The sequence below is a fragment of the Somniosus microcephalus genome, unplaced genomic scaffold (assembly GCF_052327205.1).
Source record: "Somniosus microcephalus isolate GS21.2 unplaced genomic scaffold, FLI_Smic_1.0 unresolved_chr4, whole genome shotgun sequence".
In the NCBI taxonomy this organism is placed as follows: domain Eukaryota; kingdom Metazoa; phylum Chordata; class Chondrichthyes; order Squaliformes; family Somniosidae; genus Somniosus; species Somniosus microcephalus.
Genome location: NW_028225182.1, coordinates 2,198,754 through 2,270,842, shown reverse-complemented (window position 1 = coordinate 2,270,842; position 72,089 = coordinate 2,198,754). Strand labels below are relative to the sequence as shown.

At 44.2% G+C, this 72,089-nt stretch overlaps 2 non-coding genes across 2 annotated transcripts; both read right to left on the bottom strand.

The window, feature by feature from the left end:
- Window positions 1–35,568: 35,568 nt before the first annotated feature.
- On the bottom strand, window positions 35,569–35,641 carry trnav-aac (transfer RNA valine (anticodon AAC)). Its single transcript has one exon. It is a non-coding gene; the product is annotated as a tRNA-Val (tRNA).
- Window positions 35,642–39,667: 4,026 nt separating this feature from the next.
- Window positions 39,668–39,740, bottom strand: trnav-aac (transfer RNA valine (anticodon AAC)). Its single transcript has one exon. It is a non-coding gene; the product is annotated as a tRNA-Val (tRNA).
- Between the last annotated feature and the right edge of the window lie 32,349 nt (window positions 39,741–72,089).

The window sequence follows — 72,089 nt, the reverse complement described above, 5'->3', positions numbered from 1 at the left end:
GTCCGTGCCGGCCCTCTGCAGCAGCCCTCCAACTAGTCCCACACCCCTGCCCTTTCCCCGTAGCCCTGCACATTTTATTCCCTTCAGGCACTTATCCAAGATTTACATTCATCTGTGTTATTGATTTATTTATTTGGGTGAATCTGTCTCATTCAAAAAGCATATTCTGGCTCTTTATGTCTGTATTCCTTTTAAATGCCACGCAAGTACATTTATATAGAACACAGATACACACAAATACATTGCGAAATAACACACAGATACAATCACATTTATTCATCACCAGCCCACTGATACACACAAAATCCATTTAGAAGAATCTCTCGTTCAAACACAAATATTTATATATTGATAACCTGATGCATATGATAAAAGTCAAGAAACTAAACTTACAACTGACACACAAAGGGAGACTGGACAAGCACTTGAGGGAAATAAACTTGCAGAGCTACGGGGATAGAGCGGGGGGAATGAGACTGACTGGATTGCTCTACAGAGAGCCGGCACGGACTGGAAGGGCCGAATGGCCTCCTACTGTGCCGTTATGATTCTATGGCTCAATGACATGCAAAGGATCGCACTCAGAACTCAAACACTCGCTTGATATAGAAACGTGCCACCCATGTACACCCACTCACAGCTCATATTGTCACACGAAGCTGGTTCCATTTCTGTGAAAAGTCTACACGCCAAAAGTTTAATTGTTTTTCACAAGTTGCCCGCCCTGTTGTGTATTTCGAGCAGTTTCCTACCTTCTGGGGCTGGGTGCGTGTCATAAACACTCAACATTTTAAACCAAGGCTCCAGAAATACAATGAGCTCGGGATAAAGGCTCATCACATGCTCAGAGCTAAATAAACGATTGAATTTCTACAAAATAACTTTTCACAGAAATGGAACCAGCTTCGGGTGACAATATGAGCTGTGACTGTGTGTACATGGGTGGCATGTTTCTATATCAAGCGAGTGTTTGTGTGCTGAGTGCGATCCTTTGCATGTCATTGAGTCATAGAGTCATAAGAGCACAGAAGGAGGCCATTCGGTCCTTCCAGTCCGTGCCGGCTCTCTGTGGAGCAATCCAGTCAGTCCCATTCCCCCCGCTCTATCCCTGTAGCTCTGCAAGTTTATTTCCCTCAAGTGCCTATCCAGTCTCCCTTTGTGTGTCAGTTGTACATTTATATTCTTGACTTTTATCATATCCATCAGATTATCAATATATAAATATCTGTGTTTGAAAGTGAGATTCTTCTAAATGGATTTTGTGAATATCAGTGGGCTGGTGATGAAGAAATGTGATTGTATCTGTGTGTTATTTCTCAATGGATGTGTGTGTATTGGTGTTCTGTATAAATGTATTTGCGTGGCATTTAAAGGTAAGACAGACATAAATAGCCAGAACATGCTTTTTGAATGAGACAGATTCATTCAAATAAATGAATACATAACGCAGATGCATGTAAATCTTGGATAAGTGCCTGAAGGAAATAAAATGTGCAGGGCTACGGGGAGAGGGCGGAGGAGTGGGACTAGCTGAAGGGCTCTTGCAGAGAGCCGGCACGGCTGGACGGGCCGAAAGGCCTCCTTCTGTGCTGTATCCATTCTCTTATTCTATGGTGTAGATCTGTAAGTGGTGAAAGGCGACTACAGTGACACACCATCACCTCAGGCATTGGCAATAAATGCTGGCCTTGCCAGCGAGACCTACATCAAACCAATATAAAACATTCATCTGATACAATTTCTCATTGTTGTGAGTTAACTATTAAGATATTAATTGTCCAGACTGATATGAGCTGTAAAAGAAGAGTGACCCCGACGTGATTTGAACACGCAGCCTTCTGACACCAGGTGTACCAATTTGGATACTGTTGAGGGGGATGACTCACCAGGGGAAGGCAGCAGCAGCCAACTTCCTGGCACTGGGGGTGCTCCTGCTGCCCAGGAAGGGAGGAAAAAGAGTAGGAGAGCAATAGTGGTAGGGGATTCTATAGTAAGGGGAACAGATAGGCGTTTCTTTGGCCGTAGACGTGAATCCAGGATGATTTGTTGCCTCCCTGGTGCCAGGGTCAAGGATGTCACTGAGCGGCTGCAGGGCATTCTGGAGGGGGAGGGTGAACAGCCAGAGGTCGTGGTCCACATTGGTACCAACGACATAGGTAAAAAGAGGGATGAGGTCCTGCAGCAAGAATTTAGGGAGCAAGGTGGAAGATTAAGGAGCAGGACCTCAAAGGTTGTAATCTTTGGATTACTCCCGGTGCCACGTGCTAGTGAGTATAGGAATAGGAAGATAGAACAGATGAATGCGTGGCTAAAAGGATGGTGCAGGAGGGAGGGCTTTAGTTTCCTGGATCACTGGGTCTGCTTCTGGGAAAGGTGGGACTTGTACAAGTCAAACGGTTTACACCTGAACCAGAGGGGAACCAATATCCTTGCGGGGAGGCTTGCTAGCACTGCTGGGGGGGGGGAGGTTAAACTAACTTGGCAGGGGGATGGGATACAGAGTGGAGATATAGGAGGGGGTAATTTACAGCCAAATGCGGAGGAAAAAAATGTCAGCTGGGAAGGCAGTGCAAATATGTGAAGGCAAAATGAAATATGGCAGGGCTGGAAGGCATTTATTTTAATGCAAGGAGTCTTGCAAATAAGGTGGATGAACTGAAGTTGTTGTTGAACACATGGGAGTACGATATTGTTGCTAACACGGAGACATGTTTGAGGGAGGGTCAGGACTGGCAGCTCAATATTGCGGGGTATAGAATCTTCAGGCGAGACAGAGGGTGGTGTAAAAGGGGAGGGGGTGTTGCAATATTAATTAAGGAGTCAATTACTGCTGTAAGGAGGGACGATATATTAGCGGGTTCCTCTAATGAGGCCATATGGGTAGAACTTAAAAACAAAAAGGGGGCAAGCACTTTGCTGGGAGTGTACTATAGGCCCCCAAACAGTCAGGGGGAGATAGAGGAACAGATATGTAGGCAAATCTCAGAGAAGTGCAAAAATAATAGGGTAATAATAGTGGGGGATTTCAACTTCCCCAATATTAATAGGGATAGTCAGAGTGTGACAGGCTTAGAGGGTGCAGAATTCTTAAAGTGCATCCAGGAGAGCTTTTTGAGCCAACATGTAGAAAGTCATACAAGAGAGGGGGCGGTACTGGACCTAATTCTAGGGAATGTAGCCGGGCAAGTGGTGGAAGTGTCAGTAGGAGAGCATTTTGGCGACAGTGACCATGATTCGGTGAGATTTAAGGTGTTCATGGAAAAAGACAAAGACGGCCCGGAAATAAGGGTTCTAAATTGGGGGAAGGCCGATTTTAATATGATAAGGCAGGATCTGGCCAAAGTGGACTGGGAGCAGCTACTTATAGGAAACTCCACAGCAAAACAGTGGGTGACGTTCAGAAGGGAAATAGAGAGAGTACAACGCCAACAGGTTCCTGTAAAGGTCAAGGGTGGGACCAACAAGCAAAGGGAACCTTGGTTGACAAGGGATATACAAAAATGCATTAGGAAAAAAAGGGGGGCTTTTGGCAATTACAAAAGACTAAAGATGGAGGAAGCCCTAGAGGAGTATAAAAAGTGCAGGGGCATACTGAAAAGAGAAATTAGGAGGGCGAGGAGGGGCCATGAAATAACACTGGCGAGCAAAATAAAGGAAAATCCTAAGATGTTTTATAAGTATATTAAGGGCAAGAGGATAACCAGGGAAAGGGTAGGGCCAATTAGGGACCAAAGTGGCAATCTGTGTGTAGAGCCAGATGATGTAGGCAGGGTTTTAAATGAATTTTTTGCATCTGTGTTCACTATGGAGAAAGACGATGTAGACATAGAAATCGGGCAAGGGGACTGTGACATACTTGAACATATTAGCATCGAGAGGGAGGAGGTACTAGCGGTTTTAGCAGGCCAAAAAGTGGATAAATCCCCAGGCCCGGACGAGATGTATCCCAGGCTGTTGTGTGAGGCAAAGGAGTAGATTGCAGGGGCTCTGACACAAATTTTCAGAACTTCTCTGGCCACAGGGGATGTACCAGAGGACTGGAGAACAGCTAACGTAGTACCATTATTCAAGAAGGGTAGCAGGGATAAACCAGGGAATTACAGGCCAGTGAGCCTAACATCTGTGGTAGGGAAATTATTGGAAAAAATTCTGAGGGACAAAATTAGTCACCACTTGGAGAGGCAAGGATTAATCGGGGATAGTCAGCATGGCTTTGTCAAGGGTAAATCATGTCTGACCAATCGGATTGAATTTTTCGAGGGGGTGACTAGGTGTGTGAATGAGGGAAATGCTGTGGATGTGGTTTACATGGACTTCAGTAAAGCTTTTGACAAAGTCCCGCATAGGAGACTGGTCAAGAAGGTAAGAGCCCATGGGATCCAGGGTGCCTTGACGCGTTGGATCCTAAACTGGCTGAGTGGCAGGAGGCAGAGGGTGATGGTCGAAGGTTGCTTTTGTGACTGGAAGCCTGTGTCCAGTGGGGTATCTCAGGGATCGGTGCTGGGTCCCTTGCTGTTTGTGATCTACATAAATGATTTGGATGAGAATGTAAAAGGTATGATCAGTAAGTTCGCAGATGACACGAAAATTGGTGGGGTGGTAAATTGCGAGGAGGAAAGCCTCAGGCTACAGGACGATATAAACGGGTTGGTCAGATGAGCCAGAAAGTGGCAAATGGAATTTAACCCTGAAAAGTGCGAGGTGATGCATTTTGGATGGACAAATAAGGCAAGGGAATACACAATGAGTGGTCGGACCCTAGGAAGTACAGAGGGTCAGAGGGACCTTGGTGTACATGTACATAGATCCCTGAAGGCAGCGGAACAGGTCCACAAGGTGGTTAAAAAGGCATATGGGATACTTGCCTTCATTAGCCAAGGCATAGAACATAAGAGCAGGCAGGTCATGATGGAGCTGTACAAAACGCTGGTGAGGCCACAGCTGGAGTACTGTGTGCAGTTCTGGTCGCCTCACTATAGGAAGGATGTGATTGCTTTGGAGAGGGTGCAGCGAAGATTCACCAGGATGTTACCTGGGATGGAGCGCCTCAGCTATGAAGAAGGCTAAACAGGCTGGGGTTGTTTACCTTGGAACAAAGAAGGCTGAGGGGGGACCTGATTGAGGTGTACAAAATGATAAGGGGCATAGATAAGGTGGATAAAGAGGAACTTTTCCCCTTAGTAGGGGGGTCAATAACAAGGGGGCATAGATTCAGGGTAAGGGGCAGGAGATTTAGAGGGGATTTGAGGAGGAACTTTTTCTCCCAGAGGGTGGTTGGAATCTGGAACTCACTGCCTGAAAGGGAGGTAGAGGCAGGAACCCTCACAACATTCAAGAAGCATTTGGATGAGCACTTGAAATGCCATTGCATACAAGGCTATGGACCAAATGCTGGAAAGTGGGATTAGACTGGACAGGGATTGATGGATGGCGCAGACACGATGGGCCGAAGGGCCTCTTTCTGTGCTGTAAAACTCTATGACTCTATGACCCTATGATCTGGAGTCAGACGTGCTACCGTTGCACCACGAGGTCTCGACAACTTTCTTTGTGTATTCAGGTTCATATATACAGAAGTATCATACCTGGTCCGTGGTGGTCGAATGACACTCATCTGCTTTCGATTCACAATCAAGGAATTCACCTTGACATAAGATTTGGGAACAGTGCATTGCAGAAAGATAATTCAAGCCTGTGAGACGAGTAATAATTGCTTTAATCTTGGCTAATAAATCCATCACTTTCTGTTACAGATTTCGGTTACAGACGCTCTTTGCGTGACATTTGTTCCGGGTATAATTTTACAAACTGGGTGAGATCGCTGATCGCGGGGAGACAGTGGGAGCTTCAGCGGCCCCACTGTCAGGATGTGGAAGGATTCATGTTAGGTGTGTGTGGGGGAATTAGTGACATTTTTTGTAAAGGGCAGCGGGGGAGAAGGACTGAGAGCATTCAGTGTGGGACAGAAGGTGTTTAAAATGAGGCAACACATTGCCGATCCGCACAGAGCGCGTTAACTGACTCAGTACCACTCTGCTGCTGCTACAGAGCCGGTGGTTTCCACATTGTAGCGGTTTTCAGGTTCGAGCCCTGGTGGAAACATATATGTTTTAAACTTGCTGTGGCGAACAACTAGAGGCGAATTTATTCTCCTGTCAAATGGGCCACAGCGGCTTCTACCTTGTTCTTTAATTGCTCTTTATTTCACTTCACTGAGTTAGATATATTTCTTAAGGCTAAAGGGATCAAGGGATATGGGGAGAAGGCAGGGACAGGGTACTGAATTTGGATGATCAGCCATGATCTCATTGAATGACGGAGCAGGCTCCTAGTACCGACCCCTGGGGAACACCACTGTGTACCTTCCTCCAGTCAGAGAAACAACAGTTCAGCACTACTCTCTGTTTCATGTCACTTAGCCAATTTGACATCCATGCTGCCACTGTCCCTTTTATTACATGGGCTTAAGCTTTGCCGGCAAGCCTGTTACGTGGCACTTTATCAAATGCCTTTTGGAAGCCCATGTCCACCACATCGAATGAATTTCCCTCATCAACCCTCTCTTTCACCTCATCAAAAAATGCAATCAAGTTGGGAAAAGACGAGTTGCGTTTAACAAATCCGAGCAGACTTTCCTTAATTAATCCACACTTGTCCAAGTGACTGGTCATTTTGTGCAGGGTTATCCTTTCTAAAAACTTCCTCACTACCGACGTTAAACTGACTGGCGTGTAGTTGCTGGGTTGAACCTTATACACTTTTTTCAACAAGGGTGTAACATTTGCAATTCTCCAGACGTCTGGCACCACCCCATATCCAATGAGTATTGGAAGATTATGGTCAGTACCTCCGTAATTCCCACCTTTACTCCCCTCAGCATCCTAGGATCCATTTCAACTGGTCCTGGTACAGCCAGCTTTCTAGTACCTCCTCTTTATCAATTTTTATCCCATCCAATATTCAACTACAGCTCATTAACTGTAGCAGTGGGCCCGGGCGGCGCATCAGTAGACAGTTCGAAAAGACAAAGTCACTGTCTCGGTCTTAAGTGCTCTGCTCATCAAGAACAAACACACAAACAAAATGGTTTTACAATGCTTACCTCTTATCTCCAGTCAAATTTCTCAGTTGGCTCATTGGTATGATTCTCGCTTCGGGGTTATTGGTTGAAACTTGCGAGAGATCCCGGACGAGCCCTTATTATGCCCGCAAATTATGAACTTGCTGTTCGAACTTCTGGAAAACAAAACACTGGCTTTGATACAGAGCTTTTCACGAACTCAGGACGTCCCAAAGGGCTTTAACCCCATTGAAGTCCATTGAAGTGTTGTAATGTGGGGAAAAATGTGCCCAAATCACCCCCACATTAAACTCAACTCTTTGGGATAGAGTTCGGTGCAAAGACTCAGGCGCCTCAATGATGTGGACTTTCTTTGAATTAGTTCTGCTTGTAACTGCACTCGAGCTTGAAACAGCTCCTGGGCCTCCATCTCACGGGAGCAGAGTGTGGTCGCTGTGCAGCGGTTAGCAAGTAGATGACGAGCTTGGGGTTGAGAAGCGTCGCTTTCAATCTATGAAATTTCACCAAGGCCCAGAGAAAAGAAATGCTGAATGGAACAGTCCCTGTGAGCGATGGACTGAAGGGGACGATGCTCCGAGCTCAGCTGGAGAACGCGCAGTGCAGTAAAAGGGTTCGCAACCGTAAATGTCAGATTTATTAATCATGCAATAATTAGAAGTATAATTAACAACAGCTCTTAAACAAATCTTTGCGAATTTTAGCCGAGGAACTCCAACACGTTATAGTTCCGAGTTCGATATACAAGTTAATCAAACCTTTAACGAATTCTAAAGTATCTGTTCCAAACTTTTGATATATTTTCCTTGCCTCTACTACGTGACAATGTGCACGTTTAATAGTGTAACCTAACACAACTGCCCTCCTTCTGATGGAAGGTTTTGGACCAGAAAAGTTAAACCTGCTTCTCTCTCCACAGCTGCTGGCTGACCTGTTGAGTGTTTCCAGCACTTTCTATTTTTATTACCCGACCTTGTTACCAGAGTATCACTTCCCTTATCTCCTTACCACACTCCTTCCTTACATGTAGCCTTGTCTGACAAACAGGCTCCATTCGCACAACGGGATGTTCTGCTTCAGGCATTCATTGGAACTATAAGGGGAACCAGTGGAGGCAGCATATTTGGATTTCCAAAAGGCATTCGATAAGCAAACACGTAAAAGCCTGTTACACAAGATAAGGGCTCATGGCACTGGAGGTAATGTATTAGCAAGAATAGAGGTTTGGTTAATGGAGAGAAAATAGAGAGTAGGAATTATCGGGTCATTTTCAGATTGGCAGGCTGTAACTAGTGCGGTGCCGCAAGGATCAAGTGCACATGCTTCAGCTATTTACAGTCGATATTACTGACTTAGATGAAGGGACAGAGTGTAATGTATCCAAGATTTCTGATGATACAAAGCTAGGTGGGAAAGTAAGCTGTGAGAAGGACACAAAGAGCCTACAATGGGATATCGACAGATTAAGTGAGTGGGCGGGCAAGAAGGTGGCAGATGGAATATAATGTAGGGAAATGTGAGGTTATTCACTTTGGTAGGAAGAATAGACACACAGAATAATTTTAAATGGTGCAAAGCTATTAATTCTTTCGTTCTGCAAATGAAAGTTATGGGGTAAGTAATGGTAATTTATACAATTCTAATTTTTTCAAATCAGCTGAATGTAGTCAATTTCATCAGGTTGCGATTTAAAAACTGTGTTATAAAAGTCACTTTCCTGACCAGGAATCGAAATCGTGTTGCGGAGGTGAAAGGACTGGTTTTCTGAATCATTTAAAGGTGATCGCTATGAATCACGCAGCATAGGTTTAAAATCACGGCTACAATTTTTTTCGGTGTAGAAGAAGGGGATTGAATATGACTATAAAATCCCCATACAACGCCCGCGGTGAGAGAGGGTTCGAGCTTACAATTAAGTTAAGGCTGCGAAGTTGCCGCTGAGCTGATGCTGACGCCGATCAAAGGATGAGAAACCGCTCAATATAAAGGATGAGCTCACAAACATCAGGCACTGTGCAGTCTGGTCAACGTCAAGCCCCTCCTTTCTTATTCAGAGACATGAGCGGGAGTCAGACGCCACAAACTTTAATTAAAGGCACAGATACGAGTAACACTTCCAAATCTTTTCACTGTAAAATTATTTCACTTTATTTAATGGCTGACTGCATTGAATCTGAAAATGATCACCATGAGATTTTATGTTCGCTGCTGATTCGCTTTTCCGTGGACACTAATGCTCCAGTTTCCGTAGTGCAGCGACTATCATGTTTGCCTCCTACATGAACAGTTCCCAAATCGAGCCCGGGTGGATATGTTCGAGTGGAATATTTTTATTCTGCGCAATAACCGGTCCGGTTATATTGAACAAAATTTGCCCCAGATTCCTGATGTCGTAAGTAATGAACATTTTAAACCAGCCTCCTAAAATAAGACGGGCCTTGAAATTGCGATCGGAGATTTGGCTCCGGCTTACGCCTCCGAACCGAGAAACAAATCCCAATTAACTGGTGTCTCCGGAGTTTCACACACTTGCTATCTTGGGCCTGCTGGTGTACCATTGGCGCTCACGGTTCGGCAGCATCCCTGGATCCATGTTGGCCAGGCCAACCAATCTAACAGGGGAATTCCTATGATGCTTTATGTACAGAATCCCATAAGCATAATAGAAATCTCCAAATAAATAACATTTCACACCACGGAAGTAAGAATAAATGGTCACATCTTCAAAATAAATGAATTTAATTAAGCATTCAATGGTCTCATTCTGTGCCGTTATGACTCCTCTCTGTCCCACAGAACAGTGAGAGGGAAATAGAGGGCGAGCACGAATCCAACGAGGAACAGGTGCAGGAATTTTTTATACAGTTATTCATATGCCAGTAAATCTTTTAAAATTATTTCACTTGAACTTTTCCAAGGAGCATTTCAAGGAGCTGGGAAGAAGTTTAAAATTGGGGTTGTTAAATAATAAAATCCTCCCCGTCGGGGAATTGAACGCCGGTCTCCCGCGTGACAGGTGGGATACTCACCACTATACTAACGAGGAACTGAGAGCTGCAGTGTTTGATCAGAACTAGAATGGACCTGTGAACAGAGTGAGAAAGAGACAGAAGGGACAGACAGACAGAGAGAGAGACAGGGACAAAGAGAGAGGCAGAGACAAAGAGAGAGACAGATAGAGACAAAGAAAGAGAGACAAGCACAAAGAGTGAGTGGTCCCAGGGATGAGTTGACTTCATTTATGTTGAGAGACTGAGAAGCTGGAATTGTTTCCTGCAGAAGGTTAAGAGGAAATTTAATCGAGGTTTTTAAATTTGCAAGATGTTTTGATAAGAGTAAATAAGGAGAATCTGTTTCCAGTGGCAGGAGGGTCGGTAACTGCAGGAGACTAATTGAACCTAACCGGCAAAATTACCAGAGGGGAGATGAGTTTTTTTTTACCACAGCCAGTTGTTGTGTTCGGGAATGCGCTGCCTGAAAGGGCGGTGGAGCAGACACAATAGTAACTTTCCAAAGTGAATTGAATAAATAATTGTAAAGGAGAAATTTGCAGGACTATGGGGAAAAGCAGTGGAGTGGGACTATTTGAAGAGCTCTTTCAAAGTGCTAGTGCAGACTCAATGGGCTGCATGGCCTCCTTCTGTGCCGTATCATCTATGATTCTATGAATCTATGATTTAAAATTCAAATTGAATGTTTTGAAATATAAATGTAACATTTTAAAACGTAACAAAATTTACCTAAACGAATTTTAAATGTAAGTTTAGGTTTATATCACTTTAAAAATATATTTTAGTATTGATTTTAACCCTTACAGTCTTAAAAGAAAGCCTTATGCCTGCTATTATCAGGTGTAAGAGTTTCCTGGGCATTCGCTGGACAGTAGTTAGCCCAACTCTGTGACAGCAAAAGCGATGTTGTAGCGGATGCGGTGAATCTGTCAAAGCGAAACTTGACAGATCGCAAATTCTGGGCATGCGGATACCTGGCACTTGTGTAGTCGTTCTGAAGGCATACAATCGCCTATGCTGTGCATTCGCTGTAGGAAGCACCGTAAAATCCGGGCCATGGTGTAAAATGAGATATGCATTACAGTTCATCACATAGAAAGCACAATATATGTTAGTGAAGTATCTTTAGCATTTATGTCATTCTGTAAATTAAGATTATCGGTTAATTAATAATAATTAAGACAGTTTTCCAGGTTAGATGCGTGTTAGCATTGAAACAAAATTAGTTTAATTTAATAAAAAACTGTTATAAAAATGACTTCTCTGACCGGGAATTGAACCCGGACAGTAAGACTGCCAAATTCTAATCATGAGACTGCCAGGGAACACTGAAGTAAAGTGACGCAATAATCGTAATTAGAATGAGTCAATCTGTATTGGATACAAATTAATTTCGCGTGTTTACATGTAAAGCATTTCATGACTCTGCAGCTTATAGATCTATTTACATTATATCTGAAATATTTTGTCATTTATTGCGGTGCATCTATCTTCATTGGAAACCTCATTAAAGTGCTCGAACCTCTTCTATTTCCATCATACCTGCTGTACAACAGCCACAAATCAAATGTAATCTCACATGGCGCGCTGGCATCTTCCAGTTCTATATATGTATATAGAGAATTAATGGTGAAAGATCATCGACCTAAAGGTTACACATACATGTAAAAATACTGGAGTCAGTTGTACATTTATTTTCTTTATTTTTATAACATACTTCAGGATATTATTATATAAATATCTGTGTTTGAAACTGTGATTCTTCTGAATGGATTTTGGGTGTATCATTGCGCTGGTGATGAATAAATGTGAATGTATCTGTGTGTTATTGATCAATGTATTTGTGTGTATCGGTGTTCTGTATAAAGTCATTTGCGTGTAATTTAAAAGTAAGACAGAAACAAATAGCCAGAACATATTTTTGAATGAGACAGCTTCACCCAAATAAATGAATAAATAATACCGATACATGTAAATATTGGATAAGTAACTGAAGGAATGAAGTGTGCAGGACTACGGGGAGGTGGGACTAGCTGAAGGGCACTTGCAGAGAGTCGGCACGGGCTGGACGGGCCGAATGGCCTCATTCTATGCTGTATCCATTCTCTGATTCTATGATGTAGTTCTGTAGGTGGTGAAAGGCGACTACAGTGGCTGACCAGCACCTCAGGGATGGGCAATAAATGCTGGCCTTGCCAGCGAGACCTACATCCCAGAAACCAATCTAATAAAATACATCTAATTCAAGTTCTCATTGCTGTGAGATAACAATTAATATATTAATTATCCAGACTCATATGAGCTGCAAAGCAACCATGACCCCGACGTCATTTGAACACGCAGCCTCGGGATCAGGCACACTACCTTTGCGACACGAGGTCTAGACAGCTCCCAATCATATTCAGGTTGATATATCTATATATATAAAGCGGCTCTTCTGTCTGTCTGCCTGTCTGTCTGCCTGGTCTCTATACGTTTGGAAGTAACAGAGCGTACCGAAGCGCGCGTCGCCTCAAAAGAAAGCTTGCGATTCCGGACCGGTCATCGGCGTATTTACGTTTCGGCCGGACAAAAATCCCGCCCGCGGTATCCGAAAAACGTTCAGCGTTCCACTCATTAGCATCTCATTAGCGACCGTGTGACGTCGAGGTCTTCCTACAGTTGAGTGTCGAGTGACTCGACGATTGACCAATCCTACGCTTCGGTGGCCTGACCGGTCGACCAATCGGTGCGTGTGTGGGCGGGCCTTATCCTTCTGAACCGAGGTGAGTGGCCGCCATCTTGATTTTCCGCGATTTTTTCCCCCACTCTTTCTGTGTGTTAGGGAACTAAGGTAATTATTTCAATTATGTGTTAGGCAATTAATTAACAATTTATTTGAGTTTTATATTGTGTTTAGCAACCCCCCCCCTCCTCCTCACCCTCGCGCAGGGGGGACTCGGGGCCTGAAGCTGAAAAAATGTCTCTCTCTCTCTCTCTCTCTTTCTTCCCTCTCTCTCTCTCCTTCTCCTCTTCCCTCTCTCAACTTCTCCTCTTCCCTCTCTCCCCTTCCCTCTCTCTCCTTCTCCTCTTCCCTCTCTGTCTCTCTCTACTTCCCCCTCTCAGGTGTCGCGGACGGAGCACGGGCGCGCCGCCCGAAGTTTCCCGCTCGCTAACGGCCTTGCCGGCTCCCGCGGGCCGCTCGCACTGACCGTGCATGCGCCGCCCGCACTCACCGCGCATGCGCCTCCCACACTCACCGCGCATGCGCTGCCCGCCCGCCCGCAGCGGTCGTCCATCAGCCGCGCGATACGCGGGGGACCTCAGCAATGGCACCGGACCTCAGGCGCTAGGCAGGGGGAGGGGCCGGAGAGAGGGACAGAGGGGAGTGGGCGAGCGGGGGAGTGGGGGAGCGGGGGAGTGGGGGAGCAGGGGAGCGGGGGAGGGGAGGAGGGGAGCGGGAGGGGGGGAGCGGAGGAGGGGAGCGGGGGAGCGGAGGAGGGGAGCAGGGGAGGCGGGGAGCGGGGGAGGAGGGGAGCGGGGGGGGAGCGGGGGAGGAGGGGAGCGGGGGAGGGGAGAGGGAGGGGAGGGAGGGGAAGGGAGGGAAGGGAAGGGAGGGGAGGAAGGGAGGGAAGGGAGGGAGGGAAGGGAGGGAGAGAGGGGAGGGAGAGAGGGGAGGGATAGGACAGGGAGAGGACATGACAGGGAGAGGGGGGACACACAGGGGCAGGGAGACCAAACGCCCCAAAATTGCCCTCGCGCCCCAAAATTGCCCTCGCAACGCGGGGCTCCCCAGCTAGTATATATATATACAAGAATCATAGCTGGTCCCTGGTGGTCGACTGGAACTCACCCGGTTACGATTCTTAATCAAGGAATTCAGCGTGACAAATGATTTGGCTACAGTTCACTGTATAAATGTAATTCTAGTCTGTGAGACGAGTTATAATTGCTTGAATCACCGTTAATAAACCCAGTACTTTCTGTTACAGATTTAGGTTACAGACTCTCTTTGCGGGGCGCTTGTTCTGGGTTTAATATTACAAACTGGGTGACATGGCTTATCGTGATCAGGCAGGGGGAGGCTGAGCGGCCCCACTGTGTGGGTGCGGAAGAGAACACGTTAGGGGTGTGCGGGGGGAATCAGTGACATTTTTTGTAAAGGGCAGCGGAGAAGAAGGACTGAGAGCATTCAGTGTGGGACAGAAGTTGTTTAAAGTGAGGCAACACATTGCCGATCAGCACAGAGGGAGTTCACTGAGTCAGGTCCCCTCTGCTGCTGCTATAGAGCCGGGGTGTCCGCAGTGTAGCGCTTGTCACGTTCGAGGTTTGGCGAGCAACCAGAGGCGAATTTATCCTCATGTCAAAAGGGCCACAACGGCTTTTCCCTTGTTCTTTAATTGTTCTTTATTTCACTTCACTGAATAGATAACTTCGAGTGAGAGAAAACTGATCCACAGTGAGACCCATTTCATCTTATGTTCACTTTTAAACACTGGAATCTCCGAATCGCTGAAGTTCAGAAATGTAATCCATGAATCTGCAGGGTGGCAGTCAGTAAGAAACCGTTTCTGTCTGGATCCGGGAGAGGTTATGGCTTCCAACTGAAGATTGCCGGTACTGTCGATAGATTTTTGTTGGGGAAGCGTATTCATGGTTACGTAACCAAAGCGGGTAGATGGAGTGAAGATACAGATCAGCTCTAATTTAATTGAATGGCGCAACAGGCTCGAGGGGCTGAATCGCCTCCTCCTGTTCCTATGGAGTCACTGCAATACAATGCACCCGAGTGCTGGAGGGTTTCCGGTGTGTTGTGGTTATCGCATTCCGCTAACGCACGAAAACTCATTGTATCGAAAGTGGGTAGAGGCCATTTAATGCCTTTTCTCCATTCAAGTTTAGTGATTATGAAAACTGGAATAATTTGCATGCTTGGTTCAGTATAAATAAAATGCGCATTGACAGGCGAATTATGCCATTCAAATGGCAGCGTTACAATGAGTGAAGTAATTCTCAATAATATTTCCCAAAAAGGACACAGTTTGGGTTGCGGTACTGTAAGCAGGATTTGGGGAAAGTTGGCGCTGATTTAGGGAATCTCCCACTCGCGTGTCGCTATTTGACGAGCTGGGCATTATTATATTTAAAAATCGAGGCCGGCGACTTTCTCATTGAGAATGTGGAAAGCAGAACAACACAGATTAATAGGAAAACACAAGATCAGCGACAGGATTCAAATTGCAGTTTCAATCGGTCTGTCTGGCTGTCCTTTCAATAAGTAATAAAAAAAAGCGCGTCTCTAAAAATGTCCCCACCCTGTTATGATTCAGGAAACTGCACAGGGATATAGAGAAGAGGAAGAGCGAAGGGGAAAATACTGTTTCCAAGGAGAACTAATGCAGGGACTCCTCTGCTGCGCCTGGGGTGGCCTCCTGCAGCCCGGATACATTAACATCCTAACAGCTCATTAACTGTAGGAGTGGGACCGGGCGGCGCTTCAGAAGACAGGCCGAAAAGGCAAAGTCACTGTTTCGGTCTAAACTGCTCTGCTCATCAAGAATAGCCACACACACACGATGGTTTTACAATGGTTAGCTCCTCACCTGGCTAGGCTTTGAAGCTGCATTCTCGGTAGTCCGATTTTCGCTTCGGCGTTTGTTTAAAATTCCGAGAAGCCCACGGTTCAAATCCCAAATGAGCACTCGTGTCGCCGGCCACTATTCAACTTGCAGTTGAATCTTTTGCAGTCTCCCTTTAATAACCGATTACCATAATTTACAGAATGCAAAAATGGCGTAAACGCTCTTCAATGACGCATTTTCCCCTTTGTAAGTTATCAACTGTTAACCATATCTCATTTTACACATTGTATTTTTGGAATCTCGATTAAATTGCTAATTGCTTATGAAAGCAGAAATTTGGCGCAACTTTATTTAAAGCGAACAGGATCGTTCACTGCACATAACGAAATCCTGGCGAATGTAAATGTTTCCCGCCCGGGCTCGAACCCGGGACAATTCGCGTGCGAGGCGAACATGATAACATGTACATTACACCAACCGCTGCGGCATAGCCCACAGATAATAGAATCAGTAGTGAACAAAATATCGCCAAGTGCACATTTTCAGATTCAACGCAGTCAGCTTTTTCATCAATGAAAGAAGTTTTCAGTGAAACGATTTGGAAGTATGTGTTACTCGTATTTGTAGCTTTAATAAAAGTTTGTGACGTTTGACTCCCGCTCATGTCTCTTCTTCCTCTGTTGAATAACAAAGGAGGGGCTGACGTTGACCAGACTGCACTGCGCCTGATATTTGTGAGCTCCTCCTTTATATTGACTGATGCTGTTTCAGCTGAACCAATCAGCACAGAGAGGCTTCACTGGTCAGTTCCCCTCTGTTGAAGATACGGACCCAGCAGTTCCCGTAGTGTAGTGGTTTTCACTGTTCACTTTACACGCGAAAGGTCTCCGGTTCGAGCCCGGGTGGGAACATTATGTTTAATGCTGCTGTGGATGAACAACCAGCGGGTTTATTTTAAGTGAAAAAGAAAATTATTGCAAATGCTGTAAATCTCAAATAGAAACGGAAAATAGTGGAACTTCTCAAGAGGTCAGGCAGTATATGTGGATAAAGAAACAGAGTGAACGTTTCAAGTCGATTACACTTCTGTTAGAATTGGGAAACGTGAGAGATGTATGGCTAGTTTATTCTCCTGTCAATAGGGCTACAGCGGCTCCTCCCTTGTTCTTTATTTAACTTCACTAGTCAGATACCTCTGAGTGAGGGAAAACTGATCCACAGTGAGGCCCATTTCATCGTTTGTTCCCTTTTAAACCCTGGAATCTCCGAATCCCTGAAGTTCAGAAATGTAATTCATTGATCTGCAGGGTGGCCGTCAGTGAGAAACCTTTTCTGTCCGGATCCGGAAGCGCAGCTAGATTCAGGCTCAAGATTGCCGCTACTGGCGATAACTTTTTGTTGGGTAAGGTTATTACGGGTTAAGGAAACAAAGCGGGTAGATGTAATGAAGATACAGATCAACCCTGATCTAATTGAATGGTGCAACAGGATCGAGGGGCTGAATGGCCTCCTCCTGTTCCTATTGAGTCGGTACAATGCAATGTACCCCAGTGTTGGAGGGTTTCCGGTGTGTAATGGTGATCGCTTTCCGAAAACTCAATGGTTCGAAAGTGGGCAGAGGCAATTTAAAGTATTTTCTCCATTCAAGTATAGTAAACATGAAAATTGAAATAGTTTGCATGATTGGTTCAGTATAAATAAAACACGCATTGACAGGCGAATTATGCCATTCAAATGGCAGCGTTACAGTGAGTGAAGTAATTCTCAATGGTATTTCCCATATAGGACACAGTTTGGGTTGCGGTACTGTAAGGAGGATTTGGGGAAAGTTGGCGCTGATTTATGGAATCTCCGCCGCGCGTGTCGCAATTTGACGAGGTGGGCCTTATTTTATTTAAAAATTGAGGCTGGGCACTTTCTCATTGAGAATGTGGAAGCAAAACAACACAGATAAATAGGAAAACACAGGGTCAGCGACGGGATTCAAAGTGCAGTTTCAATCGGTCTGTCTGAGTGTCCATTCAATAAGAAACAAATAAAACGCGTCTCCAAAAATGCCCCACACCGTGTTATGATTCCGGAAACTGAGCCAGGGGAGAAATAGAGACATAAAAGCACAGGGATATAGAGAGGTGGAAGAGCGAAGGGGAAATTACCGTTTCCACGGAGAACTAATGCAGAGACTCCTCTGCTGCGCCTGGAGCGCCCTCCTGCAGCCCGGATACATTAACACCCTAACAGCTCATTAACTGTAGCAGTGGGACCGGGCGGCGCTTCAGAAGACAGGTCGAAAAGGCAAAGTCACTGTCTCGGTCTGCAGTGCTCTGGTCATCAAGAATAGCCACACACACAAAATGGTTTTACCATGGGTAGCTCCTCACCTGGCTAGGTTTGAACCGGCGTTCTCGGGGATAAATTTTTCGCTTCGGTTGTTTGAATAAACTGCAGTGAAGCCCCAAATCCCAAACGAGCGCTCGTGGCGCCGGCCACTATTCAACCTGCAGTTGAATCTTTTGTAATCACCATTAAATAACCGATTACCTTAATTTACAGAATGAAAGAAAGGCGATACACACTTCAATGACGCATTTTGCCCTTTGTAAGTAATCAACTGTTAACCATATCTTATTTTACACATTGCATTTTAGGAATCTCGTTTATAATATTAATCGCTTATGAAAGCAGAAATCTGGGGCAACTTTTGCTAAAATTAACAGGACTATTCACTGAACAGAATAAAATGTTTGCGAATGTATTGTGTTTACTTGCGCTCGAACCGGGGACTTTCCACGTGTGAGGGAAGCGTGATAACCGCTACCCTACGGACACTGCTGCACGACTGATCAAAGAGAATAGAATCAGTAGTGAACAAAATATCCCACGGTGCTCATTTTAAGATTCAACGTAGTCAGCTTTTACGTCAAGTGAAAGATTTTATCAGTGAAACGATTGTAAGTAAGTGTTAATCGTATTTGTGCGTTAATTAAATTTTGTGCCGTCTGACTCCGGTTCATGTCTCTTCTTCCTCTGTTTAATAAGAAAGGAGGGTTTTGACGTTAACCAGACTGCACTGCGCCTGATATTAGTGAGCTCATCCTTTACATGAGTGATGCTGTTTAAGGTGAACCAATCAGCAGAGAGTTGCTTCACTGGTCAGTTCCCCTCTGTTAAAAGTCCGTAGCCAGCGGTTGCCTTAGTGTAGTGGTTATCACATTTGCTTTGCACGCGGTAGGTTCCCGGTTCGATCGCGGGCGAGAGCATTATGTTTAAGCTTGCTTCCGAGTTCATTCTCTAACCAAAAGGGCTGCAGTGACTGCTCACTTATTCTTTAATTGCTCTTATTTCACTTCACTAAATAGATAACTTTGAGTGAGAGTAAACTGATTCACCGAGGATCCATCGCGTGTGAGGTGAACACGGTAACCGCCACACTGCAGCCGATCAAAGGGCGAGAAACCACTCAATATAAAGGATGAGCGCACAGATATCAGGGGCAGTGCAGTCTGGTCAACGTCCAGCCCCTCCTGTTTTATTCAACGGAGGAAGAAGAGACATGAACGGGAGTCAGATGCCACAAACATTAATTAAAGGCACAAATGCGAGTAACACTTACAATCTTTTCACTGTGAAATTATTTCACTTGATTGCAAATCTGACTGCGTTAAATCTGAAAGTCAGCACCATTGGAGTTGATATTCACTGCTGATTCTATTTGCTGTGCACGGTAGAAATAACCGGTCCTGTTCAATTTGACAAAAGTTGGCCCAGATTCCTGGTGTCATCAGCAATGAACATTTTAAACCAGGTTCCTAAAGCACAGTGTGTAAAATGAGATATGGTTAACAGTTAACATGCAAAGCGCAGAACAAATGATTGAAGAATCGATTCTCGCTCCGTTAGCATTCCTTTAGTTGTGCAAAAGATAATTATCGGTGAATTAATGATGCTTTCCCGTGAAAATAAAACAACAGTTTAACAAAAGACGTCCGGTGAGTGGCAGGTAAGCGCTGCTTCTGCAGCTGTCTGACACCGAGTGGGAGTGGGATTTTAAAGCCCTTTTATTGAGGATCGTTTATATATATAAACATCCCCGCTTGTTGTTGTCGACCTCATGGCGCAACGTTAGCTGTGTGTTCAAAACAGGTCGGGTCACAACTTTTTTGGATAAATCCGGATTTAATATTTTCTTTGCTGTTTCACAATAACCAGACGCTTGCTCGAAATTCTGTCTCACTGTTTCCCCAGAGTCAGGGAGAGAAGAGCCTGATGGCATCAGTTAAATAAGCGGACAAGACACGATCATAGATGTTCGTTCAGAATCAACTTGCATGTGCCCCGACATAACGTTTAGAAGTCAGGATGGTCGAGCGGTCTCCCCTGGAGGTGTGGCTTCAGAACCCACTTCTGACATTCTTTATTTTTGATTAGGTTTGAGGTGTTGTATTAGTTTGAGGTGCTGTATTAGTTTGAGGTTCTGTATTAGTTTGAGGTGCTGTATTAGTTTGAGGTGCTGTATTAGTTTGAGGTGCTGTATTAATTTGAGGTGCTGTATTAGTTTGAGGTGATGTATTAGTTTGAGGTGCTGTATTAGTTTGAGGTGCTGTATTAGTTTGAGGTGATGTATTAGTTTGAGGTGCTGTATTAGTTTGAGGTGCTGTATTAGTTTGAGGTGCCGTATTAGTTTGAAGTGCTGTATTAGTTTGAGGTGCTGTATTAGTTTAAGGTGCTGTATTAGTTTGAGGCGCTGTATTAGTCTGAGGTGCTGTATTAGTTTGCGATGCTGTATTAATTTGAGGTGCTTTATTAGTTTGACCCGCTGTATTGGTTTGAGGTGCTGTACTACTTTGAGGTGCTGTATTAGTTTGAGATGCTGTATTACTTTGAGGTGCTGTATTAGTTTAAGGCGCTGTATTGGTTTGAGGTGCTGTATTAGTTTGAGTTGCTGTATTAGTTTGCAGTGCTGTATTAGTTTGAGGTGCTCTTTTAGCTTGAGGTGCTGTATTAGTTTGAGGTGCCGTATTAGTTGGAGGGGCTGTATTAGTTTGAGGTGCTGTATTATTTTGAGGTGCAGTATTAGATTGAGGTGATCTTTTAGTTTGAGGTGCTGTATTAGTTTGAGGTTCTGTCTTAGTTTGCATTGCTGTACTAGTTTGAGGTGCTGTATTAGTTTGAGGTGCTGTATTAGTTTGAAGTGCTGTATTTGTTTGAGGTGCTGTATTAGTTTGAGGTGCCATATTAGTTTGAGGCGCTGTATTAGTTTGAGGCGCTGTATTAGTTTGAGGAGCTGTATTAGTTTGAGGGGCTGTATTAGTTTGAGGTGCTGTGTTAGTTTGAGGTGCTGTATTAGTTTGAGGTGCTGTTTTAGTTTGAGGTGCCGTATTAGTTTGAGGTGCTGTATTAGTGTGAGGTGCCGTATTAGTTTGAGGTGCTTTATTAGTTTTACATGCTCTATTGATTTACCTGGGATGGCAGGAATGACGTATGAGGAGAGATTGGGTCGATTGGGCTTATACTCGCTGGAGTTTAGAAGAATGAGAGGGGATTTCATTGAAACATAAAAAATTCTAACATGAATAGAGAAACTAGATGCAGTAAGGACGTTCCCGATGGTGGGAGACTCCAGAACCAGGGGTCACAGTCTAAGGATAAGGGGTAAGCCATTTAGGACTGAAATGAGGAGGAATCTCTTCACCCAGAGAGTGGTGAACCTGTGGAATTCTCGAACACAGAAGGCAGTTGAGGCCAATTTATTAAATATATTCAAGAAGGGGTTAGATATATTTCTTAAGGCTAAAGGGATCAAGGGATATGGGGAGAAGGCAGGGACAGGGTACTCAATTTGGATGATCAGCCATGATCTCATTGAATGAAGGAACAGGATCGAGGGGCCGAATGGCCTACTCCTGCTCCTATCCTCTATCTTTCAAGACTTGAGGTGCTACATTAGTTTGATGCCCTGTATTAGTTTAAGGGGCTGTGTTAGTTTCAGGTGCTGTATTAGTTTGAGCCACTGTATTAGTTTGAGGTGTTGTATAAGTTTGAGGTGCTGTATTAATTTGAGGCGCTGTATTATTTTGAGGTGTTGTATTAGTTTGAGGTTTTGTATTAGTTTGAAGTGCTGTATTAATTTGAGGCGCTGTATTAGTTTGAGGCGCTGTATTAGTTTGAGGCACTGTATTAGTTTGAGGTGTTGTATAAGTTTGAGGTGCTGTATTAATTTGAGGCGCTGTATTATTTTGAGGTGTTGTATTAGTTTGAGGTTTTGTATTAGTTTGAGGTGCTGTATTAATTTGAGGCGCTGTATTAGTTTGAGGCGCTGTATTAGTTTGAGGCACTGTATTAGTTTGAGGTGCTGTATTAGTTTGAGGTGTTGTATTAGTTTGAGGTGCTGTATTAGTTTGGGGGGCTGTATTAGTTTGAGATGCTGCATTAGTTTGAGGTGCTGTATTAGTTTGAGGCGCCGTATTCATTTGAGGTGCTGTATTAGATTGAGGTGCTGTATTAGTTTGAGGCACTGTATTAGTTTGAGGCTCTGTATTAGTTTGAGGTGCTGTATTAGTTTGAGGTGCTGTATTAGTTTGAGGTGCTGTATTAGTTTGAGGCGCCTTATTCATTTGAGGTGCTGTATTAGTTTGAGGCTCTGTATTAGATTGATGTGCTGTATTAGATTGAGGTGCTGTATTACTTTGAGGCGCTGCATTATTTGACATCCTGCACTGGTTTGATGTGCTTTATTATTTTGAGTTGCTGTATTAGTTTGAGGTACTTTATTAGTTTCAGGTGCTGTATTAGTTTGAGGCACTGTATTAGTTTGAGGTGCTGTATTAGATTGAGGTGCTGTATTAGTTTGAGGTGCTGTATTAGTTTGAGATGCTCTATTAGTTTGAGGCGCTGTATTAGTTTGAGGCGCTGTATTAGTTTGAGGTGCTGTATTAGTTTGAGGTGCTTTATTAGTTTGAGGGGCTGTATTAGTTTGAGTTGCTGTATTCGTTTGAAGTTTTGTATTCTTTGATGTAGTGTACTATTGTGAGGTGTATGATTTTGAGCTGTTGCATTAGTTTGAGCCGCGATATTATTTTGAGGGATGTATTATTTTGAGGTGTTGTATTATTTTGACACAGTGCATTAGCTTAAGGTGTTGTATTATAATGACATAGTGTATTAGTTTGAGAATTTGTATTAGTTGGAGGTAGTGTATTATTTTGAGGTGTACTAGTTTGAGGTGCTGTAATAATTTGATGTGCCATATTAGTTTGACCTGTATTTGTTTGAGGTGCTCGATTAGTTTGAGGTGCTGCATTAGTTTGAGGAGCTGAATTGGTTTGAGGTGCTGTATTAGTTTGAGGTGCTATATTTTTTGAGGTGTATTAATTTGAGATTGTGTATCAGTTCGAGAATTTGTATTAGGTGAGGTCATGCATCCATTTGAACAGCTGTAATAGTTTGAGGGGCCGCGTAGAAGAGGTGAGGAAAGGATGTAAAAGTGACGTTTGGAACAGATACTTTAGAATCTGATACAGGTTTGATTAACTTGTATATCGAGATCGGAACTATAACGTATTTGAGTTCTCCGGTTAAAATTCGCAAGAATTTGTCTAAATGCTGTTGTTAATTATATGTCTAATTATTGCAGGATTAATAACTCTGACATTTAATGTTGCGAACACTTTGGCTGCACTGCGCGTTCTCCAGCTGTGCTCGGTGCGCCGTCCCCTTCAATCCATCGCTCACAGGGACTGTTCCTTTCAACGTTTCTATTCTTTGGCCCTTGGTGAAATTTCACAGATTGAAAGCGACGTGTCTCACCCCCGAGCTCGTCACCGACTCGCTAACCGCTGCACAGCGACCACACTCTGTTCCCGTAAGATGGAGGCCCAGAAGCTGCTTCAAGCTCGAGTGCAGTTACAGGCAGAACTCATTCAAAGAAAGTCCAAGACATTGAGGAGCCTGAGTCTTTCCACCAATCTCCTTCCCAAAGAGTTGAGATTCACGTGGGGTGAATTTGGGCACATCTTTCCCCACCTTACAGCACTTCAAAAATACTGCAATGGTTGTAAAGCGCTTTGGGCTGTCCTGAGCTCGTGAAAAGCGCTGTGTCAATGGGAGACTTTCTTTGCAATAGTTTCAACTGCAAGTTCAAAATCCGTGGACAAAAGTAGTGCACGACCAGGATTTCAACCCACAATATCTCGCAAGTTTCAAGCAGCGAGAATCATACCCCCTAGACCAAAGAGCCGACTGATTGGCGGTAATGCAGATTAAGAGGTAACCATGCTAAAACCATTTTGTGTGTGTGGCTATTCTTGATGAGCAGAGCACTTGAGACCGACACAGTGTCTTTGCCTTTTCGCCCTGTCGTCTGAAGCGCCGCCCGGTCCCACTCGTACAGTTAATGAGCTGTTAGGATGTTAACGTATCCGGGCTGCAGGAGGCCACCCCAGGCACAGCAGAGGGGTCTCTGCATTAGTTCTCCGTGGAAACAGTATTTTTCCCCTTCTCTCTTACTCTTCTCTATATCACTCTGTTTTTTTTTCTTATTTCTACCCCCGTCTCAGTTTCCTGAATCATAACACGGTGTGGGACATTTTTGGAGATGCGCTTTCTTTGTTAGTTATTGAAAGGACACCCAGACAGACCGATTGAAACTGCACTTTGAATCCCGTCGCTCACCCTGTGTTTGCCTATTAATCTGTGTTGTTTTGCTTCCACATTCTGAACCTCTTTAATGTAGCGACACGCGAGGGGGAGATTCACTAAATCATGCCAATTTTCCCCAAACCCTGCTTACAGGAGCACAAGCCAAACTGTGTCCTATATGGGACATATTATTGAGAATTACTTCACTCACTCTAACGCTGCCATTTGAAAGGTATAATTCGCCTGACAATGCGTGTTTTATTTGTACAAACATGTAAATTATTCCTGTTTTCATATTTAGTGATCTTGAATGGAGAAAAGGCAATAAATTGCCTCTAACCACTTTCGAACCATTGAGTTTTCACGTGTTAGCGGAATGCGATAACTATTACACACCAGAAACCGTCCAGCATCGAGTACATTGCATTGCAGCGACTCCATAGGAACAGGAGGAGGCCATTCAGCCCCTCGAGCCTCTTCCGTCATTGAATTAGATCAGGGCTCGTCTGTATCTTCAGTCCATCGACCCGCTTCGGTTCCTTAACCCTTAATACCCTTACTCAACAAAAATCTATCGACAGTACCGGCAATCTTGAGCCTGAAAGCAGAACCGCTACCGGATCCAGAGAGAAAAGGCTTCTTACTGACGGCCACCCTGCAGATTAATGGATTATATTTCTGGATCAGTTTTCTCTCACTCAAAGTTATCTATTCATAGAAACAGAGAAACATAGAAGGTAGGAGCAGGAGTAGGCCACTCGGTCTGTCGAGCCTGCTCCGTCATTCAATGAGATCATGGCTGATCATCCAAATTCAGTGCCCTGTCCCTGCCTTCTCCCCATATTCCTTGATCCCTTTAGCCATAAGAAAATATCTAACTCAGTGAAGTGAAATAAAGAGCAATTAAAGAACAAGGTAGAAGACGCTGTGGCCCTTTTGACAGGAGAATAAATTCGCCTCTGTTTGTTCGCCACAGCAAGTTTAAAACATATTTATTTCCACGCGGGCTCGAATCTGATAACCGCTACAATGTGGAAATCACCGGCTCTGTAGCAGCAGCAGAGGGGCACTGAGTCAGTTAACTCCCTCTGTGCTGATCGGCAATGTGCTGCCTCAATGTAAACAGCTTCTGTCCCACACTGAATGCTCTCAGTCCTTCTCCCCCGCTGCCCTTTACAAAAAATGTCACTGATTCCCCCCGCACACCCCCAACGTGAATCCTTCCACATCCTGAGAGAGGGGCCGCTGAAGCTCCCACTGTCTCCCCGCGATCAGCGATCTCTCCCAGTTTGCAAAATGAAATGCGGAACAAATGTCACGCAAAGAGCGTCTGTAACCGAAATCTGTAACAGAAAGTAATGGATTTATTAACCAAGATTAAAGCAATTATCACTCGTCTCACAGACTTGAATTATCTTTCTGTAATTTACTGTTCACAAATCTTGTGTCAACATAAATTCCTTGATTGAGAATCGAAAGCAGGTGAGTGTCATTCGACCACCAGGAACCAGGTATGATACTTCTGTATATATGAACTTGAATACAAAACAAAACCTGTTTAGACCTCCTGGCGCAACGGTAGCGCGTCTGAATTCAGATCAGAAGACTGGGTGTTCAAATCACGTTGGGATCACTATTCTTTTACAACTCATATCAGTCTGGACAATTAATATCTTATTTGTTAATTCACAACGATGAGTACTGGTATTAGATATATTTTTTATATTCGTTCCTGGGATGTCGGTCTCGCTGGCAAGGCCAGCATTTATTGCCCATCACCGAGGTGGTGGTGGATCACTGTAGTCGCCTTTCACCACTTACAGATAGATCCACATCACAGAATCAGAGAATGGATAGAGCACAGAAGGAGGCCATTCGGCCCGTCCAGCCCGTGCCGGCTCTCTGCAAGAGCCCTTCAGCTAGTCCCACTCCCCCGCCCTCTCCCCGTAGCCCTGCACATTTTATTTCCTTCAGGCACTTATTCAAGATTTCCATGCATCTGTGTTATTGATTTATTTATTTGGGGGAATCTGTCTCATTCAAAAAGCATGTTCTGGCTCTTTATGTCTGTATTCCTTTTAAATGCCACGCAAATACATTTATACAGAACACAGATACACACAAATACATTGAGAAATAACACACAGATACAATCACATTTATTCATCACCAGCTCACTGATACACCTAAAATCCATTTAGAAGAATCTCACTTTCAAACACAGATATTTATATATTGACAACCTGATGCATATGATAAAAGTCAAGAAATTAAATGTACAACTGACACACAAGGGGAGACTGGATAGGCACTTGAGGGAAATAAACTTTCAGGGCTACGGGGATCGAGCGGGAGGAATGGGACTGACTGGATTGCTCCACAGAGAGCCGGCACGGACTCGAAGGGCCGAATGGCCTCCTTCTGTGCCGCTGTGACTCTATGACTCAATGACATGCAAAGGATCGCATCAGAACACAAACACTCACTTGATATAGAAGCATGCCACCCATGTACACACAGTCACAGCTCATATTGTCACACGAAGCTGGTTCCATTTCTGTGAAAAGTCTACACGCCAAAAGTTTAATTGTTTTTCACAAACTGCCCGCCCTGTTGTGTATTTGGAGCAGTTTCCTACTTTCAAAGTGGCGATTCTGGGGCTGGGTCCGTGTCATAAACACTCAACATATTAAACCAAGGCTCCTAAAATACAATGAGCTCGGGATGAAGGTTCAACACATGCTGAGGGCTAATTAAATGATTGAAGTTCCACAAAATAACTTTATGGATTAATAAATGATGTTTAAACCAATTATTCTTTTTTCCACATGAAAGTCATGTAATTCATTTAAATCAGGTCTCGAATTAAAAACTGTTACTCCCCTGACCTGGAATCAAATCCAAGAGAACGCTGAATCCTACCCACTAGGGAACGTTGCATTGCACCGTCACAATATTTATCAATGCATGTGAGTCTATTTGGAGTAAAGTATGCAATAGCGAAATACTGCAGAGGCTGGGAATCTGACATAAAAACAGAAAATTCTAGAAATACTCAGCAAGTCAGGCAGCATCTGTGGAGAGAGAAACAGAGTTAACGTTTCAGGTCGATGACCTTTCGTCAGAACTGGGAGAAGTTAGAGATGAAACAGATTTTAGGCAAATGGGGGAGAGGAGGAAACAGCAAGAGGCAATATTAGTGATAAGGTGGAAGGCAGGAGAGATTAAATGACAAAAGGGATGAAGGTGCGAGGCAAAAGGAGATGGCAATGGGACAAGTAAAGGAAGGAGAGATGGGACCAGAGGAGGTGTAAATGGGAATGGCAGAATCATCAACAGCTGCCATCTGAAAAAATAGGAGCAGAGGTTATGGTCTGAAATTGTTGAACTCGATGTTGAGTCCAGAATGCTATAAATATTTTTACATGTATGTGTAATCTTTAGGTCAATGACCTTTCGTCATTAATTCTCTATATACAGATATAGAACTGGAAGATGCCAGCGCGCCGTGTGAGGTTACATTTGAGTTGTGGCTGTTGCACAGCCGGTATGAGGGAAACAGAAGAGGTTGGAGCATTTTACTGAGGTTTCGAATGAAGATAAATGCACCCCAATAAATCACAGAATCACAGAATCACAGAAACCCCACAGTGCAGATAGAGGCCATTTCTGCCCGTCGAGCCTGCACCGACATACATTCCACCCGATCCCCGTAACCCCTACACCAACACATATCCCACCCTATCCCCGTAACCCCACGTATTTAATCCCCCTAACACTAAGGGTCAATTTATCATAGCTTCAGGTACATGTAACTAGATTTGTAAGCCTCAGTGTCATGAAATGCTTTTTGATGTAAACAATCAAAACGAATTTGTATCCAATACGGATTGACCCATTCTACTACAATTATCGGATTTGGCTTCCGTGTTCCCTGGCAGTCTAGTAGTTAGAATTCGGCACTTTCACCACCGCAGCCCCGGTTCGATTCCTGGTCAGGGAAGTAATTTTTGTAACAGTTTTTAATTAATTTAAACTAACTTGTTAAAATTACTTACATGTATCTAATGTGAACAAATGTTTTAATTACCATTAATTAACCGATAATCTTAATTTGCAGAATGAATTAAATGCTAAAGATACTTCAATAACGTGTATTGTGCTTTCTATGTGATGAACAGTTATGCATATCTCATTTTACACCATGGCCCGGATTTTACGGTGCTTCCGACAGCGAATGCACAGCGTAGGCTCTCGTATTCCTTCAGAACCACCCCGCAAGTTTCAGGTTTCCGCACGCCCGAAAGCCCAGAGCTTGTGATCTGTCAAGTTTCGCTTGGACAGAGCCACCGCATCCGCTACAACATCACTTTTGCTGGTGCAGAGTTGGGCTAACTACTGCCCAGCGGATGCCCAGGAAACCCTTACACCTGGTAATAGAATCATAGAAATTTACGGCACAGAAAGAGGCCATTCGGCCCTTCGTGTCCACGTTGGTCGAAAGAGCTATCCAGCCTAATAGCAGGCGTAAGACCTTCTTTTGCCATTGCACGGGTGAAAATAAATGTTAAAATATTTTTTTTTAATGATATACACATACATACATTTTAAATTAGCTTAGGTAAACTCTGGCCCGCTTTAAAATGTTCAAATATATATTTCATAAAATTAAAAATTGTATTTTAAATGTTTAATTAATTTCATTAAGTTTGAACAAGTCATCATTTATTTTTATTTCCGTGGTGTGAAATGTTATTTATTTGGAGGTGTCGACTATGTTATGGGGTTTCTGTACATAAATGGAATCCCCATTACCCTCATAGGAACCCCCCTTTTTGATTGGTTGTTCTGGCCCATGTGATCTCAGGGATGCTTGCGAACCGTGTGCGCCCCTGGGATCCGTGGGCCTTTATGCAGGTGGACGCCAGCAGGCCCAGGGCGGCAAGAGTGCGAAGCTCCGGAGACACCAGGTAATTCGGATTTGTTTTTCGATTCCGAGGCCTTCGCCGGTGGCGAGCCCCCGATCGCAATTTCCAGGCCAATGTATTTCAGGAGTCTGGTTTAAAATGTTCATTGCTTATGTCACCAGGAGTCTTGTGCAACTTTTGTTCAATTTAACAGGACCGGTTATTGCACAGAATAACATTTTCTGGAACATGAATACTGCAGTTGTGGCCGAACCAGTGTTTTATAAAGGTTCATCATAACTTCCTTGCTTTTGTGCTCTATGCCTCTATTTGTAAAGCCCCGGGTTCCATAAGCTTTTTAAACTGATTTCTCAACCTGTCCTGCCACCTTCAATGATTTGTGCACATATACCCCCAGGTCTCTCTGTTCCTGCACCCACTTTGGAAATGTATCCTTTAATTTATATTGCCTCTCCTCATTCTTCCAACCAAAATGTATCACTTCACAGTTTTCTGCATTTAACTTCATCTGCCACCTGTCCGCCCATTCCACCAGCCTGTCCATGTCCACTTGGAGTCTATCACTACGCTCCTCACTGCTCACTATACTTCCAAGTTTTGTATCATCAGCAAATTTTGAAATTGTGCCCTGGACACCTAACTCCAAATAATTAATATATGTCAAGATGGGCCGTGGTCCTAGTACCGACCCCTGGGGAACACCTTCCTCCAGTCAGAGAAATAACCATTCACCACTACTCTGTTTCCTGTCTCTTAGCCAATTTCACATCCATGCTGCCACTGTCCCTCTTATTCCATGGGCTTCAACTTTGCTGGCAAGCCTGTTATGCGGCACTTTATCAAGTGCCTTTTGGAAGTCCATGTTCACCACATCAACCGCATTTCCCTCATCAACCCTTTCTTTCACCTCATCAAATAATTTAATCAAGTTTGTAAAAGACGATTTGCCTTTAACAAATCCGTGCAGACTTTCCTTAATTCATCCATACTTGTCCAAGTGACCGGTCATTTTGTCCAGGATTATCCTGTCTAAAAGCTTCCTGACTACCGACGTTAAGCTGACTGGCCTGTAGTTGCTGGGTTGAACCTTATACTCCCTTTTGAACAAGGGTGTAACATTTGCAATTCTCCAGACGTCTGGCACCACCGCCGTATCCAATGAGCATTGGAAGATTCTGGCCAGTAACTTCACAATTTCCACCTGTGCTTCCCTGAGCATCCTAGGATGCATTTCATCTGGTCCTGGTGACTGATGGAGGTAAATACAGCCAGCTTTCCTGGTACCTCCTCTTGAACAATTGTTATCACATCCAATATCTCAACCACAGCTCAATAACTGTAGGTCTGGGACCGGGCGGCGCTTCAGAAGACAGGTCCAAAAGGCAAAATCACTGTCTCGGTTTCAAGTGCTCTGCTCATCAAGAATAGCCACATAGACAAAATGGTTTTTACAATAGTTACCTCTTATCTCCACTACTTTTAACCAGTCGGCTCCTTGGTTTTCAGTATGTTATGGGAAAATGAGAGCTGCAGCAAACCGGCGTCCAGAAGAGAATATAAACAAAAGGTTTACAGCCAGCCTTTCTAGTACCTCCTCTTGATCAATTTTTATCCCATCCAATATCTGAACCACAGCTCATTAACTGTAGGTCTGGGACCGGGCGGCGCTTGAGAAGACAGGTCCAAAAGGCAAAGTCATTGTCTCGGTCTCAAGTGCTCTGATCATCAAGTAAAACCACACAGAAAAAATGGTTTTACAATGATTAGCTCTTATTTCCAGTATTATTTATCAGTTGGCTCGTTGCTTTAGAGGTATGATTCTCGCTTCGGGGTTATTAGTTTGAAATCTGACGAGAGGTCACGGGTTCAAATCCCGGACGAATACTTATTTTGCCCGTGAATTATGAACTTGCTGTTCGAACTTCTGCAAAAAAAAACACTGGCATTGATACAGGGCTTTTCACGAACTCAGGACGTCCCAAAGCGCTTTATAACCATTGAAGTACCTTTGAAGTGTTGCAATGTGGGGAAAGGCGTGCCCAAATCACCCCCACATGAATCTCAACACGTTGGGGAGGTGCAAAGAATCAGGCGCCTCAATGACTTGGACTTTCTTTGAATGAGTTCTGCTTGTAACTGCACTCGAGCTTAAAACAGCTCCTGGGCCTCCATCTCACGGGAGCAGAGTTTGGTCGCTGTGCAGCTGTTAGCGAGTCGGTGACGAGCTCGGGGTTGAGACGCGTCGCTTTCAATCTATGAAATTTCACCAAGGTCCAGAGAATAGAAACGCTGAATGGAACAGACCCTGTGAGCGATGGACTGAAGGGGACGGCGCTCCGAGCACAGCTGGGAAACGCGCAGAGCAGTAAAAGTGTTCGCAACAATAAATGTCAGATTTATTAATCCTGCAACAATTAGAAGTATAATTAACAACAGCTTTTAAACAAATCTTTGCGAATTTTAGCCGAGGAACTCCAACACTTTATAGTTCAGAGTTCTATATACAAGTTGCTCAAACCTTTATCGAATTCTAAAGTATCTGTTCCAAACTTTTGATATCTTTTCCTTACCTCTACTACGTGACAATTTGCACGTTTAATAGTGTAACCTAACACAACTGGCCACCTTCTGATGGAAGATTTTCGACCTGAAACGTTAACTCTGCTTCTCTCTCCACAGATGCTGCCTGACCTGCTGAGTGTTTCCAGCACTTTTATTTTTATTACCCGACCTTGTTACCAAAGTATCACTTCACTTATCTCCTTACCAAACTCCTTCCTTACATGTAGCCTTGTCCGACAAACAGGCTCCATTGGCACAACGGGATGTTCTGCTTCAGGCATTAATTGGAACTATAGGGGGAACCAGTGGAGGCAGCATATTTGGATTTCCAAAAGGCATTCGATAAGGCACCACGTAACAGGTTGTTACACAAGATAAGGGCTCATGGGACTGGAGGTAATGTATTAGCAAGAATAGAGGATTGGTTAACGGACAGAAAACAGAGATTAGGGATAAACGGGTCAATTTCAGATTCGCAGGCTGTAACTAGTCGGGTGCCGCAAGGATCAAGTGCGCATGCTTCAGCTATTTACAGTCTATATTACTGACTTAGATGAAGGGACAGAGTGTAATGTATCCAAGTTTTCTGATGATAAAAAGCTAGGTGGGAAAGTAAGCTGTGAGGACACAAAGAGCCTACAATGGGATATAGACAGATTAGGTGATTGGGCGGGCAATCAGGCGGCAGACGGAGTATAATGTAGGGAAATGTGGGGATATTCACTGTGGTAGGAAGAATAGACAAACAGAATATTTTTTAAATGGTGCAAAGCTATTAATTCATTCATTCTGCAAAAGAAAGTTATCGGTTAATTAATGGTAATTAAAACAATTCTAAATTTTCCCATCAGCTGAATGTAGTCAATTTCATCAGATTTTGATTTTAAAACTGTGTTATAAAAGTTAATTTTCTTACCAGGAATCGATCCCGTGTTACGGAGGTGAAAGGACTGGTTTTCTGAATCATTTAAAGGTGATCGCTATGAATCATGCAGCATTATTTTAAAATCACGGCTACAATTTGTTTCGGTGCAGAAGAAGGGGATTGAAAATGACGATAAAATCACTATGCAACGCCCGCGGTGAGAGAGGTTCGAGCTTACAATTAAGTTGGTGCTGCGAAGTAATCGCTGAGCTGATGCTGACGCCGGTCAATGAATGACAAACCGTTCAATATAAAGGATGAGTTCACAAACACCAGGCGCAGTGCAGTCTGGTCAATGTCAAGCCTCTCCTTTCTTATTCAGAGACATGAGCGGGAGTCAGACGCCACAAACTTTAACTAAAGGCACAGATGCGAGTAATACTTCCAAATCTTTTCACTGTAAAATTATTCACTTTATTTAATGGCTGACTGCATTGAATCTGAAAATGATCACCATCAGATTTTATGCTCGCTGCTGATTCGCTTTTCCGTGGACACTAACGCTCCGGTTTCGGTAGTGCAGCGACGATCATGTTCGCCTCCGACATGAACAGTTCCCAAATCGAGCCTGGGTGGATATGTTCGAGTGGAACATTTTTATTCTGCGCAATAACCGGCCCAGTTATATTGAACAAAATTCGCCCCAGATTCCTGATGTCGTAAGTAATAAACATTTTAAACCAGCCTCCTAAAATACGATGGGCCTTGAAATTGTGATCGGAGGTTTGGCGCCGGCTTACGCCTCCGAACCGAGAAACAAATCCCAATTAACTGGTGTCTCCGGAGCTTCGCACTCTTGCGGTCTTGGGCCTGCTGGCGTACGCAAGCATAAAGGCCCACGGATACCATTGGCGCTCACGGTTCGGCATCATCCGTTGGCCAGGCCAACCAATCACACAGGGGATTCCTATGATGCTTTATGTACGGAATCCCATAAGCATAATAGAAATCTCCAAATAAATAACATTTCACACCACGGAAGTAAGAATAAATGGTCACATGTTCAAAATAAATGAATTTAATTAAGCATTCAATGGCCTCATTCTGTGCCGTTATGACTCCTCTCTGCCCCACACAACAGTGAGAGGGAAATAGAGGGAGAGCACGATTCCAACGAGGAACAGGTGCAGGAAGTTTTTATACAGTTCTTCTTATGTCGGTAAATCTTTTAAAATTATTTCACTTCAACTTTTTCAGTTCAACTTTTCCAAGGAGCATTTCAAGGAACTGGGAAGAAATTAAAAAATTGGGGTTGTTAAAAAGAAACCTGCCCGTCGGGGAATTGAATCCCGGTCATCCCGCGAGACATGCAGGTATACTCACCACTATACTAACGTGGAACTGAGAGTTGCAGTGTTTGATCAGAACTAGAAGCTAACTGTGAACAGAGTGAGAAAGAGACAGACAGAGAGATAGAGAGACAGCGACAAAGAGGGAGGCAGAGACAAAGAGAGTGACAGGGACAAAGAGAGAGACAGAGACAAAGAGAGAGACAGGGACAAAGAGAGAGGCAGGGACAAAGAGTGACAGATAGAGACAAAAAAGAGAGACAAGCACAAAGAGCGAGTGGCCCCAGGGATGAGTTGACTTCAGTTATGTTGATCGACTGAGAAGCTGCAATTGTTTTTCCGCAGAAGATTAAGAGGAAATTTAATCGTGGTTTGTAAATTTACAAGATGTTTTGATAAGAGTAAATAAGGAGAATCTGTTTCCAGTGGCAGGAGGGTCGGTAACTGGAGGACACCAATTGCAACTAACCGGCAAAAGGTACCAGAGGGGAGATGAGGAGTTTTTTTTACCGCAGCCAGTTGTTGTGATCGGGAATGCGCTGCCTGAAAGGGCGGTGGAGCAGACACAATAGTAACTTTCAAAAGAGAATTGAATAAATCATTGTAAAGGAGAAATTTGCAGGTGTGCAGGTTAGGTTGATTGGCTATGATAAATTGACCCTTAGTGTTAGGGGGATTAAATACGTGGGGTTACGGGGATAGGGTGGGATATGTGTTCGTGTAGGGGTTACGGGAATCGGGTGGGACATGTGTCGGTGCAGGCTCGATGGGCCGAAATGGCCTCTATCTGCATTTCTGGGTTTCTGTGTGATTCTGTGCGAAACATCAGGGGAGTGGGATTATTTGAAGAGCTCTTTCAAAGTGCCAGCACAGACTCAATGGGCTGCATGGGCTCCTCATGTGCCGTATCAATCTATGATTCTATGAATCTATGATTTAAAATTCAAATTGAATGTTTTGAAATATGAATGTAAAACTTAAAATTTTAAACCTTGACAAAATTTACCTAAACGAATATTAAGTGTATGTTGATAGATTTTAGTTAACCAACGGTATTAAGGGATCATTGAAGTCTGTGAGACACTTCATAATTGTTTCTATTATCATTAATCAACCCACAACATTTTGTTGCACACTGCAGGAATTGCTAACATGTATACCGGATGACAGTCAAACTTCAATAACTTTTTATAGAATCATAGAAAATTGCCTGAACCCCTGTGGTTAATGAAGGGAATTTTAATGGTTGAGTTCCGTATACACCTTGGAATTCTGGAAAACATGGTTTGTAGTTTGCAGAAACGGGGCTTAGATCTGCTGTTGTGAACCGAGTTAAAGCTGCAGGATCCTTGAATAATCTTTCACAATTCAACTGAAAGCAGCCGAAATGTGCGATTTTGAGAGGGGCTGTCTGCACGGTCAGGGCTGGAAACGGAAGTGAGCGAGCGAAACCGTAGTGTTCTGTGTGTGTGCACAACTGTACAGAATAACACAAATGGAACAGGACTTTGTTACATTGCATAACAAATGCGAATTGGTCCATTTCTCTGCGATTTAAATGAACATGATTTACAAAATGTTACCGCCCGGCTTCGAACCGGGGACTTTTCGCGTGTTAGGCGAACGTGATAACCACTACACTACGAAAACGCTGAATCAAATAATCGCCTTTTGCTATAAATCTATGCATCTATGAAGAAAGTTTTTAAAGTTTGACTGCCACCCAGCAAACATGTTACAATTTCCTTCAGTGTGCAACACACATTTTTGTTGGTTTTAATACAATTATTAAGATCTCACAGACTTCAATTGTCTTTGTCAGAACTGAAATCCCTGACTGGGAATCAAACCTGATTGTTTTCAATGTTGATAGGTTTGTCCGATGAGGAGAGATTGAGCAGATTGGGCCTATAATCTCTGGAGTTCAGAAGAACGAGAGGAGTTCTCATTGAAAGGTACAATTTTCATGGAGGGCTTGAAAGGGTAGAAGCTGAGAGGTTGTTCCCCCTGGCTGGAGAGTCTAGAACTAGGAGGCAGAGTCTCAGGATAAGGGGCCGGCCATTTGAGACTCAGATGAGGAGACATTTCTTCACTCAGAGGCTTGTGAATCTTTGCAATTCTCAACCTCAGAGGGCAGTGGATGCTCAGTCATTGAGTATATTCAAGGATTTGGGAGTCCTTTTACACAGAATACAGAAATTAACGTTTGTGAGCTCATCCTTTATATTGAGCGGTTTCTCGTCCTTTAATCTGTGTCAGCTTTCGCTCAGCGGTTACTTCGCAGCACAAACTTCTTTGTAAGTTCGAACTCTGTCTCACCGCGGGCGCAGTCTGGGCTTTTTTCAATCCCCTTCAACACCGAAACACATTAAAGCAGTGATTTTAATTTAGCAGTGTGACATTTTTCGAGGCAACATTAAATGATTCAATAACGTATTCCTATCAGTGTTGCGAGCTGGGTTCGATTCCCGGTTAGAGAAGAAATTTTGATATCACCGTTTCTTATTCATGAATGCGATGTAATTTTATTAAATTAATTACATGCATCTAATGTGAATAAATAAGAACTGCTATAATCACCATTAATTAACCGGTAACTTTATTTTGCAGAATGAAAGACAGGATAATATGGTTTCTGAGGGACAGTCGAAACTTCATTCATTTATTTTGCTCTTTGCATCTCCTGAACTGTTAACCCATATCTCATTTTACACATTGCATTTTCGGAGAATAGTTTAAAATCTTCTTTGCTTGAGAGATCAGCGATCTGGGGCAAGATTTGTAAAATTTATCGGGACCGGCTATTTCACAGATAAAACCTATTCTATCACATGATGTTTTCAGCCCACACACTGACCAATCTTTGCTAGGCCCCAAGTGGATGATCTGACACTTGAACGCGTTGAACTCCATTAATCACTGGTCAGGGGAGATTTAATCGAGGTGATCAAAATTATGGGGGAAAAAGTTTCCACTGGCAGGAGTGTCAGCAGGGCTATGGGGGAAGAGCAGCGGAGTGGGGCTGATTGGATAGCTCGTTCAAAGATGCATCATGAATTGCTCATTTTAACCTGCGATTGATAGATTTTAGTTAACCAACGTTATTAAGGGATCATTGAAGCCTGTGAGACACTTCATAATTGTTTCCATTATTAATAATCAACCCACAACATTTTGTTGCACACTGCAGGAATTGTTAACATGTATAACGGATGACAGTCAAACTTTAATAACGTTTTATAGAATCAGAGAAAATTGCCTGAACCCCTGTGGTTAATGAAGGGAAGTTTAATGTTTGAGTTCCGTATACACCTTGGAATTCTGGAAAACATGGTTTGTAGTTTGCAGAAACGCGGCTTAGATCTGCTGTTGTGAACCGAGGTAAAGCTGCAGGATCCTTGAATAATCTTTCACAATTCAACTGAAAGCAGCCGGAATGTGCAGCTTTGAGAGGGATTGTCTGCAGAGTCAGGTCCGGAAACGGAAGTGAGCGAACGACACCGTAGTGTTCTGTGTGTGTGCAGAACTGTACAGAATAACACAAATGTAACAGGACTTTGTTACATTGCATAACAAATGCGAATTGATCCATTTTTCTACGACATAAATGAACATGATTTACAAAATGTTGTCGCCCGGTTTCGAACCGGACACTTTTCGCGTGTTAGGCGAACGTGATAACCACTACACTACGGAAACATTGAATAAATATGTCGCCTTTGACTATAAATCTATGAATCTATGAAGAAAGTTATTGATGTCTGACTGTCACCCAGCAAACATGTTACAATTTCCTTCAGTGTGCAACACACATTTTTGTTGGTTTTAATACAATTATTAAGATTCTCACAGACTTTAATTGTCTTTGTCAGAACTGAAATCCCTGACTGGGAATCAAACCTGATTGTTTTCAATGATGATTGGATTGTCCTATGAGGAGAGATTGAGTAGATTGGGCCTATAATCTCTGGAGTTCAGAAGTACGAGTTGTGTTGTCATTGAAAGGTACAATTTTCTTGGAGTGCTTGAAACGGTAGAAGATGAGAGGTTGTTTCCCCTGGCTGGAGAGTCTCGAATTAGGAGGCAGAGTCTCAGGATAAGGGGCCGGCCCTTTGAGACTCAGATGAGGAGACATTTCTTCATTCAGAGGTTTGTGAATCTTCGCAATTCTCAACCTCAGAGGGCAGTGGATGCTCAGTCATTGAGTATATTCAAGAATTTGGGAGTCCTTTTACACAGAATACAGAAATTAACGTTTGTGAGCTCATCCTTTAGATTGAGCGGTTTCTCGTCCTTTAATCGGTGTCAGCTTTCGCCCAGCTGTTACTTCACAGCAGCAACTTCTTTGTAAGTTCGAACTCTGTCTCACCGCGGGCGCAGTCTGGGCTTTTTTCAATCCCCTTCAACACCGAAACACATTAACGCAATGATTTTAATTTAGCAGTGTGATATTTTTCGAGGCACCATTAAATTATTCAATAACGTATTCCTATCAGTATCGCGAGCTGGGTTCGATTCACGGTTAGGGAAGAAATTTTGATATCACCGTTTCTAATTCATGAATGCGATGTAATTTTATTAAATTAATTACATGCATCTAATGTGAATAAATAAGAACTGCTTTAATCACCATTAATTAACCGGTAACTTTATTTTGCAGAATGAAAGACATGATAATATGGTTACTGAGGGACAGTCGAAACTTCATTCATTTATTTTGCTCTTGGCATCTCCTGAACTGATAACTCATATCTCATTTTACACATTGCATTTTAGGAGAATGGTTTAAAATGTTCATTGCTTGAGAGAGCAGCGATCTGGGGCAACATTTGTAAAATTTAACGGGACTGGCTACTTCACAGAAAAAACCTATTCTCTCACATGATGCTTTCAGACCACACACTGACCGATCTTTGCTCGGCCCCAAGTGGATGATCTGATACTTGCCCGCGTTGAACTCCATTAATCACTGGTCAGGGGAGGTTTAATAGAGGTGATCAAAATTATGGGGGAAACAGTTTCCACTGGCAGGAGTGTCAGCAGGGCTATGGGGGAAGAGCAGCGGGGCGGGACTGATTGGATAGCTCTTTCAAAGATGCATCATGAATTGCTCATTTTAACCTGCGATTGATAGCTTTTAGTCAACCAACGGTATTAAGGAATCATTGAAGTCTGTGAGACACTTCATAATTGTTTCTATTATCATTAATCAACCCACAACATTTTGTTGCACACTGCAGGAATTGCTAACATGTATACCGGATGACAGTCAAACTTCAATAACTTTTTATAGAATCATAGAAAATTACCTGAACCCCTGAAGTTAATGAAGGTAATTTTAATGGTTGAGTTCCGTATACACCTTGGAATTCTGGAAAACATGGTTTGTTGTTTGCAGCAACGCAGCTTCGATCTGCTGTTGTGAACTGAAGGAAAGCTGCAGGATCCTTGAATAATCTTTCACAATTCAACTGAAAGTAGCCGGATTGTGTAGCTTTGAGAGGGGCTGTCTGCACGGCCAGGGCTGGAAACGGAAGTGAGCGAGCGACACCGTAGTGTTCTGTGTGTGTGTACAACTGTACAGAATAACACAAATGTAACAGGACTTTGTTACTTTGCATAACAAATGGGAATTGATCCATTTTTCTACGATTTAAATGAACATGATTTACAAAATGTTTCCGCCCGGTTTCGAACCGGGGACTTTTCGTGTGTTAGACGAACGTGATAACCACTACACTACGGAAACGCTGGAGAAATTAGTCGCCTTTTGTTATAAATCTATGAATCTCTGACGAAAGTTATTAAAGTTTGACTGTCACCCGGCAAACATGTTACAATTTCCTTCAGTGTGCAACACACATTTTTGTTGGTTTTAATACAATTATTAAGATTCTCACAGACTTCAATGGTCTTTGTCAGAACTGAAATCCCTGACTGGGAATCAATCCTGATTGTTTTCAATGATGATAGGATTGTCCTATGAGGAGAGATTGAGCAGATTGGGCCTATAATCTCTGGAGTTCAGAAGAACGAGAGGAGTTCTCATTGAAAGGTATAATTTTCTTGGAGGGCTAGAAAGGATAGAAGCTGAGAGGTTGTTTCCCCTGGCTGGAGAGTCTAGAACTGGGGGGCAGAGTCTGAGGATTAGGGGCCGGCTATTTGAGACTCAGATGAGGAGACATTTCTTCACTCAGAGGCTTGTGAATCTTTGCAATTCTCAACACCAGAGGGCAGTGGATGCTCAGTCATTGAGTATATTCAAGGATTTGAGAGTCCTTTTACACAGAATGCAGAAAGTTAACGTTTGTGAGCTCTTCCTTTATATTGAGCGGTGTCTCGTTCTTTAATCGGTGTCAGCTTTCGCCCAGCTGTTACTTCACAGCACCAACTTCTTTGTAAGTTCGAACTCTGTCTCACCGCGGGCGCAGTCTGGGCTTTTTTCAATCCCCTTCAACACCGAAACACATTATAGCAGTGATTTTAATTTCGTAGTGTGATATTTTTCGAGGCACCATTAAATGATTCAATAATTTATTCCTATCAGTGTTGCCGACTGGGTTCGATTCAAGGTTAGGGAAGAAATTTTGATATCACCGTTTCTTATTCATGAATGCGATGTAATTTTATTAAATTAATTACATGCATCTAATGTGAATAAATAAGAACTGCTTTAATCACCATTAATTAACCGGTAACTTTATTTTGCAGAATGAAAGACATGATAATATGGTTATTGAGGGACAGTCGAAACTTCATTCATTTATTTTGCTCTTGGCATCTCCTGAACTGATAACTCATATCTCATTTTACACATTGCATTTTAGGAGAATGGTTTAAAATGTTCATTGCTTGAGAGAGCAGCGATCTGGGGCAACATTTGTAAAATGTAACGGGACCGGCTACTTCACAGAAAAAACCTATTCTCTCACATGATGTTTTCAGACCACACACTGACCGATCTTTGCTCGGCCCCAAGTGGATGATCTGATACTTGCCCACGTTGAACTCCATTAATCACTGGTCAGGGGAGGTTTAATAGAGGTGATCAAAATTATGGGGGAACAGTTTCCACTGGCAGGAGTGTCAGCAGGGCTATGGGGGAAGAGCAGCGGAGTGGGACTGATTGGATAGCTCTTTCAAAGATGCATCATGAATTGCTCATTTTAACCTGCGATTGATAGCTTTTAGTCAACCAACGGTATTAAGGAATCATTGAAGTCTGTGAGACACTTCATAATTGTTTCTATTATCATTAATCAACCCACAACATTTTGTTGCACACTGCAGGGATTGCTAACATGTATACCGGATGACAGTCAAACTTTAATAACTTGTTATAGAATCATAGAAAATTACCTGAACGCCTGAGGTTAATGAAGGTAATATTAATGGTTGAGTACCGTATACACCTTGGAATTCTGGAAAACATGGTTTGTTGTTTGCAGCAACGCGGCTTCGATCTGCTGTTGTGAACCGAAGTAAAGCTGCAGGATCCTTGAATAATCTTTCACAATTCAACTGAAAGCAGCCGGATTGTGTAGCTTTGAGAGAGGCTGTCTGCACGGTCAGGGCTGGAAACGGAAGTGAGCGAGCGACACCGTAGTGTTCTGTGTGTGTGCATAACTGTACAGAATAACACAAATGTAACAGGACTTTGTTACTTTGCATAACAAATGGGAATTGATCCATCTTTCTACGATTTAAATGAACATGATTTACAAAATGTTGCCGCCCGGTTTCGAATCGGAGACTTTTCACGTGTTAGGCGAACGTGATAACCATTACACTACGAAAACGCTGCATCAAACAACCGCCTTTTGCTATACATCTATGAATCTGTGAAGAAAGTTTTTAAAGTTTGACTGCCACCCAGCAAACATGCTACAAATTCCTTCAGTGTGCAACACACATTTTTGTTGGTTTTAATACAATTATTAAGATTCTCACAGACTTCAATGGTCTTTGTCAGAACTGAAATCCCTGACTGGGAATCAAACCTGATTGTTTTCAATGATGATAGGATTGTCCTATGAGGAGAGATTGAGTAGATTGGGCCTATAATCTCTGGAGTTCAGAAGAACGAGAGGAGTTCTCATTGAAAGGTACAATTTTCATGGAGGGCTTGAAAGGGTAAAAGCTGAGAGGTTGTTTCCCCTGGCTGGAGAGTCTAGAACTAGGGGGCAGAGTCTCAGGATAAGGGGCCGGCCATTTGAGAGTCAGATGAGGAGACATTTCTTCACTCAGAGGCTTGTGAATCTTTGCAATTCTCAACCTCAGAGGGCAGTGGATGCTCAGTCATTGAGTATATTCAAGGATTTGGGAGTCCTTTTACACAGAATACAGAAATTAACGTTTGTGAGCTCATCCTTTATATTGAGCGGTTTCTCGTCCTTTAATCGGTGTCAGCTATCGCTCAGCATTTACTTCGCAGCACCAACTTCTTTGTAAGTTCGAACTCTGTCTCACCGCGGGCGCAGTCTGGGCTTTTTTCAATCCCCGTCAACACCGAAACACATTAAAGCAGTGATTTTAATTTAGTCGTGTGATATTTTTCGAGGCACCATTAAATGATTCAATAATTTATTCCTATCAGTGTTGCAGGCTGGGTTCGATTCACCGTTAGGGAAGAAATTTCGATATCACCGTTTCTTATTCATGAATGCGGTGTAATTTTATTAAATTAATTACATGCATCTAATGTGAATAAATAAGAACTGCTTTAATCACCATTAATTAACCGGTAACTTTATTTTGCGGAATGAAAGACATAATAATATGGTTACTGAGGGACAGTCGAAACTTCATTCATTTATTTTGCTCTTTGCATCTCCTGAACTGTTAACCCATATCTCATTTAACACATTGCATTTCAGGTGAATGGTTTAAAATGTTCATTGCTTGAGAGAGCAGCGATCTGGGGCAACATTTGTAAAATTTAACGGGACCGGCTATTTCACAGAAAAAACCGATTCTCTCACATGATGTTTTCAGACCACACACTGACTGATCTTTGCTCGGCCCCAAGTGGATGATCTGATACTTGCCCGCGTTGAGCTCCATTAATCCCTGGTCAGGGGAGATTTAATAGAGGTGATCAAAATTAAGGGGGAAACCGTTTCCACTGGCAGGAGTGTCAGCAGGGCTTTGGGGGAAGAGCAGCGGAGTGGGACTGATTGGATAGCTCTTTCAAAGATGCAATATGAATTCCTCATTTTAACCTGCAATTGATAGATTTTAGTTAACCAACGGTATTAAGGGATCATTGAAGTCTGTGAGACACTTCATAACTGTTTCTATTATCATTAATCAACCCACAACATTTTGTTGCACACTGCAGGAATTGCTAACATGTATACCGGATGACAGTCAAACTTCAATAACTTTTTATAGAATCATCGAAAATTGCCTGAACCCCTGTGGTTAATGAAGGGAATTTTAATGGTTGAGTTCCGTATACACCTTGGAATTCTGGAAAACAAGGTTTGTAGTTTGCAGAAACGGGGCTTAGATCTGCTGTTGTGAACCGAGGTAAAGCTGCAGGATCCTTGAATAATCTTTCACAATTCAACTGAAAGCAGCCGGAATGTGCAACTTTGAGAGAAGCTGTCTGCACGGTCAGGGCTGGAAACGGAAGGGAGCGAGCGAAACCGTAGTGTCCTGTGTGTGTGCACAACTGTACAGAATAACACAAATGTAACAGGACTTTGTTACATTGCATAACAAATGCGAATTGATCCATTTTTCTACGATTTAAATGAACATGATTTACAAAATGTTTCCGCTCGGTTTCGAATCGGGGACTATTTCGTGCGTTAGACGAATGTGATAACCACTACACTACGATAACGCTGCATCAACCAACCCCCTTTTGCTATACATCTATGAATCTATGAAGAAAGTTTTTAAAGTTTGACTGCCACCCAGCAAACATGTTACAATTTCCTTCAGTGTGCAACACACATTTTTGTTGGTTTTAATACAATTATTAAGATTCTCACAGACTTCAATGGTCTTTGTCAGAACTGAAATCCCTGACTGGGAATAAAACCTGATTGTTTTCAATGATGATAGGATTGTCCTGTGAGGAGAGATTGAGTAGATTTGGCCTATAATCTCTGGAGTTCAGAAGAACGAGAGGAGTTCTCATTGAAAGGTACAATTTTCATGGATGGCTTGAAAGGGTAGAAGCTGAGAGGTTGTTTCCCCTGGCTGGAGAGTCTAGAACTTGGGGGCAGAGTCTCAGGATAAGGGGCCGGCCATTTGAGAGTCAGATGAGGAGACATTTCTTCACTCAGAGGCTTGTGAATCTTTGCAATTCTCAACCTCAGAGGGCAGTGGATGCTCAGTCATTGAGCATTTTCAAGAATTTGGGAGTCCTTTTACACAGAATACATAAATTAACGTTTGTGAGCTCATCCTTTATATTGAGCGGTTTCTCGTCCTTTAATCGGTGTCAGCTTTCGCCCAGCTGTTACTTCACAGCACCAACTTCTTTGTAAGTTCGAACACTGTCTCACCGCGGGCGCAGTCTGGCTTTTTTCAATCCCCTTCAACACCAAAACACATTAAAGCAGTGATTTTAATTTAGCAGCGTGACATTTTTCGAGGCACCATTACATAATTCAATAACGTATTCCTATCAGTGTTGCGAGCTGGGTTCGATTCCCGGTTAGAGAAGAAATTTTGATATCACCGTTTCTTATTCATGAATGCGATGTAATTTTATTAAATTAATTACATGCATCTAATGTGAATAAATAAGAACTGCTATAATCACCATTAATTAACCGGTAACTTTATTTTGCAGAATGAAAGACATGATAATATGGTTACTGAGGGACAGTCGAAACTTCATTCATTTATTTTGCTCTTTGCTTCTCCTGAACTGTTAACCCATATCTCATTTTACAAATTGCATTTTAGGAGAATAGTTTAAAATCTTCATTGCTTGAGAGATCAGCGATCTGGGGCAAGATTTGTAAAATTTATCGGGACCGGCTATTTCACAGAAAAAACCTATTCTCTCACATGATGTTTTCAGACCACACACTGACCAATCTTTGCTAGGCCCCAAGTGGATGATCTGACACTTGCCCGCATTGGACTCCATTAATCACTGGGCAGGGGAGATTTAATAGAGGTGATCAAAATTATGGGGGAAAAAGTTTCCACTGGCAGGAGTGTCAGCAGGGCTATGGGGGACGACCTGCGGAGTGGGACTGATTGGATAGCTCGTTCAAAGATGCATCATGAATTGCTCATTTTAACCTGCGATTGATAGATTTTAGTTTACCAAAGTTATTAAGGGATCATTGAAGTCTGTGAGACACTTCATAATTGTTTATATTATCAATAATCCACCCACAACATTTTGTTGCACACTGCAGGAATTGTTAACATGTATAACGGATGACAGTCAAACTTTAATAACGTTTTATAGAATCAGAGAAAATTGCCTGAACCCCTGTGGTTAATGAAGGGAAGTTTAATGTTTGAGTTCCGTATACACCTTGGAATTCTGGAAAACATGGTTTGTCGTTTGCAGAAACGCGGCTTAGATCTGCTGTTGTGAACACGAGGTAAAGCTGCAGGATCCTTGAATAATCTTTCACAATTCAACTGAAAGCAGCCGGAATGTGCAACTTTGAGAGGGGCTGTCTGCACGGTCAGGTCCGGAATCGGAAGTGAGCGAGCGACACCGTAGTGTTCTGTGTGTGTGCAGAACTGCACAGAATAACACAAATGTAACAGGACTTTGTTACATTGCATAACAAATGCGAATTGATCCATTTTTCTACGACATAAATGAACATGATTTACAGAATGTTGCCGCCCGGTTTCGAACCGGGGACTTTTCGCGTGTTAGGCGAACGTGATAACCACTACACGACGTAAACGCTGGATCAAGCTGTCGCCTTTGGCTATAAATCTATGAATCTATGAAGAAAGTTTTTAAAGTTTGACTGTCACCCAGCAAACATGTTACAATTTCCTTCAGTGTGCAACACACATTTTTGTTGGTTTTAATACAATTAATAAGATTCTCACAGACTTCAATTGTCTTTGTCAGAACTGAATTCCCTGACTGGGAATCAAACCTGATTGTTTTCAATGATGATAGGATTGTCCTATGAGGAGAGATTGAGTAGATTGGGCCTATAATCTCTGGAGTTCAGAAGTACGAGATTTGTTGTCATTGAAAGGTACAATTTTCTTGGTGGGCTTGAAACGGTAGAAGATGAGAGGTTGTTTCCCCTGGCTGGAGAGTCTCGAACTAGGAGGCAGAGTCTCAGGATAAGGGGCCGGCCATTTGAGAGTCAGATGAGGAGACATTTAATCACTCAGAGGCTTGTGAATCTTTGCAATTCTCAACCTCAGAGGGCAGTGGATGCTCAGTCATTGAGTATTTTCAAGAATTTGGGAGTCCTTTTACACAGAATACAGAAATTAACGTTTGTGAGCTCATCCTTTATATTGAGCGGTTTCTCGTCCTTTAATCGGTGTCAGCTTTCGCTCAGCGGTTACTTCGCAGCACTAACTTCTTTGTAAGTTCGAACACTGTCTCACCGCGGGCGCAGTCTGGCTTTTTTCAATCCCCTTCAACACCAAAACACATTGAAGCAGTGATTTTAATTTAGCAGCGTGACATTTTTCGAGGCACCATTACATAATTCAATAACGTATTCCTATCAGTGTTGCGAGCTGGATTCGATTCCCGGTTAGAGAAGAAATGTTGATATCACCGTTTCTTATTCATGAATGCGATGTAATTTTATTAAATTAATTACATGCATCTAATGTGAATAAATAAGAACTGCTATAATCACCATTAATTAACCGGTAACTTTATTTTGCAGAATGAAAGACATGATAATATGGTTACTGAGGGACAGTCGAAACTTCATTCATTTATTTTGCTCTTTGCTTCTCCTGAACTGTTAACCCATATCTCATTTTACACATTGCATTTTAGGAGAATAGTTTAAAATCTTCATTGCTTGAGAGATCAGCGATCTGGGGCAAGATTTGTAAAATTTATCGGGACCGGCTATTTCACAGAAAAAACCTATTCTCTCACATGATGTTTTCAGACCACACACTGACCAATCTTTGCTAGGCCCCAAGTGGATGATCTGACACTTGCCCGCATTGGACTCCATTAATCACTGGGCAGGGGAGATTTAATAGAGGTGATCAAAATTATGGGGGAAAAAGTTTCCACTGGCAGGAGTGTCAGCAGGGCTATGGGGGACGACCTGCGGAGTGGGACTGATTGGATAGCTCGTTCAAAGATGCATCATGAATTGCTCATTTTAACCTGCGATTGATAGATTTTAGTTTACCAACGTTATTAAGGGATCATTGAAGTCTGTGAGACACTTCATAATTGTTTATATTATCAATAATCCACCCACAACATTTTGTTGCACACTGCAGGAATTGGTAACATGTATAACGGATGACAGTCAAACTTTAATAACGTTTTATAGAATCAGAGAAAATTGCCTGAACCCCTGTGGTTAATGAAGGGAAGTTTAATGTTTGAGTTCCGTATACACCTTGGAATTCTGGAAAACATGGTTTGTCGTTTGCAGAAACGCGGCTTAGATCTGCTGTTGTGAACACGAGGTAAAGCTGCAGGATCCTTGAATAATCTTTCACAATTCAACTGAAAGCAGCCGGAATGTGCAGCTTTGAGAGGGGCTGTCTGCACGGTCAGGTCCGGAAACGGAAGTGAGCGAGCGACACCGTAGTGTTCTGTGTGTGTGCAGAACTGCACAGAATAACACAAATGTAACAGGACTTTGTTACATTGCATAACAAATGCGAATTGATCCATTTTCCTACGACATAAATGAACATGATTTACAAAATGTTGCCGCCCGGTTTCGAACCGGACACTTTTCGCGTGTTAGGCGAACGTGATAACCACTACACGACGTAAACGCTGGATCAAGCAGTCGCCTTTGGCTATTAATCTATGAATCTATGAAGAAAGTTTTTAAAGTTTGACTGTCACCCAGCAAACATGTTACAATTTCCTTCAGTGTGCAACACACATTTTTGTTGGTTTTAATACAATTAATAAGATTCTCACAGACTTCAATTGTCTTTGTCAGAACTGAATTCCCTGACTGGGAATCAAACCTGATTGTTTTCAATGATGATAGGATTGTCCTATGAGGAGAGATTGAGTAGATTGGGCCTATAATCTCTGGAGTTCAGAAGTACGAGATTTGTTGTCATTGAAAGGTACAATTTTCTTGGTGGGCTTGAAACGGTAGAAGATGAGAGGTTGTTTCCCCTGGCTGGAGAGTCTCGAACTAGGAGGCAGAGTCTCAGGATAAGGGGCCGGCCATTTGAGAGTCAGATGAGGAGACATTTCTTCACTCAGAGGCTTGTGAATCTTTGCAATTCTCAACCTCAGAGGGCAGTGGATGCTCAGTCATTGAGTATATTCAAGAATTTGGGATTCCTTTTACACAGAATACAGAAATTAACGTTTGTGAGCTCATCCTTTATATTGAGCGGTTTCTCGTCCTTTAATCGGTGTCAGCTTTCGCCCAGCTGTTACTTCACAGCACCAACTTCTTTGTACGTTCGAACTCTGTCTCACCGCGGGCGCCGTCTGGGCTTTTTTCAATCCCCTTCAACACCGAAACACATTAAAGCAATGATTTTAATTTAGCAGTGTGATATTTTTTGAGGCACCATTAAATGATTCAATAACGTATTCCTATCAGTATCGCGAGATGGGTTCGATTCCCGGTTAGGGAAGAAATTTTGATATCACCGTTTCTTATTCATGAATGCGATGTAATTTTATTAAATTAGTTACATGCATCTAATGTGAATAAATAAGAACTGATTTAATCACCATTAATTAACCGGTAACTTTATTTTGCAGAATGAAAGACATGATAATATGGTTACTGAGGGACAGCCGAAACTTCATTCATTTATTTTGCTCTTTGCATCTCCTGAACTGATAACTCATATCTCATTTTACACATTGCATTTTAGGAGAATGGTTTAAAATGTTCATTGCTTGAGAGAGCAGCGATCTGGGGCAACATTTGTAAAATTTAACGGGACCGGCTACTTCACAGAAAAAAACTATTCTCTCACATGATGTTTTCAGACTACACACTGACCGATGTTTGCTCGGCCCCAAGTGGATGATCTGATACTTGCCCGCGTTGAACTTCATTAATCACTGGTCAGGGGAGATTTAATAGAGGTGATCAAAATTATGGGGGAAACAGTTTCCACTGGCAGTAGTGGCAGCAGGGCTATGGGGGAAGAGCAGCGGAGTGGAACTGATTGGATAGCTCTTTCAAAGATGCATCATGAATTGCTCATTTTAACCTGCGATTGATAGCTTTTTATCAAACAATGGTATTAAGGAATCATTGAAGTCTGTGAGACACTTCGTAATTGTTTCTATTATCATTAATCAACCCACAACATTTTGTTGCACACTGCAGGACTTGCTAACATGTATACCGGATGACAGTCAAACGTTAATAACTTGTTATAGAATCATAGAAAATTACCTGAACCCCTGAGGCTAATGAAGGGAATTTTAATGGTTGAGTTCCGTATACACCTTGGAATTCTGGAAAACATGGTTTGTTGTTTGCAGCAACGCGGCTTCGATCTGCTGTTGTGAACCGAAGTAAAGCTGCAGGATCCTCGAATAATCTTTCACAATTCAACTGAAAGCAGTCGGGTTGTGTAGCTTTGAGAGGGGCTGTCTGCACGGTCAGGGCTGGAAACGGAAGTGAGCGAGTGACACCGTAGTGTTCTGTGTGTGTGCATAACTGGAGAGAATAACACAAATGTAACAGGACTTTGTTACTTTGCATAACAAATGGGAATTGAACCATTTTTCAACGATTTAAATGATCATGATTTACAAAATGTTTCCGCCCGGTTTCGAACCGCGGACTTTTCGCGTGTTAGGCGAACGTGATAACCACTACTCTACGGAAACGCCGAAAAAAATAGTCGCCTTTTGTTATAAATCTATGAATCTCTGACGAAAGTTATTAAAGTTTGACTGCCACCCAGCAAACATGTTACAATTTCCTTCAGTGTGCAACACACATTTTTGTTGGTTTTAATACAATTATTAAGATTCTCACAGACTTCAATGGTTTTTGTCAGAACTGAAATCCCTGACTGGGAATCAAACCTGATTGTTTTCAATGATGATAGGATTGTCCTATGAGGAGAGATTGAGCAGATTGGGCCTATAATCTCTGGAGTTCAGAAGAACGAGAGGTGTTCTCATTGAAAGGTATAATTTTCTTGGAGGGCTAGAAAGGATAGAAGCTGAGAGGTTGTTTCCCCTGGCTGGAGAGTCTAGAACTGGGGGGCAGAGTCTGAGGATTAGGGGCTGGCTATTTGAGACTCAGATGAGGAGACATTTCTTCACTCAGAGGCTTGTGAATCTTTGCAATTCTCAACATCAGAGGGCAGTGGATGCTCAGTCATTGAGTATATTCAAGGATTTGGGAGTCCTTTTACACAGAATAGGGAAATTAACGTTTGTGAGGTCATCCTTTATATTGAGCGGTTTCTCGTCCTTTAATCGGTGTCAGCTTTCGCTCAGCGGTTACTTCGCAGCACCAACTTCTTTGTAAGTTCGATCTCTGTCTCACCGCGGGCGCAATCTGGGCTTTTTTCAATTCCCTTCAACACCAAAACACATTAAAGCAGTGATTTTAATTTCGCAGCGTGACATTTTTCGAGGCACCATTAAATAATTCAATAACGTATTCCTATCAGTGTTGCGAGCTGGGTTCGATTCCCGGTTGGAGAGGAAATTTTGATATCACCGTTTCTTATTCATGAATGCGATGTAATTTTATTAAATTAATTACATGCATCTAATGTGAATAAATAAGAACTGCTTTAATCACCATTAATTAACCGGTAACTTTATTTTGCAGAATGAAAGACATGATAATATGGTTACTGAGGGACAGTCGAAACTTCATTCATTTATTTTGCTCTTTGCTTCTCCTGAACTGTTAACCCATATCTCATTTTACACATTGCAGTTTAGGAGAATATTTAAAAATCTTTATTGCTTGAGAGATCAGCGATCTGGGGCAAGATTTGTAAAATTTATCGGGACCGGCTATTTCACAGAAAAAACCTATTCTCTCACATGATGTTTTCAGACCACACACTGACCAATCTTTGCTAGGCCCCAAGTGGATGATCTGACATTGAACGCGTTGAACTCCATTAATCACTGGTCAGGGGAGATTTAATAGAGGTGATCAAAATTATGGGGGAAAAAGTTTCCACTGGCAGGAGTGTCAGCAGGGCTATGGGGGACGACCTGCGGACTGGGACTGATTGGATAGCTCGTTCAAAGATGCATCATGAATTGCTCATTTTAACCTGCGATTGATAGATTTTAGTTAACCAAAGTTATTAAGGGATCATTGAAGTCTGTGAGACACTTCATAATTGTTTATATTATCAATAATCCACCCACAACATTTTGTTGCACTCTGCAGGAATTGTTAACATGTATAACGGATGACAGTCAAACTTTAATAACGTTTTATAGAATCAGAGAAAATTGCCTGAACCCCTGTGGTTAATGAAGGGAAGTTTAATGTTTGAGTTCCGTATACACCTTGGAATTCTGGAAAACATGGTTTGTAGTTTGCAGAAACGCGGCTTAGATCTGCTGTTGTGAACACGAGGTAAAGCTGCAGGATCCTTGAATAATCTTTCACAATTCAACTGAAAGCAGCCGGAATGTGCAGCTTTGAGAGGGGCTGTCTGCACGGTCAGGTCCGGAAACGGAAGTGAGCGAGCGACACCGTAGTGTTCTGTGTGTGTGCAGAACTGTACAGAATAACACAAATGTAACAGGACTTTGTTACATTGCATAACAAATGCGAATTGATCCATTTTTCTACGACATAAATAAACATGATTTACAGAATGTTGCCGCCCGGTTTCGAACCGGACACTTTTCGCGTGCTAGGCGAACGTGATAACCACGACACGACGGAAACGTTGGATCGAGCTGTCGCCTTTGGCTATAAATCTATGAATCTATGAAGAAAGTTTTTAATGTTTGACTGTCACCCAGCAAACATGTTACAATTTCCTTCAGTGTGCAACACACATTTTTGTTGGTTTTAATACAATTAATAAGATTCTCACAGACTTCAATTGCCTTTGTCAGAACTGAAATCCCTGACTGGGAATCAAACCTGATTGTTTTCAATGATGATAGGATTGTCCTATGCGGAGAGATTGAGTAGATTGGGCCTATAATCTCTGGAGTTCAGAAGTACGAGACTTGTTGTCATTGAAAGGTACAATTTTCTTGGAGGGCTTGAAACGGTAGAAGATGAGAGGTTGTTTCCCCTGGCTGGAGAGTCTCGAACTAGGAGGCAGAGTCTCAGGATAAGGGGCCGGCCATTTGAGACTCAGATGAGGAGACATTTCTTCACTCAGAGGCTTGTGAATCTTTGCAATTCTCAACCTCAGAGGGCAGTGGATGCTCAGTCCTTGAGTATATTCAAGAATTTGGGAGTCCTTTTACACAGAATACAGAAATTAACGTTTGTGAGCTCATCCTTTATATTGAGCGGTTTCTCGTCCTTTAATCGGTGTCAGCTTTCGCCCAGCTGTTACTTCACAGCACCAACATCTTTGTAAGTTCGAACTCTGTCTCACCGCGGGCGCAGTCTGGGCTTTTTTCAATCCCCTTCAACACCAAAACACATTAAAGCAATGATTTTAATTTAGCAGTGTGATATTTTTTGAGGCACCATTAAATGATTCAATAACGTATTCCTATCAGTATCGCGAGATGGGTTCGATTCCCGGTTAGGGAGGAAATTTTGATATCACCGTTTCTTATTCATGAATGCGATGTAATTTTATTAAATTAATTACATGCATCTAATGTGAATAAATAAGAACTGCTATAATCACCATTAATTAACCGGTAACTTTATTTTGCAGAATGAAAGACATGATAATATGGTTACTGAGGGACAGTCGAAACTTCATTCATTTATTTTGCTCTTTGCTTCTCCTGAACTGTTAACCCATATCTCATTTTACACATTGCATTTTAGGAGAATAGTTTAAAATCTTCATTGCTTGAGAGATCAGCGATCTGGGGCAAGATTTGTAAAATATATCGGGACCGGCTATTTCACAGAAAAAACCTATTCTCTCACATGATGTTTTCAGACCACACACTGTCCAACCCAGAGACAAGTTAAATGACGCAAACTCTTCGTCCACGATGTGGGTTAATATTTCCCGATCTTCGGGGGCTGAGGGGATTTTGCAAACCCCTACATGCACTCCCTCTATGGCAAGTATATCCTTCTTGAGGTAAGGAGAGCAAAACTGTACACAATACTTCAGGTATGGTCTCACCAGGGTCCTATGTAATTGCAGTAAGAAGTCTTTACTCTTGTACTCATATCCTCTTGTAATAAAGGCCAACATACCATTTTCTTTCCTAATTACTTGCTTAACTTTCCATGATTCTTTTACAAGGACACCCAGGTCCCTCTGAACAACAACATTTCCCAATCTCTCACCATTTCAAAAATACTCTGCTTTTCTGTTTTTCCTACCAAAGTGGATAACTTCACATTTCTCTAGATTATATTCATTTGCCATGTTCTTGCCCACTCACTTAGCCTGTTTATATCCCCCTGAAGCCTACTTGCATCCTCCTAACAACTTTGTATCATCAGCTTACAGGCAACTTACATTCCCATCCAGCTTTGCGTACAACATTTGGTCCCCTCATCCAAATCATAGATGAGGGGACCAAATTAATTCCTATTGGTCTGGGAGGCCGGATTCGAGATCGGAAAATCTCTCCTCTTATGGTGAAGCAGAAACAAATTAAACAAAATTGGCGAGACACTGGATTGAACCAGGGACCTTTAGATCTGCAGTCCAATGCTTTCGCAATGAATTGTAGCCGGTGCGCAATGGCGGACTGCAACTCCCACAATGCCAAGCGACAGCGAAAGGTCCCTATCTCTGTGACACAGGCCGCACTGCACTCTGGGGGCATAGCTCGCACATGCGCACCTGAGGCACCCGATGAGCCGCCACTTTCTCTCTGCGGCGCGGGACAAACTTTCAGTCTCTCCGTTAAGAGCGAGCGGTGATTTTGCAGGAAACTGACGACACTTTTCCTTTTAATCGCGCGGTTTTATGGCCGCAACAGCGCGCCTGCGCAGTGAGCTGGGTTACAGCAAGATGGCGACCGGGCGGCGAGTGACGCCACAATGCTGGCTGACGTCAGAAGGCCGCTGATTGGCGGTTTGTCCCGGGGCCGAAGGTCAGGGGTGAGGGGGCGGCTCCAGTCTCCGGCCAGAGAGAGCGAGCGGGCGGGCGGGCGCTGAGATTAGAGGGAGGGCGGCCCGGATAGCGGGAGCCCGGGACAACCTGCATTTCCCCATCGTCTTTCACAGCCTCAGCCCGGCCCAGAGCCTCACACACAACGGAAGCCTTGTGAAGGGAGCTCACTCCAGGAAAAGTGGCAGGCACAGCAAGATCCCACAAACAGCACTGTGGGCACAGCAGGATCCCATACACTGCACTGTGGGCACAGCAAGATCCCACACACAGCACTGTGGGCACAGCAGGATCTCACACACAGCACTGTGAGCACAGCAAAATCCCTTACACTGCACTGTGAGCACAGCAAGATCCCACACACAGCACTGTGGGCACAGCAAGATCCCACACACAGCACTGTGGGCACAGCAAGATCCCACACACAGCACTGTGTGCACAGCAAGATCCCACACACAGCACTGTGAGCACAGCAAGATCCCTTACACTGCACTGTGAGCACAGCAAGATCCCACACACAGCACTGTGGGCACAGCAAGATCCGACACACAGCACTGTGAGCACAGCAAGATCCCACATACTGCACTGTGAGCACAGCAGGATCACATACACTGCACTGTGGGCACAGCAAGATCCCACACACAGCACTTTGAGCACAGCAAGATCCCACACACAGCACTGTGGGCACAGCAGGATCCCACACACAGCACTGTGGGCACAGCAGGATCCCACACACAGCACTGTGGGCAGAGCAAGATCCCACAAACAGCACTGTGGGCACAGCAAGATCCCACACACAACACTGTGGCCAATGGCCAAATAATCCACTTTAGTGATGTTGATCAAGGGAGAAATATTGGCCCCGGACCCCGGGGAGAACACGGCCACTCTTCTTCGAAATGATGCCATGAGATTCTTTACATCCACCTGAGAGGGCAGACAGGGCCTCGCGTTAATGTCCCATCCAAAAGATGGCAACTGCGACAGTGCGGCACTCCCTCAGCACCGCACTGCAGTGTCAGCCTGGATTTTGTGCTGAACTCTCTGGAGGGGGGCTTGAACACACAACCTTTATGATTCTAGAAGCGAGAGAGTGTTACCAATGAGCCAAGGCCGACACCGAGTACTTCAGAACGGTCCTTAATTGTTCCGTCCCCTAACCCAATGTCTCTTTTTTTCCACAGGAGAAGTCTTGCTGAAACTTCCAGGAATTTTGAGAAGGAATTTTCACCGGTGTTGAAGAAATGTTCTGGAAAATACTTAATTCCGACTGGAAACCGCTTTGGATCATCACATGGCCAGGCGGCACCGAGACAATTCGATGAGACTGTGAAGGACGTAAAGTGAAATCAGGGACATGGCGAACAACGGTGTTCAGGTAACTGGGGATCCCCGGGGTAATGGCCACTCTGTTCAGGTAACTGGGGATCCCCGGGGTAATGGCCACTCTGTTCAGGTAACTGGGGATCCCCGGGGTAATGGCCACTCTGTTCAGGTAACTGGGGATCCCCGGGGTAATGGCCACTCTGTTCAGGTAACTGGGGATCCCCGGGGTAATGGCCACTCTGTTCAGGTAACTGGGGATCCCCGGGGTAATGGCCACTCTGTTCAGGTAACTGAGGATCCCCGGGGTAATGGCCACTCTGTTCAGGTAACTGGGGATCCCCGGGGTAATGGCCACTCTGTTCAGGTAACTGGGGATCCCCGGGGTAATGGCCACTCTGTTCAGGTAACTGGGGATCCCCGGGGTAATGGCCACTCTGTTCAGGTAACTGGGGATCCCCGGGGGTAATGGCCACTCTGTTCAGGTAACTGGGTATCCCCGGGGTAATGGCCACTCTGTTCAGGTAACTGGGGATCCCTGGGGTAATGGCCACTCTGTTCAGGTAACTGGGGATCCCCGAGGTAATGGCCACTCTGTTCAGGTAACTGGGGATCCCCGGGGTAATGGCCACTCTGTTCAGGTAACTGGGGATCCCCGGGTAAATGGCCACTCTGTTCAGGTAACTGGGGATCCCCGGGGTAATGGCCACTCTGTTCAGGTGGGCAGTTTAAAAGGAAGTGGAACAGTGCGGGGAGAAAGTTGGCTGAGGATCGAAAGCAGAGGCTCAGTGTTAATGGGAGTTGCTCAGATTGGGGAAGGGTTGGAAGTGGTTACCCCAGGGCTCAGTGCTGGGCCCACTTTTCTTCTCCCTATGCAGAGACTGTTCGGATTTTCACAATCTCAACATTTGCTGATGGCACAAAAGTAGAAGGTTTGACAAACAGTAATGAGACTGTAAATGTGTTCAGGAAGACATTGTGTAGAAAAGGAAAAATCAACCTGGCACTTAATTATTTTGGTCTTAAATTGATATCCTCTGGTTACCGACTCACTAACCAGTGGGGATAGTTTTTTTTATCAGTTAATTGAACAAAAACACCCTCAAAATGTTGAACCCTTTTATCTGACCCCTTTTCAACTTCTCTTCTCATAAGAAAAGTTCTGTGAAGTCTCCCGTCCTTGGGATCATCTCAGTGAATCTCTTCTGCACCTCTCCATGGCCCCGACATTCTTACTAAAGTAATGCACCAAAAACTGGAGACAATATTCTGACTGTGGCCCAAACAATGATGTGCCCAGGTGTAGCATTAACTCTCCATTTATACTCTGTGTCCTTATTTATAATTCCTTGTATTCCATGTGGAATTTTGCAAAACAGCTTTATCAACTTGCCTCCCACTTCTAAAGATTTGTGTATCTGAATCCCTGAATCTCTCTGCTCCTCCACTCCTTCTACAGTTTTACCGTATAGTGTCTATTTCCTCTCATTCTTCTCACCTCACATCTCTGCATTAATTTCCATCTGACATCGACCTGTCCAATCTGCTCACCTGTCTACCTCCTCCTGAAGTTGTCTACAGTCCTCTTCATGGTTAACCTCACTCCTTATCTTTGTGGAAGCTGCAATGTTTGATATTGTGCTCCAAACACCCAAATTCAGGTCAATCATATCCACATATATTGAGGTAAGTAATGGTGCCCACACTGACCCCTGGGGATCACTATTGTTTAAATCATTCCAGTGCAAATAACAGCTGTTAACCACAACTCAGTTTTTTGTTATTTACCCATTCTGTCTCTCTCTCCCTCTCCCTGTCCCTCCTATCCAAACTCTCACGTTTTTTATCACTTAGTTCTCGGACACAAACAGACACTTTTCCCCTTTTCTCTGTCCTTCTCAATTATACAGTCTCTCCCCTTTGTCGCCCCTAGTCTCGCTCCTTCTCACTCTTGTATCCACACCATCTCTCGCACTCCCTCCCTTTCTGATCCTCCCTCATTCAGATGCTTACTCTCACACACTGTCTCTCTGAGACTCACTCTCACACACTGTCTCTCTCAGACTCACTCTCTCACACACTGTCTCTCTCAGACTCACTCTCACACACACTTTCTCTCTCAGACTCACTCTCACACACCGCCTCCCTCAGACTCACTCTCTCACACACTCTCTCTCAGACTCACTCTCTCACACACACTGATTCTCTGAGATTCACTCTCTCACACACTGTCGCTCTCACACTCACTCGCTCACACACTATCTCTCTCACACTCACTCTCACACACTGTCTCTCTCAGACACTCTCACACACTGGCTCTCTCAGACTCACTCTCTCACACACTGTCTCTCTCAGATTCACTCTCTCACACACTGTCTCTCAGACTCATTCTCACACTGTCTCTCTCAGACTCACTCTCACACACACTGTCTCTCTCAGACTCACTCTCTAACACACTGTCTCTCTCAGACTCACTCTCTCACACACTGTCTCTCTCAGACTCACTCTCTCACACACTGTCTCTCAGACTCATTCTCACACACTGTCTCTCTCAGACTCACTCTCACACACACTGTCTCTCTCAGACTCACTCTCTCACACACTGTCTCTCAGACTCACTCTCACACACTGTCTCTCTCAGACTCACTCTCACACACTCTCTCTCTCAGACTCACTCTCTCACACACTGTCGCTCTCAGACTCACTCTCTGACACACTGTCTCTCTCAGACTCACTCTCTCACACACTGTCTCTCTCTGACTCACTCTCTCACACTCACTCTCTCACACACGGGCTCTCTCAGACTCTCTCTCACACACTGTCTCTCTCAGACTCTCTCTCACACACTCTCTCTCAGACTCACTCTCTCACACACTGTCTCTCTCAGACTCACTCTCTCACACACTGTCTCTCAGACTCATTCTCACACACTGTCTCTCTCAGACTCACTCTCACACACACTGTCTCTCTCAGACTCACTCTCTCACACACTGTCTCTCTCAGACTCACTCTCTCACACACTGTCTCTCTCAGACTCACTCTCTCACACACTGTCTCAGACTCATTCTCACACACTGTCTCTCTCAGACTCACTCTCACACACACTGTCTCTCTCAGACTCACTCTCTCACACACCGTCTCTCAGACTCACTCTCACACACTGTCTCTCTCAGACTCACTCTCTCACACACTGTCTCTCTCAGACTCACTCTCTCACACACTGTCTCTCTCTGACTCACTCTCTCACACTCACTCTCTCACACACGGGCTCTCTCGGACTCTCTCTCACACTGTCTCTCTCAGACTCTCACACACTCTCTCTCAGACTCACTCTCTCACACACTGTCGCTCTCAGACTCACTCTCTGACACACTGTCTCTCTCAGACTCACTCTCTCACACACTGTCTCTCTCAGACTCACTCTCTCACACTCACTCTCTCACACACAGGCTCTCTCAGACCCTCTCTCACACACTGTCTCTCTCAGACACTCTCACACACTGGCTCTCTCAGACTCACTCTCTCACACACTGTCTCTCTCAGACTCACTCTCTCACACACTGTCTCTCAGACTCACTCTCACACACTGTCTCTCTCAGACTCACTCTCACACACACTGTCTCTCTCAGACTCACTCTCTCACACTGTCTCTCTCAGACTCACTCTCTCTCACACACTCTCTCTCACACACTGTCTCTCTCAGACTCACTCTCTGACACACTGTCTCTCTCAGACTCACTCTCTCACACACTGTCTCTCTCAGACTCTCTCACACTCACTCTCTCACACACGGGCTCTCTCAGACTCTCTCTCACACACTGTCTCTCTCAGACTCACTCTCTCACACACTGTCTCTCTCAGACGCTCTCTCCCACACTGTTTCTCTCAGAATCACTCTCTCACACACTGTCTCTCTCAGACTCACTCTCTCACACACGGGCTCTCTCAGACTCACTCTCACACACTGTCTCTCTCAGACTCACTCTCACACACAGTGTCTCTCTCAGACTCACTCTCACACACACTGTCTCTCTCACACATTGCCTCTCTCAGACTCTCTCTCTCAGAAACTCTCTCTCAGACTCTCTCTCTGACTCTCTCTCACACACACACTCTCTCTCAGATTCACTCTCTCACACACTGTCTCTCTCTGACACACTCTCTGACACACTGTCTCTCTCAGACTCACTCTCTCACACACTGTCTCTCTCAGACTCACTCTCTCACACACTGTCTCTCTCAGACTCACTCTCCCACACTGTCTCTCTCAGACTCACTCTCTCACACACTGTCTCTCTCAGACTCTCTCTCCCACACTGTCTCTCTCAGACTCACTCTCTCACACACTGTCTCTGAGTCACTCTCTCACACTGTCTCTCTCAGATTCACTCTCTCACACACTGTCTCTCTCTGACACACACTCTCACACACAGTCTCTCTCAGACTCACTCTCAGACACGGTCTATCTGAGACTCACTCTCTCACACACTGTCTCTCTCGGACTAACTCTCTCACACACTGTCTCTCTCACACATTGCCTCTTTCAGACTCAATTCAATTCAATTCAATTCAAATCGCTTTATTGGCATGACAAGGTACATCTTATGTTGCCAAAGCATCGAAAAACATTGATGGTTGAACACATAAACGCAGATCTATCCATACAGTGTATAAACAGATATATCCCTGAGTGTATAAATATACATTCGTATAATTTGTATATCCTCTTTTCTTAGATTTAATGGTTGTCCCTCTGTTTATGGCAAGCTGTAACATAGTGTGCCGCTAAGGTTACACAATTTCTCTGTTCCCCTAGTAGGTATGGGAGTTTTTGGTCGTCATTCAAATTTCTGAATTCAGGGCATATTTGTGAGAATTTTTGGTAGAAATTCTCCTTGATGCCCTGATATTTTCCACAAGCTTTGAGGAAGTGCATCTCTGTCTCCACCACTCCCTGACTGCAGTGAGAGCATATCCTGTCCTCTCTTGGCAGCCGGGTCTGTCTGTGTCTGCCTTTTTCGATGGCCAGGCTATGTTCAATAAGTCTGTACATTGTCAAGGTTTTTCTCAGTTTGCTACCCTTTACCGTGTTCAGGTATTCAGCCATGTTGTATTGTCTGTTTAGGGCCAAATAGCAATCGAGTTTGTTTTGGGTTTTTGTTGTTTCTGCCCTATATGACAGAAATTTTTCCTTTTGCTTAATGACAATTGTGTTGGGTCGAATTATCTGTGCTACGATGTCACTGTCCTGGGGCTGGTTATTGTTAGTAGTTACTTCACTGAGTCCCAGGACCAGTTGACTGAGGGTATTCTTCTTTATGGTCCTCTCTTGGCATTTCAGGTCTTCGTAATGATAGCAGTGGGGGTTGCTCATTTTTAGGTGATTCCAAAATTTGGTGGCTCTTTTTTGGATAGTAATTATTAATGGATATTGGCCTAGTTCTGCCCTGCATGCATTGTTTACGGTTTTCCTTTGAGTCCGGAGGATACTTTTACAGAATTCTGCATGTAGGATCTCAATTGGGTGTTTGTCCCATTTTGCAAATTCTTTTTGTGTTAGCGGTCCCCACACCTCACTGCCATCGAGTGCAATTGGTTCAATTACTGATTTAAAAATTTTGAGCCAAATGCTAATTGGGATTTCTATTTGGATAGATTTTTTAATGGCATAGAAAGCCCTTCTTGCTTTCTCTTTCAGTTCATTCACAGCCAGATGAAAATTTCCCATAGAACTGATTTTTAAGCCCAAGTATGTGTAGTGAGTGGATTGTTCAATTTTAGTTGTTCCTAGTGTGAAATTTATTCTGGGTCCCTGATGTCTGGATCTTTGCTGGAACACAAGGACTTTGGTTTTTTGGGAGTTTATTGTCAGGGCCCAGGTCTGACAGAACGACTCTAGCAGACAATCTCTCAGACAATGTTTCTCTCAGACTCACTCTCTCAGACAATGTTTCTCTCAGATTCACTCTCTCACACACTGTCTCTCTCAGACTCACTCTCTCACACACTGTCTCTCTCAGACTCACTCTCTCACACACTGTCTCTCTCAGACTCACTCTCTCACACAATGTCTCTCTCAGACTCTCTCTCACACACTGTCTCTCTCAGACTCTCTCTCTCACACACTCTCTCTCTCAGACTCACTCTCTCACACACTGTCTCTCTCATACTCACTCTCTCACACACTGTCTCTCTCAGACTCACTCTCTCACACACTGTCTCACTCATACTCACTCTCTCACACACTGTCTCTCTCAGACTCTCTCTCACACACTGTCTCTCTCAGACTCTCTCTCTCACACACTCTCTCTCTCAGACTCACTCTCTCACACACTGTCTCTCTCAGACTCTCTCTCACACACTGTCTCTCTCATACTCACTCTCTCACACACTGTCTCTCTCAGACTCACTCTCTCACACACTGTCTCTCTCATACTCACTCTCTCACACACTGTCTCTCTCAGACTCTCTCTCACACACTGTCTCTCTCAGACTCACTCTCTCACACACAGTCTCCCTCAGACTCACTCTCTCACACACTGTCTCTCTCAGACTCTCTCTCACAAACTGTCTCTCTCAGACTCACTTTCTCACCCACTGTCTCTCTCAGACGCTCTCTCCCACACACTCTCTCAGACTCATTCTCTCACACAGTCTCTCAGACTCTCTCTCATACACTCTCTCTGACTCACTCTCTCACACCCTCTCTCTCTGACTCACTCTCTCACACACTGTCTCTCTCCGTCTCACTCTCTCACGCACTGTCTCTCAGACTCACTCTCTTGCACACTGTCTCTCTCAGACTCACTCTCTCACACACTGTCTCTCAGACTCTATCTCTTGCACACTGGCTCTCTCAGAGTCACTCTCCCTCACACTGTCTCTCTCCGAGTCACTCTCTCACAGACTGTCCCTCTCCGACTCACTCTCTCACAGACTGTCTCTCTCAGACTCACTCTCTCACACACTGTCTCTCAGAGTCACTCTCCCTCACACTGTCTCTCTCAGACTCACTCTCACACAGCCTGTCTCTCTCAGACTCACTCTCTCACACACTGTCTCTCTCCGTCTCACTCTCTCACACACTGTCTCTCAGACTCACTCTCTTGCACACTGTCTCTCTCAGACTCACTCTCTCACACACTGTCTCTCTCAGACTCTATCTCTTGCACACTGTCTCTCTCAGAGTCACTCTCCCTCACACTGTCTCTCTCCGAGTCACTCTCTCACACACTGTCTCTCTCCGTCTCACTCTCTCACACACTGTCTCTCAGACTCACTCTCTTGCACACTGTCTCTCTCAGACTCACTCTCTCACACACTGTCTCTCTCAGACTCTATCTCTTGCACACTGTCTCTCTCAGAGTCACTCTCCCTCACACTGTCTCTCTCCGAGTCACTCTCTCACACACTGGCTCTCTCAGACTCACTCTCACACACACTGTCTCTCAGAGTCACTCTCCCTCACACTGTCTCTCTCAGACTCACTCTCACACACTGTCTCTCTCAGACTCACTTTCTCACACACTGTCTCTCTCAGACTCACTCTCTCACACACTGTCTCTCTCAGACTCGCTTTCTCACACACTGTCTCTCTCAGACTCACTCTCTCACACCCTGTCTCTCTCAGACTCGCTCTCTCACACACTGTCTCTCAGATTCACTCTCTCACACACTCCCTCAGACTCACTCTCTCACACACTGTCTCTCTCAGACTCACTCTCTCACACACTGTCTCTCTCAGACTCACTCTCTCACACCCTGTCCCTCTCAGACTCACTCTCTCACACCCTGTCTCTCAGACTCACTCTCTCACACACTCCCTCAGACTCACTCTCTCACACACTGTCTCTCTCAGACTCACTCTCTCACACACTGTCTCTCTCAGACTCACTCTCTCACACACTGTCTCTCTCAGACTCACTTTCTCACACACTGTCTCTCTCAGACTCACTCTCTCACACACTGCCTCTCTCAGACTCACTCACTCACACACTGTCTCTCTCAGACTCACTCTCTCACAGACTGTGTCCCTCAGACCCACTCTCTCACACACTGTCTCTCTGACTCACTCTCTCACACACTGTCTCTCTGAGTCTCTCGCTCTCACACTGTCTCTCTCTGGCTCACTCTCTCATACAATGTCTCTCTCTGACTCACTCTCTCACACACATCGAGACATGGAAACATAGAAGATAGGAGCAGGAGTAGGCCATTCGGCCCCTCGAGCCTGCTCTGCCATTCAATGAGATCATGGCTGATCATCCAAATTCAGTATCCTGTCCCTGTCCTCTCCCCATATCCCTTGATCCCTTTAGCCTTAAGAAATATATCCAACTCCTTCTTGAATATATTTAATGAATGGGCCTCCACTGCCTTCTGTGGTAGAGAATTCCACAGGTTCACCACTCTCTGGGTGAAGAAATTCCTCCTCATCTCAGTCCTACATGGCTTACCCCTTATCCTTAGACTGTGACACCTGGTTCTGGACTCCTTGGCCATCGGGAACATCCTTCCTGCATCCAGTCTGTCCAGTCCTGTTAGAATTTTATATGTTTCAATGAGATCCCCTCTCGTTCTTCTAAATTGCAGCGAATATAAGCCCAATCGACCCAATCTCTCCTCATACATAATTCCTGCCATCCCAGGTATCAACTTGGTGAATCTTCACTGCACTCCCTCCATGGCAAGAACATCCTTCCTCAGATAAGGCGACCAAAACTGCACACAGTACTCAAGGTGAGGTCTCACCAAGGCCCGGTACAACTGCAGCAAGACATCCTTGTTCCTGTACTCGAATCCTCTCACTCCGAAGGCCAACATACCATTTACCTTCTTAACCGCATGCTTCACCTGCATGCTTACCTTCAGCGGCTGGTGCACAAGGACACCCAGGTCTCGTTGCACTTCCCCTTCTCCCAATCTATTGCCATTAAGATAATTATCTGCCTTCCTGTTTTTGCCACCAAAGTGGATAACCTCATTTTTATCCACATTGTACTGCATCTGCCATGCTTCTGCCCAATCACCCAACCTGTCCAAATCATACTGGAGATTCTTGGCATCCTCCTTACAGCACACATGCCCACCCAGCTTTCTGTCGTCTGCAAACTTGGAGATATTACATCTAGTTCCCTAGTCTAGCTCATTTATATATACTGTGAATAGCTGGTCTCTCACGGTCTCTCTTGGACTCACTCTCTCACACACTGTCTCTCTCAGACTCACTCTCACACACTGTCTCTCTCAGACTCACTCTCTCACACACTGTCTCTCTCAGTCTCACTCTCTCAAATACTGTCTCTCTCAGACTCACTCTCTCACACACAGTCACTCAGACTCATTCTCTCACAGACTGTCTCTCTCAGACTCTCTCTCGCACAGTCTCTCTCACATTCACTCTCTCACACACTGTCTCTCTCAAAAACTCACTCTCTGATACACTCTCTCTCTCAGACTCACTCTCTCACACACTGTCTCTCTCAGACTCTCTCTCACACACTGTCTCTCTCCGACTCACTGTCTCACACACTGTCTCTCTCATACTCACTCTCTCACACACTGTCTCTCTCAGACTCACTTTCTCACCCACTGTCTCTCTCAGACGCCCTCTCTCACACACTGGCTCTCAGACTCACTCTCTTGCACACTGTCTCTCTCAGACTCACTCTCTCACACACTGTCTCTCAGACTCTCTCTCTTGCACACTGGCTCTCTCAGACTCACTCTCTCACACACTGTCTCTCAGACTCTCTCTCTTGCACACTGGCTCTCTCAGACTCACTCTCTCACACACTGTCTCTCAGACTCTCTCTCTTGCACACTGGCTCTCTCAGAGTCACTCTCCCTCACACTGTCTCTCTCCGAGTCACTCTCTCACAGACTGTCTCTCTCCGACTCACTCTCTCACAGACTGTCTCTCTCAGACTCACTCTCACACACACTGTCTCTCAGAGTCACTCTCCCTCACACTGTCTCTCTCAGACTCACTCTCACACAGCCTGTCTCTCTCAGATTCACTCTCTCTCACACTGTCTCTCTCAGACTCACTCTCTCACACACTGTCTCTCTCAGACTCACTCTCACACACTGTCTCTCTCCGACTCACTCTCTCACAGACTGTCTCTCTCCGACTCACTCTCTCACAGACTGTCTCTCTCAGACTCACTCTCACACACACTGTCTCTCAGAGTCACTCTCCCTCACACTGTCTCTCTCAGACTCACTCTCACACAGCCTGTCTCTCTCAGATTCACTCTCTCACACACTGTCTCTCTCAGACTCACTCTCACACACTGTCTCTCTCCGACTCACTCTCTCACACAATAATACAATACAATACAAATCGCTTTATTGGCATGATAAGGTACATCTTATGTTGCCAAAGCATCAAAATACCTTTATGGTTGAACACATAAACGCGGTTCCATTCATACAGTGTATAAACAGGTATATCCCTGAGTTTATAAATATACATTCGCCTTGTTTATACATACTCTTGTCTTAGTTTACTGGTTGTCCCTCTGTTCATGGCAAGCTGTAACATAGTGTGCCGCCAGTGTTACACAGCTTCTCTCCTCCCCCAGTAGGAATGGGAGTTTTTGGTTGTCAGTCAGATTTCTGAATTCAGGGCATATTTGTGAGAATTTTTGGTAGAAATTCTCTCTGATGCCCTGATATTTTCCACAGGCTGTGAGGAAGTGCATCTCTGTCTCAACTACTCCCTGACTGCAGTGAGAGCATATCCTGTCTTCTCTTGGCAGCCTGGTTTGCCTGTGTCTGCCTTTTTCGATCGCTAGGCTATGTTCGCTAAGTCTGTACCTTGTCAAGGTTCTTCTCAGTTTGTTATCCTTTACCATGGTCAGGTAATCAGCTATGTTGTATTGTCTGTTTAGGGCCAAGTAGCAATTGAGTTTGCTTTAGGTTTTTGTTGTTTCTGCCCAATATGACAGATATTTTTCCTTTTGCTTAGCGACGATTGTGTTGGGTCGAATTCTTTGTGTTACCCTGTCACTGTCCTGGGACTGGTTATTGTTAGTATTGTTATTAGTTACTTTATTGAGTCCCAGGACTAGTTGACTGAGGGTATTCTTCTTTATGGTCAGCACTTGGCATTTCAGGGCGTCGTAGTGACAGCATTGGGGATTGCTCATTTGTAGGTGATTCCAAGATTTGGTGGCTCTTTTTTGGATAGAGATTATTAATGGGTATTGGCCTAGTTCCGCCCTGCATGCGTTGTTTACTGTTTTCCTTCGAGTCCGGAGGATACTTTTACAGAATTCCGCATGTAGGATCTCAATTGGGTATTTGTCCCATTTTGCAAAATCTTGTTGTGTTAGTGGTCCCCAGACCTCACTGCCATAGAGTGCAATTGGTTCAATTACTGATTTGAAAATTTTGAGCCAAATGCTAATTGGGATTTCTATTTGGATTGATTTTTTGATGGCATAGAAAGCCCTTCTTGCTTTCTCTTTCAGTTCATTCACAGCCAGTTTGAAGTTTCCCGTAGAACTGATTTTTAAGCCCAAGTATGTGTAGTGAGTGGATTGTTCAATTTTGGTTGTTCCTACTGTGAAATTTATCGTGGGTCCATGTTGTTTGGATCTTTGCTGGAACACAAGGACTTTGGTTTTTGGGGGATTTATTGTCAGGGCCCAAGTCTGGCAGTACGACTCCAGCAGGTCCAGGTTCTGCTGTAGACCCTCCTTAGTTGGTGACAGCAGAACCAGGTCATCGGCATAGAGGAGGAATTTAACCTTGGATTCATATAGGGTGAGGCCGGGTGCTGTAGATTGTTCAAGTAGTTTTGCCAATCCATTAATGTAAATATTAAAGAGTGTCGGTGAGATTGGCGAGCCCTGCGTCACCCCCCGCCCCTGTGGGAAGTATTTTGTTTGTTTGTCTCCAATTTTAACTGCACATTTATTGTTTGTATACATTGATTTAATTACATCATATGTTTTCCCTCCTACCCCGCTTTCGATAAGTTTCAGGAATAAACCGTCATGCCAGATGGAGTCGAAAGCCTTCTGGAAATCTACAAAGCATGCGTAGATTTTGCTTTTGTTATGGTGAACGTGTTTGTCAATTAGGGTCTGTAGGGTGAAGATATGATCGGATGTTCTATAGTTTGGCAGGAATCCAATTTGGCTTTTACTCAAGACATTGTGCTCTTCAAGGAAGTTTATAAGTCTTTTGTTTATGATGCTACAGAATACCTTCCCCAGGTTACTGTTTACACAGATGCCTCGATAGTTGTTTGGGTCGATTTTGTCCCCACTTTTGTATATGGGTGTTATGAGTCCTTTGTTCCAGATGTCAGGGAAATAACCGACACTCAGAACCAAGTTGAAGAGTTTTAGGATAGCCAGTTTCAGTTTGTCGTCTGCGTGTTTAATCATCTCGTTTAGTATGCCGTCTGTCCCGCAAGCTTTTCCTGGTCGCAGGTCCTTGAGTTTTTCAAGAAGTTCTTTTTCTGTTATTATGGCGTCTAGTGGGTTTTGGTTATCTTTTATGGCCATTTCAAGCTTTTCCAGTTTTTTGCGTATTTGGTGTTGCTCTGGCCTTAGTGTGTTTTTCTGGTATAATTTTTCAAAGTGGTTTACCCATGTGTCCCCATTTTGAATGGACAAATCGTCATGTTGTTTTTTGTGGAGTGTTTTCAAGTTGTCCCAGAAACAATTCGACTCAATGGACACACTGTCTCTCTCCGACTCACTCGCTCACAGACTGTCTCTCTCACACTCTGTCTCTCTCACACAATGTCTCTCAGAGTCACTCTCACACACACTGTCTCTCTCAGACTCTCACACAATGTCTCTCTCAGACTCACTCTCTCACACACTGTCTCTCTCAGATTCACACAATCTGTCACACACTGTCTCTCAGAATCTCTCTCACACACACTCTTGCTCAGTCGCACTCTCTCACACACACACTCTCTCAGACTCTCTCCGACTCACTCTCTCAGACTCACACTCTCACTGTCTCTCTCAGACTCTCTCTCTCACACACGGTCTCTCTCAAACTCACTTTCTCACACACTGTCTCTCTCAGACTCACTCTCACACACTGTCTCTCAGACTCACTCTGTCACACAATGTCTCTCTCAGACTCACTCTCACACACGGTTTCTCTCAGTCTCACTCTCTCACACACTGTCTCTCTCAGACTCACTCACTCACACACTGTCTCTCTCAGTCTCACTGTCTCTCTCAGTCTCACTCTCACACACTGTGTCTCAGACTCTCTCTCTCAGACTCTCTGTCTGATTCTCTCTGACTCAATCTCTCACACTCTGTCTCTCTCACACACTGTCTCAGACTCACTCTCACACACTGTCTCTCTCAGACTCACTCACTCTCACACTGTCTCTCTCAGATTCACTCTCTCACACACTGTCTCTCTCAGACTCACTCTCTCACACTGTCTCTCTCAGACTCACTCTCACACACACTCTCTCTCAGACTGACTCTCACACACTGTCTCTCTCAGACTCACTCTCACACACTGTCTCTCTCAGACTCTCTCTCACACACTCTCTCAGACTCACTCTCACAAACTGTCTCTCTCTGACACACTCTCTCACACTCTCTCTCAGACTCACTCTCTCACACACTCTCTCAGACTCACTCTCTCACACACTGTCTCTCTCAGACTCACTCTCACACACTCTCTCTCAGATTCACTCTCACACACTGTCTCTCTCTGACACACTCTCTCACACACTGTCTCTCTCAGACTCACTCTCTCACACACTGTCTCTCTCAGACTCACTCTCTCACACACTCTCTCAGACTCACTCTCTCACACACTGTCTCTCTCAGACTCACTCTCTCACACACTGTCTCTCTCAGACTCACTCTCTCACACACTGTCTCTCTCAGACTCACTCTCTCACACACTCTCTCTCTCTCAGACTCACTCTCACACACTGTCTCTCTCAGACTCACTCTCTCACACACTCTCTCAGACTCACTCTCTCACACACTGTCTCTCTCAGACTCACTCTCTCACACACTGTCTCTCTCAGACTCACTCTCTCACACACTGTCTATCTGAGACTCACTCTCACACTCTGCCTCTCTCAGACTCACTCTCTCACACACTGTCTCTCTCAGACTCACTCTCTCTCACACTGTCTCTCTCAGACTCACTATCTCACACAATGTCTCTCTCAGATTCACTCTCTCACACACTGTCTCTCTCAGACACGCTCTCTCACACACGGTCTCTCTCAGACTCACTCTCTCACACACTGTCTCTCTCAGACTCACTCTCCCACACTGTCTCTCTCAGACTCACTCTCTCACACACTGTCTCTCTCAGACTCTCTCTCCCACACTGTCTCTCTCAGACTCACTCTCTCACACACTGTCTCTGACTCACTCTCTCACACTGTCTCTCTCTGACTCACTCTCTCACACACATAGAGACATAGAAACATAGAAGATAGGAGCAGGAGTAGGCCATTCGGCCCCTCGAGCCTGCTCCGCCATTCAATGAGATCAATACTGATCATCCAAATTCAGTTCCTTGTCCCTGATTTCTCCCCATATCCCTTGATCCCTTTAGCCTTAAGAAATATATGCAACTCCTTCTTGAATATATTTAATGAATTGGCCTCAACTTCCCTGTGTGGCAGAGAATTCCACAGGTTCAGCACTCTCTGGGTGAAGAAATTCCTCCTCATCTCTGTCCTAAATGACCTTCCCCTTATCCTTAGACTGTGAGCCCTGGTTCTGGACTACCGACTATCGGGAACATCCTTCCTGCATCCAGTCGGTCCAGTGCTGTTAGAATTTTATAAATTTCAATGAGACCCCTCTCGTTCTTCTAAACTGCAGCAAGTATAAGCCCAATCGACCCAATCTCTCCTCATATGTCATTCCTGCCATCTCAGGTATCAGCCTGGTGAATCTTCGCTGCACTCCCTCCATGGCAAGAACATCCTTCCTCAGATAAGGCGACCAAAACTGCACACAATACTCAAGGTGAGGTCTCACCAAGGCCCGGTACAACTGCAGCAAGACATCCTTGTTCCTGTACTCGAATCCTCTCGCTATGAAGGCCAACATACCATTTGCCTTCTTCACCGCATGCTGCACCTGCATGCTTACCTTCAGCGGCTGGTGCACAAGAACACCCAGGTCTCGTTGCACTGCTCCTTCTCCCAATCTATTGGCATTAAGATAATTATCTGCCTTCCTGTTTTTGCCACCAAAGTGGATAACCTCACTTTTATCCACATTGTACTGCATCTGTCATGCTTCTGCCCAATCACCCAACCTGCCAAATCATACTGGAGATTCTCGGCATCCTCCTCACAGCACACATGCCCACCCAGCTTTGTGTCATCTGCAACCTTGGAGATATTACATCTAGTTCCCTAGTCTAGCTCATTTATATATATTTTGAATAGCTGGTCTCTCACAGTCTCTCTCAGACTCACTCTCACACACACTGTCTCTCTCAGACTCCCTCTCTCACACACTGTCTCTCTCAGACTCCCTCTCTCACACACTGTCTCTCTCAGACTCACTCTCACACACACTGTCTCTCTCAGACTCCCTCTCTCACACACTGTCTCTCTCAGACTCTCTCTCTCACACACTGTCTCTCTCAGACTCACTCTCTCACACACTGTCTCTCTCAGACTCACACTCTCACACTCTGTGTCTCTCCGACTCATTCTCTCAAACACGGTCTCTCTGAGATTCACTCTCTCACACACTGTCTCTCCGACTCTCTCCCTCCGACTCTCTCCCTCCGACTCTCTCCCTCCGACTCGCTCCCTCCGACTCGCTCCCTCTGACTCGCTCCCTCCGACTCGCTCCCTCCGACTCGCTCCCTCCGACTCTCTCCCTCCGACTCTCTCCCTCCGACTCTCTCCCTCCGACTCTCTCCCTCCGACTCGCTCCCTCCCACTCTCCCTCCGACTCTCTCCCTCCCACTCGCTCCCTCTCACTCGCTCGCTCCCTCCCACTCGCTCCCTCCCACTCGCTCCCTCCCACTCGGTCCCTCCCACTCGCTCCCTCCGACTCGCTCCCTCCGACTCGCTCCCTCCGACTCGCTCCCTCCGTCTCGCTCCCTCCGACTCACTCTCTCACACACTGTCTCGCACAGACTCACTCTCTCACACACTGTCTCTGTCAGACTCACTCTCTCACACACTGTCTCTCTCAGACTCACTCTCTCACACACTGTCTCTCTCAGTCTCACTCTCTCACACTGTGTCTCTCAAACTCACTGTCTCACACACTGTCTGTCTCCGACTCTCTCTCTCACTGTCTCTCTCAGACTCACTCTGTTACACAATGTCTCTCTCAGACTCGCTGTCTCACACACTGTTCCTCTCAGATTCACTCTCTCACACACTGTCTCTCTCAGACTCACT